The following is a 72,089-nucleotide window of genomic DNA, read 5'->3' as shown; positions in this document are numbered from 1 at the left end:
GCCCTCAGCCCACCACCCACCCGCGAAAAACGGGCGAGCACCTGAACTGGCCAATCACAGGGCCGCAATTTCACAGGGAGGCGACCTCGCAACGTTAAAATCGAGCATAAATAGTAGGTAGTTCCCCAACCTGCCTTACCAACCAACTGAGAAGAAACTTTCAGTAGTGGCCAATGTTCAAACGACACTACGTGCTGCCCTGGCGATCGGAAAACGGAAAGCCATCATGGCTGCTAGGAAATAAGGAAACTTCCTGGCGCCAAGCTCCTCTCACAGATCAGTGTGAGACAAGCTGTACAAATCGTCAAATCAGGCAACCGATAGAAATAATTCAGGTAATAATAACTGTACCGAGTATGAAATGCGAGCACTGAATGTATACATGTTGACAGACGTGCACCACATTCACCAGTGTCAATAAATCTGTTTCTCCGAGATACAAATAGCCAACGCGGATTATTCAGGGAATAGCTAGTTGTGTTTCACATGAACGGTATGTTCTCACGAAGTAATGATACTCTATGACTCTGACGTTCGCCAAGGAAGTATTACGTATCGACAGATGTTTTACAGCCCCTCCGTTGTTCATAATCGACATAAACGATTTAGGACACAGTCTGAACGGTGGTCTTAGATTGTTTGCAGATGGTGGTTGAACCGTGATTTATTTTCAAACAATATTCTTAAGAATTCATTTCATTTGCTAGCGATTCATCGAGAACATTAACACATTTAATCACACTATGTAAGCGTGCAACTGGTTCTGATTGCGTCACTTGCCAGGGAGTAACTAATTCTAAAATTGTAAACGTCCCATTTGTTAGATTGAGAGGGTGCTTTCTGATTAAATTCCTTCTGATATTTATAAACAACTTTTAAAGTTAAACCTTGTTTCTTTCTGTCTCTGAGTGTATGAGCTTTCGGGCAGAGAATCGTGCCGCTCCCTTTTGACACGGCCGTAGTTACCACCGCTCACAACAGCCTCTGAAAGACTAAACTAAGTTGCCGATTTGCACCAGTGTAACTCACCAGATAAAGTTGTAACAATTTACACAAGCACACAAGCTATGCACCCCAGACTGGTGTTTTGTACCAACAATTAAAATATTAACCTTGCCACCGAAGGTGCAACTTCATTTTAGTATATGATCAAGTTGCCACCCTTTCACCGTATGACTTTTTAACTTCTACGAAATCATTTTAATAAAAGCCAATGAAATGCAAACTTATATAAAATTCTACAAGGTTGGCTAAACAATGCTCTACAGTACACAGATACCGCTTCTCAAGATCATAGGCAAAAAATATCTAAGTTTCCAAAGATCAAAACGCAATTTCTTGGAGTGTAACGGCCTAATACCTGAAAAATGTTAACACCAAATGCGACAAACATGAGAGGCAGCTGCTAACGTACGGCAGATCGATAGGGACATTACCGAACAACCCGAACCGCAGGTTGCTCTACCCCGCCCGTACTCTATAAATTGAATGGTCTGTTTATAAGGGAAAAACAACCACTTTCCCGCGGGTGAGCAAACGGAGAAGACTGGTAGCACGACCCCAAAACAAAGCGGCTGGTGACCTCAACAAGAAAACAGAATTTAAGAACAGTAAATGAAACAAGATATCACCAATCACGTCTAATAAACTGCGATTTCTCGAGAAGACCTGGCGCAGCACCCCGAATTCGCTCTCCCGAACCGTCCGCTGCCAGCCGCTTCAACGGACGCAGGAAGGAGCGCCGATCTCCCGTCTCAGGGCGTCGCAGCTCGCACCGGCCAGACTGACGTCGTGGTTTGACTCCTGTTGCTCTCGTGTCGGCCGCGAAGCCACTACCCCTCGCTATACGGCGCGGCCCACTGGACTCACGTGGAGACCTCACACGCGCCGACGCTCAATGCGGACAAGTCATCTCGTGTCTCAGTGCGGGACGGACCAACCAACCGACCGACCGATCCAACCGCCAATGACCGTCGCCCGGGCAACTCGAGCAGGCTGGCGGCCTAACGCGCAGACTCAGCGAGTGGTCGCCCACTCGGGGCTTAGTTCCTGCATCTGAGTTCTCTTACGGGCGGAGTGGAAAGAGACTCATTTTCCCGGCTTTAAAGGTTGATTCGAAGGACAGACACACTACCTGCCTAAGAAATGCGGACGAGAGACTGACCCAGACTGCCCGACGGGCGAGCTCATAGCGCCCCTTAAATGCTCGTGAACAGGCAACCTTTCGCCTTTCCCACCAGAGGGAGACACCAAAGAGCTGCGACTGCCACAGCGGCGCCACCGCCAGAAACGGAGGGCGACTGCTTCACACTACGCGCTGCGGCGCGCTCTTCAAAACAATGACGACTCGAACAGCCCGCGGGAAAAACGAAAATCTTGCACAAAGAGTGGCCTGCATCTACGCCTACACGCTTACTCTGCAATTCACAATTACGTGAATTTACGCTACTTCTCTATCGTTCTACTGATGGCGTTCCCACACATCTTTCATTCGATCGGCAAGGCGGTCACGTGACCGACATTACAAGTTAGACAGACTGGCACGGCTAGCTGCTACCCGTGCCAGTTTCCACACGTCTGCTCCTTAACAACTTTAAAATCAATGTTTCTTTACAAAGCATCGCTCCTGCGAAACGCAAATCACCCTTCATCTATGCTTCACAAGACATGTGAGAAAGGGTATCAGACGGATGCCATATTCCTTGACTTCCGGAAAGCGTTTGCAGTGGGGCACCGATTCAGACTCCTAACTAAGATACGAGCATATGGGATTAGTTCCCATGTATATGAGTGGCTCGAAGACTTCTTAAGTAATAAAACCCAGTACGTTGCCCTCGATGGTGAGTGTTCATCGGAGGTGAGGGTATCATCTGGAGTGCCCCAGGGAAGTGTGGTAGGTCCTCTGTTTTCTATCTATATAAATGATCTTTTGGATAGGGTGGATTTGCTGATGATGCTGTGGGGTATGGGAAGGTGTCGTCGTTGAGTGACTGTAGGAGGATACAAAATGACTTGGACAGGATTTGTGATTGGTGTAAAGAATGGCAGCTAACTCTAAATATAGATAGATGTAAATTAATGCAGATGAATAGGAAAAAGAACCCCGTAATGTTTGAATACTCCATTAGTAGTGTAGCGCTTGACACAGTCACGTCAACTAAATATTTGGGCGTAACATTGCAGAACGATATGAAGTGGGACAAGCTTGTAGTGGCAGTTGTGGGGAAGGCGGATAGTCGTCTTCGGTTCGTTGGTAGAATGTTGAACCACATATTCCCATCTGTAGAGGAGACCGCTTATAAAATGCTAATACGACCTATTCTCGAGTACTGCTCGAGCGTTTGGGATCCCTATCAGGTCGGATTGAGAGAGGACATAGAAGCAATTCAGAGGCAGGCTGCTAGATTTGTTACTGGTAGGTTTGATCACGCGAGTGTTACGAAAATGCTTCAGGAACTCGGGTGGGAGTCTAGAGCAGAGGAGGCGTTCTTTCGTGAATCGCTACTGAGGAAATTTAGAGAACCAGCATTTGAGGCTGACTGCAGTACAATTTTACTGCCGCCAACTTACATTTCGCGGAAAGACCACAAAGATAAGAGATTAGGGCTCGTACAGAGGCATATAGGCAGTCATTTTTCCCTCGTTCTGTTTGGGAGTGAAACAGGGAGAGAAGATGCTCGTTGTGGTACCAGGTACTCTCCGCCACACACCGTACGGTGGATTGCGGAGTACGTATGCAGGTGAAATTTGTCAACTGTCCAGGATACATTGCCATTTATCAACAGCTTCTCCTTATTATCTCTAGTTCTTCACGTTTATTCCCAAAACATTGTTCACATCGTATATAACAGACTGTGGTGCAAAATTCTGGCTCAGTTAAGTGTAATTTTAACGCGTGACGTAAAAAGTCACCGTGTGCACCATATTCTCCCCTTTCGTATTTGCAGCTCTTAACAAGTGAATTTTATATTTTCATCGTTCGCAGTTAAAACTAAGCTGCTTTTCCAGCGTCTCGCCTGCTCTACATACGCCGACGAGCCAAACCGCTGACGCGACCGGTTTAATAGCGTATCGGTCACGTTTAAAGTGCGCGTCATTTATGATGGCGGCCGAGTTTGTGTTTTGCGGCGTCAGATGCGCAGAACGAACCTAGTCAGCCAATGAACAGAGAACGACGGTGCCAGAGCTCGACAGCAGTGCAGAGCACGGACGAGTGTCTTCAGTTTTAGAAACTTTCAGTCATAAATAAAGTAATTGCTTTTGTTCAATGTCTTGAATGCTTTTTCTACACTTTCTATAAAAGAAAGTCCGCTTTCTCTATACTAATTGCTTCATATTCTATTAATTAATTAAACCAAACAAGCAATAAGCCTCTGGAAACGTGTTTGCGGTTAGTGAAAATGATACATTTTCCCAATAAAGAACAGCGGTAATTGTTTATTTCCTATTGTACTTCGACGAAACTTGAGTAATTTGTAGTCATACCAACAGTGTTTGTCGGTATTTTGCGCGACAGTTTAAAGTCCTCCGGGAGAATAATTGAGCGACGAGCTGTATTAGCAGCCATACACTTTGAACTCAGAACCTTTCACTCAGCGTAATGGTTAATCCTTAGTCGGTGGTTAATACTTTCTTTATTTAAATAGAATATCGCATTGTCTTACATTCAAACGAATCGAATTAATGAAATAATTTTTTGAAATTTCTAGTGGCAACTAAAATCGACCATACGGAAAGTATACGCTGTGGACTTTTACCGCTGCGAAATCTTCAAAATTTCGTGCAACGGTTTACTACATCAAATGCTGCACAATAACTGCGTTAAACATCGAAACAAAGTTAAGTCATTTATGGTGGGACGTTTCAGTCAAGAAGATGTGTAAAAATCAAATTTTTGGGCCAAAAAGGTTTTGTGAAATCGAATGATAAGTGTGTCAAAGTAGTCGAAACACCGTGTGTCTGCACAGGCGAGCAATACAGTGATGACAAAATCGCGCACATCGCGGAATTCGGGGAGCACGTGTCTGTAGCAGCGAAAGGGTTAATGCGGCCGTGGTGGATTTACTTCATAAACTGCGCGCTCCCCCCTAAACGTAAGTCTGCGAACTATACTATACTATACTATACTATGGCGCTGCTTCTCTTTGCTGCGTTGCCAGTTGTACGCGCCATCTCCCGCGTGTGGGCGGGCATGCGCGAGCCGCCAAGATAAAAGAATTGAACTATAGGAACGCCGTACAGCGGCTGTTTCGTGTGACGTGGGTCGGACAAGTACGCGGAGTCGCAGCAGCACGTGGGAAGCCGCCATCTGCTCGAGATCCAGTCTCTGTTAGCCCGTGTCCACGGAGCAACTCGGCGGGCTAAGCGGGACCTGCTGGAAGCGAGGAGCGCCGCGTTGTGAGCTCCAGCTGTTCCCACGACGCCAACAGCCGCCTCGCTCGGCAGTTGGCGCGAAACCCGGTCCCGGTCCCAGACGCTGGGCCCCGACAGCCTACCGCTGCTCCCAGTGGATGTACAGAATGTCGGCACGTGCCGCTAGAGTAATGGCTCCCCATTCGCCTCTCTAAGCTCGACATTTCCACAGAACAGCAATTCACACAGCATTCTATCCAAAACAAATCGGCCTGATGCAGAAGCCACGCCTAAATATACTGTTGTCCCGTACGTACGCGAACTTTTGTACCACACTGAAAACTTTATAAATAAATTGCAGCAATAAGGCTCGTTTCACACTGGGACACACGTGACGGACACTGACAGAGATACATTCGTTTGAATTGGAGCATTCACACCGGGACACTGCACCGAGTCACCGAGTCATTATTTGTATGTTTACTAAAAACCCTGTTCCAAACTGGGGACATTGTTTCATTGCCCTCGGTCCTTGTTTCCCAATATAAATTCTGTATCCTTGTGATTCGAATGGTTCCTCTGTGGTTTCCTCATTTCTTGGATCCCTGTTATTAAAAGTTTTTGTTTACTTCAGACCGGAAAACTTAAGGATCTCACAGATAGTGAGTTTATGTTGTGTGTTGCTATAAACATGAGAAAATAAATTATAATCTTCTTTTTGTGTTTTAGTGTGCATTTGGATAGCTGCAAACGCTCCGATTCGTTGCTGTCTTCTAGTTGACTACCCACCGAATCCGATGTAGCCTTTTCCTGCCTTTTTGAGCAGGACGGTGGAATTTTTTCCTAAAAGACCTTTCCATTTTTGACTGTCGAAGGTTGTCAACCTTAGTTGGAGCAAGCTCCGATTTACAACTCCGGTTGTTAACCGCAGAGGGTGTGTTTGCTCTGCGAGAGCCATTTTATTTCACTCAAGTCCGCCAGTAAACCGGTGAGGACTTCCCTATCCGCCACCTGGGACGCGCCACGTAGGAGTATCACCTCTCCTCCTATGACAGCATTTATTAAAATTATAGTTGCCGGGTGTTTCAGTTGGTTATCTATAATGTCTACAAAATTATGCAGGTTACACACAAGCATACACACGCACGCACACGTAGTTTTGCTCCATATGCTTTATCTTTTTTTTTTTTTTTACAGGTACTTGGGGGCCGGATCATCCATGATGGACTTCCATTTTCAGTGCAGAATTGGAGTATCAACTATCTCGTATATTATACGAGACGTTTGCTCTGCCATATCGCGTAAAATGAAGTCAAAATGTTTTCCCGATCTCTCGAAAGATCCATGGCTTGCCTCAGCTGAAGGATTCCATAAGAGGGCGAACTTTCCTCATTGTGTGGGTGCAGTGGACGGGAAGCACATCATAATTATAGTAGAGTGAACCACTGGAAGTGAGTTATACAATTCCAAGAACTATTTTTCCATTCTGTTGTTAACTGTTTGTGATTCAACGCACAAATTCTTATTTGTAGACGTTGGAGCATATGGGAAATCGTCCGACTCAACTGTTTCGTAATACAGTGTTAAATAATAAACTACAGGATGGCAGGCTAGATTTACCTGCACCGAAACAACTGTCATTGTCGTTTGAAAGACCTATGCCATTCATGTTAGGAGATGAAGGTTTCCGATTGCCGAAATTTATTTTGCGCCCTTATGGTGGAAAGTATGTAGACATTAAAAAAACGTGTGTTCAACTATAGACTGCAAGAATTCCAAAAGTACACTCGATGTACCTTCTAGCTCTGCACAAACAAGTGGCGCATTTTCTATCGACCACTGGATGTTAACTTGGATTTGGCAGAGTATTGTGAAGACATGTTGCCTCCTCCATACCTTTGTGCGTGATCGTGATGGAATACAGTTTGAGGATGCGTTAACTATTCGGGGATTGCAGGACATGTCACCTTGGTCCGTGGAGGAAATATTGCGAACGGTATCAGAGAAGATTTCGCAAATTACTTCATCAGCCCTGAAGGCGAAGTGCCATGGCAGCTGCAAAAAATCTAAGTGCTAGAAATGTTATGTGAACATTAATGTCGTTAGGCCTTAATGTTCATTGGAGTTGCACATTTCAAATACAGTGTTCAATTATTACCATGTTAACTGAAACAAACCATACTGTTGCGCTCACTGAACTGATTAAAACTTGCAATTACAATTATAATTACAATGCAGGTTCTAGCGTTAAAAGGTTTTTTGTCTTTTCACATTTAACCAAATATAACATTGATGATGATAATTCATGGCAATGTTTGCCGACAAGATAAAGAATGCAACTTTTTAACACTAGATTGCGTACTCACGGCAGTTCTCCTTGGCCGTTTTTTGGTACGACTTGCAAAGAGAAAAATTAATGAATGATCGCTGATGCGTCGGTTCTCGATTGTGTTCAGGAGACGTACAGATTGCGTGAAAGCAATCCGGGTTAAGAGGTCATTTGAGAAACAATTTTCGCGCAATCAATCAGATTCTTCAATGAATTTACCTTAGGGACCTATTTGAATAATAAAAAAATGCAAAACAGTGAAATTTTGTAAAAAAGTTGTCAGATCGGAAACTAAACACATTAATGGTCATCCAAATACAATCGAGACACCGCGATAAAGAGCGAACCTGTAACAAAGTTCATTTAAACAAACATTTGTGGTTAATGTAAAAAAAAGAATAAGCATAGATTTTCTGTACAGTGAAGCATCAATATATTCTCAAAGAACAAAGGCGTTAAACTATAAACATTAACAAATTTACAATGAATACAAAACTTACACTCTTATGTTCTTCTCATACGTGGAACAGTCCAACAATCGCTGCTTTTGCATGTGTGATATTTTGTAAAAATTAAATGTCCTCGGCGTGCGCGTAAGTATTTTTTATCGTCACAAAGTTTACAAAAGCGTTTTGTTTTTCTTGGTGATAACGTGGTTTTTCACACTAAAATAAATATAACTTGTAGCGGTGCTACACAACAAGTCGGCGACCAAACATCAAAGGTAATGAAGTACTTGTTAACATATCGGCGACCAGAAGTACAACTAACTATAAAGACTCTAGAATTTTCCTAACAAATGATAAATTGTTCTTTCTTCTGTTTCGCAGCTTCTTACTATCCAGCGCTGCGGCAATGATTTTAAATATCTGCGCCCAGCGAGTCAGTGTACCTTTTAAACGCTGGCCGCGCGTCTTTGTATGGGCGCACGTTATAAACAGATTTCATTTCTTTACTCTCGCGTTGTCATGCTTAGTATCATTACAAACTACAGCTCGGTGGCTATCCTTTTCTCATATGCAAAATGTCTGAAATCCAATAATATCACAAGTTGACTGTATTACAGTTCTGTGTACCTAATTGAACAGAACCCAAGCACGAGCGCTGTTCTCATTCGGGTGTCAAAAACTTGTAAGTCAATAGTATTATGGTAAATAAATAAAATTCATGATTATAGTAACAACGTATGCTTAAATTATTGTTGTTCTGAATAATATTTTAACTGTATTTTTCGGACCATAAGGCGGAGCGCCTTATTAGACTACGAAAAGACGTACCCTTAGTTTTATTTCAACGTTTTCATAACAAAATTATTTATTTTACTTTCATTCGCCCTGTAGGGGTGAGTACATAGTTTCTGCGCGCATCCATTTTGTCCATTCTTCTCGCATTGAGACTGCGTAACAGTACACTTACTATTGGTAATGCAAAAGAAAAGGGGTGAGGGATAGCATTCTCCTTGTAGGATATTAGCCTCATACAGGGGTAGAAAATATAATACCGTATTTTTCGGACCACAAGAATAGCGAAATAAAGTGAAAAAAGAATATAGAACTTGCCAATTTTGTTTCTTTCATCTATGCTCTCTTCATCGAAATCAGGCACAAACTAAGTAATAACTTGTTGCCACGCTTTCATTCTCATGACTTTGTTACTGTAGTCACCGCTTTTCATATCCAAATAACGGGACGACTTTCCACTTGACTTATAAAATCTTCTGTGTTGCTGAACTCTGAACTCACGGCTGCACTGTGTGGAGAACCACTGGGCTCAGCGACGGCTGCCTGCCTGTTGGCAGCCCTGCTCTGCTCTGCTCTGCTCTGCTCTGCACTGCACTGCACTGCTGTGCTGCGCCTGTGCCTGTGGTCGGTGTCCCAGCGTGAACACCCCAGTACCAGAGCTGATGCGTGTCCGGCGGTGACCGCAGCCAACACACTGCACTGAGTCACATGTGACGGACACCGACAGTGTCCCGGTGTGAACGCTCCAATTCAAACGAATGTATCTCTGTCAGTGTCCGTCACGTGTGTCCCAGTGTGAAACGAGCCTAAGTGATCCACGATGTAAATCTTTCCGAGACCCCCTACATCACATCAGGAATGTACGAGCTCTGATTCGAGATTACTCGCAAAGTTGTGCCTTTCTGACGGATGTAGGGATTTTCGCCACGAAACACCACCACCATGCCTCAAGGCTTGCAAACGTGAACAAGTCTAAATTTGCAGTCCACATTGCAGAAGAAGATCATTAGGTCAGTAATATTGAGTGTAACATCATATTACGTTCGGCAGAAAGAGGGCCAATTATGAATCGGTCTGCTGATTAAGGATAACATCAGGGTCTCACCGACTTGCCTGACACTCCTTTCTGTTAGTCGTTTAGGAAAGTACTTCGAGGTGTCAGGTCAGAGGGGTTCCCTGAACACAATTTCTACACAAGGCAGCTCAATAGGCTGTGGAGTGCAGGGGTAGGCTAGCAATACAAATTACAGAGTAAAGGAAAAGAATATTAAGTCACTCAACTGATTGCTATTTGCCTGTTTAAATGTTTAACAGAAAGCCTTTTAAGAAAGCAAGGCTAGAAAATGTGACTGATGAGTTAAAATAATGTTTAAATAGGCTCTGACCGAGCACATATTTTAAAAAGAAATACTTCCTTTAAGGAACCAGCGATCAAAATTAATTACACAATCCTCGACAACCATATTACATTCAAGACGTTTAAGATTAAACAGTGATATATATCAGAGAGCTGCAGTCCCAAGTTTTAAGCAGCACGTTTCAGATTCAGTGCACTGCAACAGTACAATACAAGTCCCTCAGAGGATCTCCCCACACAGGAAGTTATTGCCGCAATCGACAAAATATCATTCCATGTACAGACCTAAACCAAACTAAAAGCTCTCTTAAGTTTGGTACAGTTAATTCCCTTTCAACATATACATCACAAGTCTAGCCCTAGCACCGACACCCCGCAATGTAGCACGCGAAAAACTACAGCGATGCACCCATCACGTATCCTTACAAAATCCAAGAACAGAGAGCCGGCTCCCCAATAGCGGAACATTTAACCACGTGCAGCGTGCGGGATGCTGATCTCGCCCTTAACCTCAACACCAGTTCAAATACTCGTCAGCCTACAATCTTGAACCGCCATACACATTCCTTCAGTTACTGCATAGAAAGCCAATGTGATAGGCAAACGGACGAGCATATGATAGAAGCTTAAGCAATTTGCTTACTAGACAACCCTTACGAATAGTAGCCGTAATTTTTTTTAAACGTGAGCACAGCCACAATCGAAAGACAAACAACGCCAATCATAAGGACAGTAGCACATAAGCAAGTAGTAATGGTAACTTCTCCTTAGACTGGCTACAAATCTGCGCGTGATTTAACACACCAGACAACAGTCTTTACAACATAACCATCAATACAATAGCAAATTACTCACACGTGTACTCCCCCACGATTTCGATTCGCAAAGCCATAGACAAAACGTGGAGAACGTATCACTTAGACCAACATGATGGTGCTTAGTTGCACAGCAGAGAACCAGACCTAATGAAACAGCCACAATTTTCGCCTCTAAATTGCCACAGTGCAACTGAGACTCAATCACAAATGTAATTTTACATCACCAGTTCCCGTATAGCCAACACAAGCGCCTGATTTTCACCCGTTTATAACGGCAGGCAGCAACACCGTACGGAAAAGAGCGTAGACACGAGCTCTTACCAATTCTCTTCTCCGTAAGCAGCCAACGGAACTCTCGGGAACCACTGGGACATCCAGTGCAAAAAATCGTTACTCCTTCACACACATTACAGGACGCCCACTTCCCACCGCTTGCTTGCTACGGTGCCTTCCGTTCAGAGCCAAGTCGTATACCTCCGTGCGATAGGTCCGGTCCCACACTCGCTGCGTCAACCAGACAGCCGTCTTCCACCACGTCCCGAAGTGGCTGAGTAACTCTCAGTGCTGCCTCCCCTTAGTTTGTCTGCGAGGAGGACAAGTGGAGCACGTCACAGCGCGACGAAGCCAAGTGTTTCCCCGGCAGTGGGGGCAGCACTGACTGCCTGTCTACTCAGAATGGCGTCCGTTTTTTTTTGTGGTTTTAGGGCGCACAACTTCAACGGTCATTAGCGCCCAGACTACGTTAGCAATGCACCGCGAGGCACAAGTTTAAAACAGCAACTAAAAGGGAAAACACGATAAAAGACACTGACAGGCATAGGATTAAAAAAACAGCATCATCAAATGTCCTTAGAGAGGTTTGTCAAGTTGATAAAACGAAGAACGCGAGCAGCTGCTCGTGGGTCATCCGCTAAAATGGCATCGAGAGTACATGGCAGGCCAAGATCAAGACGCAGTGTGTTAAAACCGGGACAGGACGTTAAAATGTGGCGGACCGTCAGCAATTGCCCACATGGGCAGAACGGCGCCGGCGCAGCCGTCAGCAGATGGCGATGGCGATGGCGATGGCTGAACCGGCAGTGTCCAATTCGTAACCGGGCCAAAACGACCGCCTCCCGCCGAGAAGGGCGTGAAGAGGTCGTCCGAGCCGTGGGGAGAGGTTTCGAGGCCCGAAGCTTGTTGTCCGTAAGTGGAGCCCAATCGGCATGTCACAGCGATAAAATGTGCCGACAAATGACCCTGCTACAATCAGATGAAGGCACACAAGAAGCTGTCCGAGGCTGGAGGACCGCAGCCTTGGCCGCGGCATCTGCAGCTTCGATCCCAAGGATACCGACACGGCCAGGAACCCACATAAAAGTAACTGGAGAACCGTCGTCCGCCAGCAGCTGAAGAGAGCGTGGGATCCGGTGCACGAAAGGGTGAACAGGATACGGATCACTGAGGCTCTGGATGGCGCTCAGGGAATCAGAGCAGATGATGTAAGCAGAATGTCGGTCGTGGCAGATTTAAAGAACAGCCTGGTAGAGGGCAAAGAGCTCAGCTGTGAAGACCGAACAATGGCCACGGAGCCGGTATTTGAAACTTTGTGCCCCGACAATAAAAGAACACCCGACGCCGTCATTGGTCTTCGAACCATCTGTATAAATGAAGGTCATATTAATCAACTTCGAACGAAGTTCGACAAAACGGGAGTGGTATACCAAACCGGGGGTAATCTCCTTTGTGAGCGAGCTGAGGTCAAGGTGAACGCGAACCTGAGCCTGGAGCCAAGGTGGCGTGTGGCTCTCGCCCACTCGAAAGGTTGCAGGGAGTGAAAAATTAAGGTGTTGAAGGAGGCGACGAAAGCGAAATCCAGGAGTAGCAGGGCAGAGACATACAACCCGTATTGACGGTCGAGAGAGTCGTCAAAAAAGGAACGATAAGACGGGTGGTCGGGCATTGCCAGTAGCCGACAGGCATACCGACAAAGCAGTATATCACGCCGGTAGGTGAGTGGCAACTCACCAGCGTCAGCATGAAGACTCTCGACGGGACTAGTATAAAACGCTCCGATCGCAAGTAGTAAACCCCGATGTTGTATGAGTTGAGGCGGCGTAAGATGGACGGCCGTGCAGAGGAGTATACGAAGCTCCCATAATCCAGCTTTGAGCGGAGGATCGACCGATAAGGCGAAGTAGGATGGTTCGATCCGCTCCCCACGACGTACCCGTTCTCTAAATGTCCTCCGTGTTCTCAGTGGCACAACGAGCAGCCAAATATGACATGTGGAGACCAGCTAAGTTTCCTGTCAAATGTAAGACCTAAAAATTTTGTTGTCTCCACGAATGGGAGAGCAAAGGGACCGAGTCGTAAGGACGGTGGGAGAAACTCTTTGTAGCGCCAGAAGTTAATACAGACCGTCTTCTCGGCAGAAAAACGGAAGCCATTGGCGACACTCCAGGAGTAAAGACGGTCAAGAGAACGCTGAAGACAGCACTCCAGGAAACACGTAGGCTGCGCGCTGCAATAGATGGTAAAATCGTCCACGAAAAGGGAGCCTGATACATCAGCTGGGAGGCAATCCATTATTGGATTGATCGCTATGGCGAAGAGAGCGACGCTCAAAACTGAGCCCTGTGGCACCCCATTCTCCTGGCGAAAGGTGTCTGACAGGACAGAACTCACACGTACCCTGAACTGTCGATCCATTAAAAACGAACGAATAAAAAGAGGGAGGCGACCGCGAAGGCCCCATGTATGCATGGTGCGGAGAATGCCCGCCCTCCAACAGGTGTCGTAAGCCTTCTCCAAATCAAAGAACACAGCCGCGGTCGGGCGCTTCCGCAAGAAGTTATTCATAATGAAGGTCGACAAGGTAACCAGATGGTCGACAGCAGAGCGGCGCCTACGAAATCCACATTGTACATTGGTAAGTAGGCGTCGAGACTCGAGCAGCCAAACCAATCGAGAGTTAACCATTCGCTCCATCACTTTACAGACACAGCTGGTAAGCGAGATGGGTCGATAACTGGAAGGCAAGTGCTTGTCCTTCCCCGGCTTAGGAATCGGTACAACAATAGACTCGCGCCAGCATGCAGGAACATATACTCGCATCTGGATTGAGGGACAAGTACGAAGAAGGAAACCTTTACCCGCAGGAGAAAGGTTCTTCAGCATCTGAATATGAATAGAATCAGGCCCTGGAGCGGAGGACCGTGACCGGGCAAGTGCATTTTCGAGTTCCCGCATGGTGAATGGGGCATTATAACTTTCACGATTCGAGGAGCGGAAGTTAGGTGGCCTAGCCTCCTCTGCCTGTTTGCGGGGGAGGAAGGCAGGGTGGTAATGAGCGGAGCTCGAAACCTCGGCGAAAAAGCGGCCGAAGGCATTGGAGACATCCTCAGGGGCCACAAGGACGTCATTCGCGACCGTCAAGCCAGAAACTGGTGAGAGGACCTTAATACCAGATAGCCGGCGCAGGCTACCCCAGACAACAGAAGGAGTAAAACTGTTGAAGGTGCTTGTGAAAGCAGCCCAGCTGGCTTTCTTGCTTTCTTTAATAGTACGATGACACTGCGCACGTAATCGTTTATAATTGATACAATTTGCCACTGTAGGGTGGCGTTTAAAGGTGCGTAAAGCACGTCGACGAGCACGCGAAGCGTCTCTACATGCTGCAGTCCACCAGGGGACCGGTACGCGACGTGGAGAAGAAGTAGGGTGAGGGATGGAATATTCAGCAGCAGCGAGAATGACGTCCGTGAGGTGTGCGACCTGACGATCGCAGCTTGTATAGGTTTGATCCTGAAAGGTCGCCCTGGAAGAGAAGAGCCCCCAGTCTGCTTTGGAGATGGTCCAACTAGATGAGCACGGAGAGGGGGTATGCTGCAGGAGATGGATAACACACGGGAAGTGGTCGCTCGAATATGTATCAGAAAGTGCATACCACTCAAACCGGCGTGCAAGTTGGGTAGTACATATAGAGGGGTCTAAATGGGAATAGGTGTGAGATGTGTCCGAAAGAAAAGTAGGGGCGCCAGTATTGAGGCAGACAAGGTTGAGCTGGTTGAAAAGGTCTGCTAACAGGGAGCCCCTCGGGCAGGATGCTGGAGAGCCCCAAAGGGGATGGTGGGCATTGAAGTCTCCAGTTAACAAAAATGGTACAGGTAGCTGAGCAACAAGTTGCATCATGTCTGCCCTGGTAACGGCAGACGACGATGGAGTGTAAACGGTACAAATGGAAAATGTAAAAGTGGGGAGAGTAATTCGAACGGCAACTGCCTACAGGCCGGTGTGCAATGTGATGGGATCATAGTAAATATCATCCCGGACCAGCAACATAACCCCTCCATGAGCCGGAATACCTACCACAGGGGGTAGGTCAAAACGCACAGAGGTGTAGTGTGCCAAGGCAATTTGATCGCATGGGCGTAGCTTCGTTTCCTGGAGGGCTACGACGAGCGGAGCAGCAACTTCAAGTCCTCTCGGTTGGAGCGAATGCTGCGAATATCCCAGTGAATAAGTGCCATCGTAAGAAGAAAACTAAGATGAAAGAAGAGGTCACCTCTAAGGCCGCTGAGGGCCCGGCTTCGAGCGAGCACTGCCGCCGCTATCAGTAGGCGGACAGTCATCGTCCATGGGGTCTATAGGTTCATCGGCCATCTTGGTAAGATGGCCGGGAGGGGGAGCTTCCTCCGCCGGTGAACGGCCACATGGTCGGCTACCAGCGGTGCGGCCAGGCGAAACGGATGACGGCCTGGGGCGGCAACCGCTGGGTAGCGCAGGAGAAGAAATGCGCCGTGGCGGAGAAGGAGAACTGTGCTTCCTACGAGTCTTCTTGGAAGGACGTTTGGTGGAGGTACTGGTAGACGGCTGGGAGTTCGAGGTACGTAGGAAGTCTGCACGGGACGGTTCCTTCTTGAAGGCCTGACTTCTGGGTCTTCGTCTTGGCAGAAGCTGATGAAGGTGCTTGTGTCTGAGGGGTGATGGGAGGAAGAGGAGACGTCGACCGCGCGATCTTAGCACTGGCCGAACGGACGACCGTGGTGCTGAAGGTCAGATCGCATGTCTGGGTTGCCACCTCCCTGGTAGTCCGAGGAGAGGCGAGGACACTACTGTATTTCCTCGCTGGGAGCAGCGTGGGCTTCCTACTAGCCAATAGCTTGCGAGCAGCCGAGGTGGACACTTTCTCTTTGACCCGAATTTCCTGTATACAGCGTTCTTCCTTGTAGATGGGGCAGTCGCGGGAGGACGCTGCATGGTCACCCTGACAGTTCACACAACGAGGAGACGGAGGTGGACAGTCACCCTCATGGGCATCCCTGCCACAAGTGACACATTTAGCCGCATTGGAACAAGACTGTCGAGTGTGATTGAAACGCTGACACTGGTAGCAGCGCATAGGTGTCGGGACATAGGGGTGAACAGAAATAACCTCGTAGCCCGTTTTGATGCGTGACGGGGACTGTATACTATCAAAGGTCAAGAAAAGTGTCCGGGTCAGTACAAGGTCATTGGTGACCTTTTTCATGACCCTATGGACAGCCGTCGTGCCCTGCTCAGCGAGAAAAGACTGAATCTCCTCGTCAGTCAATCCGTCGAGTGATCTAGTGTATACCACACCACGAGACGAATTCAAAGTGCGGTGAGCCTCCACCCGGACAGGGAACGTGTACAGGAGTGTGGCCCGAAGCAGTTTTTGTGCCTGAAAGGCGCTCTCAGTTTCTATTAACAAGGTACCATTACGCAACCTGGTACAAGACTTGACAAATCCGGGTATGGCATCTGCGCCCTTCTGGATAACGAAAGGGTTGGCAGAGGAAAAATCCTTTCTGTCCTCAGATCGAGAAACTGTGAGGAACGGTGGGGCAGGCGGTAGTACTTTTGTCACTGGTGGCTGGTCAAGTTTCCGTTTGTGGGCGGACGTAGAGAGAGGAGAAGAGAAATCCACTGCGGAGGAATCCCCCATGATTGCCAGCGTCTGCGATAGCGCGCTCCTTCCTTGTGGGGACCCTCTCAGAGGGCGCTCCCGCCTTAGGTGAATGTTTACACCTCAGGTCACACCTACCGAGAAACAGACGGAGGGACCAATCGGCATGGTCAGAAGGTATCAGCTCAGGCAATCACCCCTCCCTGGGCCTGGCCTTTACCAGGGGGTACGCGCGTGCCTTACATGTCTACCCAGGGCGGGGAATTACGCGTTACCCCGTCACCGGCTACACGTGCTAACGCGTGGGTCGGCCCTCAGGCGCGCACAGGGAGGAAGGAAGAAGAGGAAAAAGAAGAGAGAGAGGGAGAGAGGACAGACTGTCTCAAACGCCGAGGCGGAGACCAGAGGAGGCAAGGAGAAGGAGGCAAGGAGAAGGAGGCAAGTAAGACAGTGAGATGGAGAAGAACAAAGAAAGGAACCAACCAAAGGAAGGAAGAAACCAGAAGAAGTGAAAAACCAAATTGTCCGCAAATATAGGTCGTGGAACCGTCCGTCTCCGGACGCAGGCGCTAACTACCCCCTTGAGGGGGAGGGACTCCTTTTAGTCGCCTCTAACGACAGGCAGGAATACCTCGGGCCTATTCTAACCCCCGGACCCGCAGGGGGGGGGGGGGGGGGGGGGGAGATAGAGCGGCAAGTCAAATAATCTGATGGTGTCTGTACCGAAGGTCTTACAGTACGCACACCACATCCATACAATTGGCGTCGTCAATGTGTTGCATAATTATATTTTGCTTTTATGTATTCAAGTATTTATGTGAAGGGACCGGTTGGTAGGACATGTTCTGAGGCATCAAGGGATCACCAATTTAGTATTGGAGGGCAGCGTGGAGGGTAAAAATCGTACAGGGAGACCAAGAGATGAATACACTAAGCAGATTCAGAAGGATGTGGGCTGCAGTAAGTACTGGGAGATGAAGCTTGCACAGGATAGAGTAGCATGGATAGCTGCATCAAACCAGTCTCAGGACTGAAGACCACAACAAGAACAATTTACTGAACACCTTCAGGAAATGCCATCTGACTGTGACCATGAGCACATATCCCCTGCAAGAGCCACTCACTGCTCACTGTACTCACTAGCATTTCCCGAGACCACTTGCTAATGCACTGCTAAGGCCCTTACAAAGCTAAAACTGAAGAATTTAATGAAGTTTGTTCCTGCAGTTGCAGGTAAGTTCACAGGGTGAGAATATACCTTTCCAACACCCAGTGTCGTTCTTTGAACCAAATTAAGAGCAAGGGCTGCAGACAAGTTTATTAGAAAGATTAAATTTGGAGATGAAGTTTAACATTTCAACTTGGGTAAAGACTCCCATTTCAATGTGAAAAATTTTAATATCTGTTTTATGCATATGTTATTCCCTAAATGTAGCTGTATTTTGAAGGAGGTGGTGACACAAAACCGCTGTGAATTGTTCAACTTGCTTGCTCCAATCCAGTCACTTGTTACATAGGGCCTATACATTTTAAACTTAGTAGCAATTCCTTTTCCAGTGCCTGAGACTTCATACTGGCCTCACGATCTAGATGTTCGCCCTTAAACTTTATCTCGGCAGGATTACTGAAGTATTAGTTGGTCTTTATGTTAACTACACTATATTTAAAAACAACTCTAATAACCTCACACTCAAAGTTATTAGCAACTTACTTTACGTATTAAAAAATAAATCTGCCTGAGTGGTTTTAACACTTGTAATATGCCTCAGCTTGGGACCTTTTTTTTGGTGGTTTTAGGGCGCAAAACTTCTATGGTCATTAGCGCCCAGCCCGTGACTTAGGAAACAGGAAAAAACCGAAATTTAAAACCAGCAGCAATGGGAACAAAGTCATAAAATTTGAGAAACAAAGCAGAAGGAATGCTTAAAAATTCACTACAGAAAGGGGTTGGTTGTCCCCAAAAAAAAGCTTCAAATGACTGACGTCATTTCACTGTCACTAATAAACTGGAGAACGCGGTCGGCTGAGTGCGTGTCATCTGTTAAAATCGACGATGGATCAGGCGATAGCTGTAGACGGGAGCGTAACGGATTAAAATAGGGGCATTCAATTAAAAGGTGTCTGACCGTCCACAGCTGAGAGCAGTGGGGACAGAGTGGGGGAGGATCGCCGCTTAAAAGATGTCGATGGCTAAAAAGACAGTGCCCTATCCGGAGTCTAGCTAAAATTACCTCCTCCCGACGACGCGTTCGGGAGGAAGAGGTCCAAGCGCAAGGAAGGGCTTTCACTTCCCGCACTTTATTATGGGGAAGTGTTGACCAATGCGCATGCCATAAATGAGCAACTTGGCGACATAAACCGCTCCGTAGATCGGTGAAGGGAAGCGACTGAGTAGCTGGCCGAGGAAGAGAGACTGCAGCCTTGGCCGCTATACCGGCCGCCTCATTCCCACAGATACCAGCGTGTCCCGGGAGCCAGAGGAACGCCACCGAACCGCGCGACCACTACGGATGCAGGTTCGACTCCTGCCTCGGGCATGGATGTGTGTGATGTCTTTAGGTTAGAACTAGTTAAATCTAAGTTCTAGGGGACTGATGACCTCAGAAGTTAAGTACCATAGTGCTCAGAGACCTTTGAACCATTTTTGAACTTAATGCTTTATTAAGATAGACTACCGTCGTGATGTTTCTGTAGTAAGCTGAATTTAATTTATATTAGTAAAGTGAATATTTTATTTGCATTTTCCATTAGTTTAATTTCTCTTTGACGATTACTGTTGCGTTTAGTAATCAGCAGCTGAATTTTCTTTCACGATATCTACAACAATCTGACAATGCAACAGTTGTTCACAAATTCTACGCCAGTAGAAACCTACTTGTTTTAACGATGTCATTAGACCATAGTAGTTGCAAGAGTATTGTCGTCTAGAAATGAATTGCCTTGACGGTTGATCGATCAAGAGCGGGAAAGGTAATATTTTACGAATGTATGACGAGAGTGACAAGTGCTTGAGAGAGGACTTCCGTATCAATACAAGTGTCTGATAGGAAAGTAGTCTCTCGATCTCCTGGATAGTTTTGTTTCTCTAGTCAACAGAATGAGTTATCATGCAGTAGCACAGGTGATGTAGTTTTGTTGCTCTACTTTCTTACACTGCGACCAAAAGGTGTCTCAGTTGTTGACAACAAATTCCAGCTGTGTTGCGCACACCCCTTGGGGCAGAATTCGTAGTCCATAACACACTTATGGAGCTATGAAATGTAAAATATTATGTTCACAATACTCTTTGCTCTAGTCTACGTCTTTTGGTGGGGCTCAGCCTTTCATTTCTTCGTAGGAAGTTAGCGATAAAGGCATCACAACGCGTCACCAGTAACAGTACTGCGTAGGAATGCTCAATGAGCGACCTGATGACGTTCAATAATAGGCACTCCGTTGATTTTTGTTGTTTCGAATTAGAGCATGCAGTACTCCTACACCAGACTTCTGAACTTTGCCTGTTGAATGCAAATGTCGCATGATGGTAAATTGGTAATCTGTCACATACATTGTAAGTAGGCTGTTTATGTTTTCTCTATGTAAGTAGGCTATTTATGTTTTCTTATTGGCAACGTTACGTAGCGCTCAATATGAAAATCACTGGCTGTGCTGTGTGCAGTCTGTGGCTAGTTTGCATTGTTGTCTGCCATTGTAGTGTTGGGCAGCGGCAGCTGGATGTGAACAGCGCGTAGCGTTGCGCAGTTGGAGGTGAGCCGCCAGCAGTGGTGGATGTGGGCAGAGAGATGGCGGAGTTTTGTAATTTGTCATGAACTGCTATATTTATATATGATGATATCAAGATAAATACATTGTTTGTTCTCTATTAATATCTTTCATTTGCTAACTATCCCTATCAGTAGTTAGTGCCTTTAGTAGTTTGAATCTTTTATTTAGCTGGCAGTAGTGGCGCTTGCTGTATTGCAGTAGCTTGAGCAGCGAAGATTTTTGTGAGGTAAGTGATTTGTGAAAGGTATAGTTTAATGTTAGTCAGGGCCATTCTTTTGTAGGGAATTTTGAAAGTCAGATTGCGTTGCGCTAGTTTAAGCACACTCATGTAGAATTGTTCAAAGGGGACGTTTCATATGTCGACCCTTGGCCAAGGATACCTCACTGGAATCTTCTGATTTTTTTTGTAGCTTGTGTAATTAGTGTAGATTTTGTTTATTGCTAGTGCGTAATTGTAGAGAAAATCTCCTTTGTAGTTGCAGATTTCATTGTTGTACAGTAAAACAGTTGTGGCATGCATGTAGATTTGCACCAAGTATTTCGCAGCTGCAATTAACTACAGTGCTATGTTAATGTGTTCTCTTATTTTTGATCTTCAAATTGTGTTTTTCTGTGTTGTCGTGTGAAATACTGTGACAATAATGGCGTGTGAAAAACGTAATACTAGGCTCCAAAGTAAACTGAGAAATGACAGTGAAAATGAAAGCAGTGTGTTAGCGCCGCAGAGTAATGAATTAACTAATGTTCAAAGTAGTAATTTGGTAATTGCGCATAGGGAAATGGAGCGGGCGGCAAACAATGGTGTAGACAGTGAAACAGGTAGTGAACAGGGAAGCGTTATCGATCGATTGGTCGGCAACAGCTCGCCTCAGGAATCGCGAATGACAGAACACAATATCGCAAATACTGTAGATTCAGGTTTTGGCTCATCACCGTTTTCTCAAATAAGTCAAGACACATTTTCTGCTTGTCAAAATGTGAATGTTGCCGGTGCAAATGCACTGCCGAAAAGCGTAGAGAAACAGATTCCAGACACTAATACATTATTATTGCAATTAATGCAACAAATGGAACAAAATCAGAGACAAATGGGACAAAATCTTAAAAAGTTAGACACAATGGAACAACACCAGAGACAAACACAGCAACAGTTAGACGCAATGGAACAATATCTTCACACCACGCTTGAACAAACGTGAAGATTTAACTAGTGAGTTACATAACATTGAATCGAAATGTCAAAAAGTCTGTAATGACGTAAAAACACAAATTTGTGAGCATTTTCAACCTATTTTTTCGCGGCATGAAAATGTATTACAGAATCACGAAGCAGCCATAAAAGAACTGCAAACCATTGTTCATGAAAATCACGACACCTTGCAAGCTAAAATTGACTCAGTTGCATCTACCGATTCGGTTACGCAACTTGCAAAAACTCAGGAAAATTTAAAGGACACAGTAGATTCGATTTCAACACAAATGGACACTCTGAAGCTTGGTTCAGAAAAACACACTGAGGAAATGTGTTCATTATCAGAGAAAGTAGTTGAACTTTCGGATCAGCTAAATAATTTATCTACGAAGGTAGATGATAATCTGAATGACGCAAAACCGGTAGTCTTTAATGACACAGAACAGAGCGAACAAATTAGGAAACTCAAACAAAATCAAAATCAAATCAATACACAGTACAAAAGAGAAATCCGGGAAGTGCAAGATCAGTTGGCACAAGTAGTACAAGAATTACGTATTTCAGGACACCCGCGCCCCAATACGGGAAGAGGGACATAGAAATACGGAACAGCCACAAAATAATAACACAGCGCATTTCGGAAATTATTAAAGAAATTGGCAATGTGCACCGAATTTTGAGATGGAACGGCGCGCGCCAACAAAGAGACAGACAATGACTCGCACAGCAGGCAGCCGCGTGCGCCTGCTGGCTCCGAGAAAAATAACATAAGACGCTAGCCTGGAGAAAAATTTTAGCATTCTTTACCGATGTATACAACATGATAATTGCGTTCCGGTTGAAACTCTGCGTACTAGGAAGAGTAAAGGTTTACACCACATTTCACATGTAAAACCGCTTACTGAGAGATAATCTGCTTTTTAACTTTGTCTTTGCCATAAAACTTTTCAATTAACGCTACTAGTATGCTTTGTCAGACTTAGAATCTGTTAACATACAACAATGTTTGAAGTGAAATATCCAGTCTAGAACCTAGGGAACATTTTTAAACAGAAATTACGAATGCATTGTTATAGTGAACAGACGACACAGTGTTGTATTTGTACATTCTTGCTTGTTAGTTGCACGATTACGTAACGGCTATCAGGCTTACATACTTAGAACATTTACCAGTACTGCTAATGAGATTTTAATGCAACTTTTGGTTTACTTGAAAATATATTCTGGATTTAAAGTACTTTCTGTGAGATACCAGACGACAGAGTGATTAGTTTATGTGACAGATACACGATTTTATCACGACGCTACTAATGAGTGACAATTTACAATGTTGCTTTTGCGCTATATCTGTTTTATATCTGCACAGTTTTTCTGAATTATTCTGGAAAGTAAAACAGGTTTTAGTAGTAACTTTTGTGGTATAGCAACAATGAGACAGCCTTTTTCGTGGCACAACATTACGTTACTGTACAGTACTTTCTTCATCACGGCAATAAGCGTAATAACCAAGACATTTATACGCAAAGCATTTCACTTTCGTGTATTATGAGGTAAGTACATTGACTTCTGCAGAACTTAGCTTTCGGAGGACGATAACTACGACACTTCCACAGAGATTATGTTGCAACAAGACGCACTTTTAGCGCTACAGGACACGTATTTGAGTGATTAATTTTGTACTTAAAACATTTATTTTTAAAGATATTTGAAGTACAATGATACAAAGGTTTTCAGTGATACATTTCATTCCATTGCAATAATCTGTAGCACCTGAGGGTATAATTACATTAATCCTCACGGGGGTACACGCTTACTTTGTGTACCATGTGTTTGGCAAGCACAAGGAACCCTAGCTAATATGGTATTTGCTTATACAACTTTACACATCGGTATCATATTTCTCTAACACACAAATTACACAGCTATCTGATCATTTAACTGAGACAGACAAACGTTTTTACTACATCAGTGACAGATGTTTATGTAATTACACAGTTGGATAACTTCACACTTACGAAATTGTATTTTGTCTGTACTTTGAGAAATGCTCACATTTTTCGGAATCATTGTGATACTATGAGAGCTTTGAATGATATATTTGGTAAGGGAGCATGATTTTAAAGTACGTTTGAGGTAGATGACACTATTGAAATGAGCAGAGAATTTTTTTTACGTTTTGAAATTATTGGAGGAAGTTACGACGATTTTGAGATTTGACTGAAGTGTTATGATATTATTACGACGATGATGTGTACTATGCTGTTGAGGTATGTTTATGATAAATAAGCTGATGCTATATGAGGAATCTGATTATGCTATGTAGCTATTATGATGAAATATTGAAGACGTGTTGATGAATATGAATATGTATATGTGTAATAAGGTAAGGAATAAGGAGTAGGGGTTAGGGACTCTGATTTATGAAAAGGTTGTTGGAAACCAAGAATCGTACTTTAAGAGTTATGAAATGTGTGACTATCACAATGCTGACCAATATTTTTTTGGACACTTATATTTATAGGATTTTGTTTCTACAGATTTGCAAGGCTAATTCTTGACCTGTGAAATATTTTTATATGAGACTGCCACGGTAGCGGAAACTGTTGTCGTAAATATTTCCGTAAGAAAATTAAGTGACCACCTGCACGTAATGCGTCGTGGGCACCCAGCTGTGTCAGACGCCTGGAGAAAAAGCCATTAGCGCGTGCCTTTCAGAGCACAGGAAGGAAAAAAAAAAGGGAGGCCATTATCCTGGCCATTGTCATTCCTTTAGAGAAAGCATCGCAAATCCGACACACTAATTACTTGGAAACATATCGTACTTTCTGATATTTACTGAAATGCCTAATGAAATGACGAGAAATATTTTTACATCTGCACACCTGATGACAAGCGTCTTTCTATGAGAATTGAGAGCTACTGACTTACAAAATGCCACATAGCTATTGAATGATGTTTTTATGCTTTGGTTTGCGTAATTGCTTATTTCATTTGACAGCTGTTTTTCAGCTGTGTTGTAGCATTGGTTTCATAAAATAAAATAAAATGCATTTGCTAATGTGAACACTTTCTGTCAACAGATCTATTAAATAATTATTTTATGATCCACATTCTTTAAAAAAAAGGAGCACTTGGAAAGGAAAGAACAATAAGGAACTAGTAACAGTAACACATAATTTTCTTTTCAAGTACTTGGTAATTTCTTTTGTAGAATAAATTGTGATGCATCACTCTAGTGTTAAGATGTGACATAGGTATTAGACATGGCCATTTTAGTGTAATATTTTTTTCTGCTTGAGCTATGTCATGCTTTGATATAAGTTATTACAATTGCTGCTGCTAGCTTTGCCAATCTGTATTTTTTGTCATTACTGCTTGTGTTAATTGTTTTATGTGCTGCTGCATTGCCTCGTCCCTTAGTTTAGCATCTGAGCTCAGTAGATTTAAGTTAGCTTAAGAGGGGTAGACTATATAAGAAACTAACTATGATGAATTGGAAGAAATGCATTTAGACGCTATAAGAAAATGGTTTGGCCAAAAAAAAAAGTATTTTAGGTAGGATTTTCTTGGAAATAAATGATGATGTAAGATAATGGAAAATAAAAATGAGGTAAGAAATGTGTGAACATATAAACACAGAAAGCATGCTTAGTTAGAATTTTTTTTGGTGGAAACAAAGGATGAAATAAGAGGAAAGATATATGAAGTTTTGGGTTGGACTGCAGTACCAAATGTTACACTGAAAACGAACCCTGTCCTTTCCTATTGGTGTTATCCCACTATATGTTTGTGTACCCTTGTGTATTTGTTTTCTTCCTGTCTCTGTGTAGTTTCATAGAGTTTTTTCTTCTTTTAATATTAAGCTACATTCACTATGATGAGGAATACTGTCATCCTCGAATATAATTGGCATTAATAATATGTTATTTACTTTGTAAAGATGTTCAGACATTATTTATTCTGTTTTGTGTTAATGCTCATGTGTGAAGTTGGTGTTTCGAAAGTTATTCCGATCTTTTATGTATGTACTCATGTCATAAGTCCTGGAACACTGACGTATATGTTATTTCGATTCTTTTGTAAAGCTTGTACTACAAATGTTCTCTGTATTGTTATGTTCTTTAATGATGTATTTTGTACCTTTGTTATTGTATTTTTATGTTACCAAATTGTAATTGTTACCAGTTCTTCAAATTAAGTTACATTTCACTGCACACGTTTCTGTTGGTCATAGTATATGGACAATATGTGAGAAGTAGGGACTGTTAGTGTTTGCACGTGTGTTAATAATTCAGCAAGGGACTGGATAACAGCATTGCTGGTTCTAAGAACAATTTCAAAAACTTTGTGAGTGCACAAGTGGTGGTTTATGGACTTGCTATATTGTCCGCAAGACTCTTCAGTGGTGATTGTGCACCAGCACAGTCACAACAGATGGCTGCTGGCCATCTCTTCAAGGACTACAGTGGGTCAACATCTTTGATGATCCATCAATACCATTATCTCTACAAGGACTGCAGTGGGTCTGCACCTCTGGTGGCCCACCAATACCGTAATCTCTACCAGGACTACAGTGGGTCTGCTCTGTGATGACCTACCTACCAATATTCATCAAAACTTCGACTGACTCTGCAGTGGGTTTGCTCTGTTGTGGCCCATTACCTGTCAGGATGTCGAGAGTCAGCACTGTCTTTCCGTTGGAAGGACAACAATACTTCTTCAAGACTGCATGGAAATCCACTACTTCCGTGTGCATTTTCTTCTACTGCTCAGACTTTGAGAAAAACACTATTTTACCGTAATGAATGATCAGGACTGTCTTTATGGACTGTGAGAAAATTTGAGCTTTTGACCAACATAATATCAATAAGTGTGTGCATTTGATTTCTTTGTTATTGTAATTATGAAAAATTTTATCAAATCATTATTGGCCACTGCCCAAAAAAAAATTTGTAAAATTTTTGTGGGGAGCATGGGGGCTATGTAAGTAGGCTGTTTATGTTTTCTCTATGTAAGTAGGCTGTTTATGTTTTCTTATTGGCAACGTTACGTAGCGCTCAATATGAAAATCACTGGCTGTGCTGTGTGCAGTCTGTGGCTAGTTTGCATTGTTGTCTGCCATTGTAGTGTTGGGCAGCGGCAGCTGGATGTGAACAGCGCGTAGCGTTGCGCAGTTGGAGGTGAGCCGCCAGCAGTGGTGGATGTGGGCAGAGAGATGGCGGAGTTTTGTAATTTGTCATGAACTGCTATATTTATATATGATGATATCAAGATAAATACATTGTTTGTTCTCTATTAATATCTTTCATTTGCTAACTATCCCTATCAGTAGTTAGTGCCTTTAGTAGTTTGAATCTTTTATTTAGCTGGCAGTAGTGGCGCTTGCTGTATTGCAGTAGCTTGAGCAGCGAAGATTTTTGTGAGGTAAGTGATTTGTGAAAGGTATAGTTTAATGTTAGTCAGGGCCATTCTTTTGTAGGGAATTTTGAAAGTCAGATTGCGTTGCGCTAGTTTAAGCACAGTCATGTATAATTGTTCAAAGGGGACGTTTCAACATCAGTAGTCGAGACTTCCTTAATGTGGAAAATCATTCATGCCAGAACGATCTTTGGGAAAAATATGCCAGAAAAAAGATATTCTTGTTTCAACAAAGGCACTCTCTCCACGCACAGTTCACATCTTTCTAGCTGCCTCCTCTACATTCACCCCTCTGTTACACCAAAAGTAAGCATTGTAAAATTGAGTTGCAAGTGGAAAAAGGAGTAACATCTGCAACACAACGTTTAACTGTAGTTCATGATTTTCAGGTATGCAAAATCCTATGCTTAACTGCAAGATGATAACTAGAACTTCAAATTCGAAAATGACAGTTGATATATACACAGCGTGGCGCCGCGTTCACCTGGGCGGCGCCGAATTTCGGGCGGCGGGTGGCGTCTGGCCGGTGGCCGCTGCAGCGCCAGGAAACGCCCGAGCGTAAGCTGTTGTGATCGCGACGCAGCCACGAGCTGTACTGCGGATTTGTTTCTGGAATACTTGTTACTGCGGGTGGTAGAATGTTAAGCGAATTGTCTTCGATGTTCAATCACTCATAACTTTAGACCGAAATGTGATTAAAAAAAAATCAGTTGGACGCGAACATGCGACTCTGAAGTTTACAATGCACGACGGTTAGCGCAAGACCACAGGCTCACTCCAGCCGTATCGACTCGGAAGTAGACAACACTTCCTGCCAACTCTTCCCCATCTTACAGTGTTGCCAGATTGTGCAGATGGCCGGACTTGGTTGTCAGGGGCGGTCAGTTTTATTGGCCACCTTAACTGAACGACTCGGACTTAGTCTCTGTGGCGGCCGGCCGGCGGTGGTCAGTTTTTATGTCCGACTGTACATAGAACTTAATGAATCCATTTCCTAATACCAGTTGGAAGAACGCAGTAGCGCGCGAATACCAGAAGACTGTATTCCGTGCGGAGCGAAGAAGACTTCGTTCAATGCGGGAAGGTTTGTGTTATCAGCAAATATCGAGGCATCCCACTCTTATCATAGCCAGGACTCTCACGGACACTGAATTCAATCCCGTCGATTAATAGGAACACTGTTGGCAACGAAACTGTCCTCCACAATACTTGAAACTTCCCTACACCCAGAGCAAATCCCGTGGATATGGTCACCCTCAGGCAATTTGGATTACCCTCTGTTGTGGCTTACCAACAGAAGTACAAGGATAGCGTACCAATAGGAACAAGAAAGGAGGATTCTTATTTCTGTTTTTGTCGCCCTTCATGCCTCCATTTATTGCACCATTACACACGCACATCATGATATATGAGACATTATAATTGCCATATTGAAATTGTTATGACAATATGTATCACAAAGGGCACACACAATGGAGTTTAAGAAATTACAATGGCACATCAACTCCGCTATGACAAACGGTGTGCACAATGAAGGCCGGATAATGCTACCAATGTAAGAAATTAATATACTAGCATAACATTAACTAAAAAGCCTAGAAGGAAATGTTTATGAGAAGAACACAATGGGGCCGCAAGGGAGGAGGCAACACAATACTTAACTCAGGTGCACCAAAACAAACAACGGACACCAGGCCGCGCCAGCAACGGACACGTAAGGCATGCAACTACTCTCTCCGGTGCGGTTCCGCGTGTTCCACCCAAGTAACAGCTACCTGAAACATTTTAATACTTTGAACACTACACCAGTGACCGGCAAATTAAAAAACAATAACATGACAAAAATACAGTAATTTAAGAAAATCACATATGACAACGAGCTTAAGGTCTTTCGGTAATTGACAGACTACGAAACAGGTAAAGGGGAATGTGCTACTATTAAATCTTCCGTAATTACACTACTAAATTTGTCAGTACCCAAGTTGCAATTAACGCAACAAGAATTAAATCATTTAAGTGATAATGGTACTTTAAAATAATAATAAAATCATTGCATGATACAGAGGACCTAGAATGGCCCGATTAGTGCTCCCCAGTGAAGCAGTTCACACAAACGGTGCTCCACGGCTCCGAGGACGCAGCCCCTTACAGAATGCAACACAACCACAGCGACCCGGAGTACTACCAGAACCACCAGGCAGTAAACCAAAATCGTACTAAGCCAAAACAAGGACAGACTTTTAAAATAACGAGACCTAGCCCAGGCCGGACAACAGACCAAATGCTGGGAAATCCATAAGAAACCTCAGCCAACTTAATACCAAAAGAACAATTTATGAACAATATGCAAAACACGAGACCTCCCAGTCCAAAGGCTTCCCTTTAGTCGCGAAGGTGGCTCCGACCACCACCACCTAGAGACAAGGCCGCGGCGCGAAATTCATAGCAGGTCGTGACGTCACTCCAAGCGGACCACCATGTTGTGTTTCGAAGCGTTTGTTTATCTACACGTTTGTTCGATCGAGTGCTGTATTCGTGCTTTAAACTAGCGATTACAGAGTTTACGTGTAGCGAAGCTGCTGTGAACATGGTTTACAAATGTTGTGTGCCAAGGTGTCGTGGGAATTACGGAACTGGACCGAAAGTAATGTTTTCCTTTCCGAAAGATGCGAATCTGCGTTGGAAATGGCTTTCAGCGATTCATCGGGACAATTTCCAACCCACTGAGCACACGAAGGTATGTAAAAACTATATTCCTAGTACAATAATTATTTTTTTCTGGTAGAATATCTTGCATTTTGGATACATTTGACTAAAATTGTGAGCAAAAGCTAGCAGTAAATAGGCCTAGTATTCGTTTTCAAGTGGCTTTATTTTGGTTTTGAAAACGAAATATAAATTTGTGGCTCGTGTTACTTTTTATTCGTGTTTAAATTTCTCTGCAGTTCGTATTTTGTTACGCATTACCGATACGTTTTATTCTCTATTTGTGAGTGGGTGTTGTTTTTCACTCTCGCATTAGTTAGCATGAGTGCTAACGAATGTTGAAACTGCTGTTTTCATGTTTAAAAAGCGATCTCTCTGTATGAAGCATATATGTGTTGTTTTTATGTGTGTTAGTTTTTCCTGTTAGACATTCGCCAACCCACGAACAAATAATTATCTTTCAACCTAACCTAACTTCAGGTTACGATGCAGAATAGGTGTCTTCACAAACAGATTTCAATGGCGTTCTGTATCACTTGAGCCGCCTCATATAACGACATTCTCGTTAATAACGCATCCAGTTATTTAATCCGTCCGGTATTTTAAATGTTTCAGATGGTTAATTGAAATGACAAGTGTCATTTAGTTCATACAGCACAGCTTGGGACGGAATGTTTAGTTGATATCGTCTTAACATACTTCCAGTTGGATGGTCATGACTGTCTTACTGAGGTGTGTCATTTATGTTGGCATCTGTTCAACTTTATTTTGTGTTTGGCATGCGTTTGCTTTGGAGTTGTTGTTCTATCCAAACATGAAATTTGTGCTAGGCATATATCAAGACCCTCATTCAGTGTTACCTGCAATGACACAGTTTTAATATGTGCTGGCATAGAAACACCCACAGTGAAATAGTATTCTGCAGCTGTTGATATCTCTTATACCATGACAATGAAGAAACTGTAAAGTCAAAATTCTAAAATAATTGCTATGTTAATATGCAGAATCCAACAGATTACTGAAATTTGGTGCCACTTAATCCATAATAGGAACTTCACTCTTATAGTTCCATAAATATCACAGCACTGCTGTAAAACAAGCAGTTCACAGGTATATTCATCATTTACTGATGCCTTGTGAGGTATGCTCCTAGTGCTTATAGTACTAATTAAAAAAAGAATATTAAAATGGAATATGCATGTTGTTGTAGAACATGGTATATTGCTGTTAGGCCTAAATAATTTGTGTACTTCCACTAAGGTGTGACCTGTCAAGCTTATATTGGTGGAAAATGAATGAGAATCCAGTGTTTTTTACTTTCACATACAGACACACATCTCTAGATCATGCTGTATATTGTACTGAATCACACTACTTTGTTTTAGGTTTGTGAACTTCATTTCACCGAATCTGACATCTGCCGGCATACGGAATGTTATGGTGAAGTGAAAGGCACAAAGCTTACTGTCAAGCTTTCAAGACCGAGGCTTAGAGAGGGTGCTGTCCCATCAGTGTTAGCAGGCTGCCCAAGCTGTTTGTCTACTCCATCCACCAGCTCTCGAGAAAGTGCAGAGGAAAGGAGAGCTAGATTGGACAATGAACATCTTCTACAAGCAATTAAAGACAGTATAGTAACCAAAACAGAGTATGATTCGAGGAAGTTATTTTCTACTTTTGAAGCATTTCTGCAGTGCCTGGAAAGAGAAACCATTCCCAGTGAATGGACCATTGTTAGGAGAAGTGACTGTGTCCTATTTCTATTGCTTACTGTATTGCCTGCTCCATCTGTGTCTGTATCTGTTGTAGTGACAAATGATTTGCAGTTGTCTGCCTATCGAAGTAACACTGAGATAAGAAAGATAGGCAGTAGAAAAATACCACACAAACTTTCAAATATAAATGATTTGTTTACAGTATTAGACAAAGTGAAGGAATTAGTCAGTGCAAAAGAAAATTCATTAAAAAGCCAGTGCCTTCTTATACAGGACATTTTAAATGACATGTGCAGTTCTGTAGATGAAGAAAAACAGAAACAAATTCAATTCTTAAGTGAGCAAGTTAAGTTGCTATGTAGCTGTGAGGAAAACTATAGGTTTAATCCTCACTTTTCTGTATTTTGTTGTATCCTGCATTCTATCTCCTCATGCCTATAAATTTTTGAGGTCATCTGGCAATCTTATTCTTCCTCATCCAAGAACTTTACAGAAAATATGTTCCTCATATACTAATGGTCCTCATAATGAACAAAATGAAGGTGCTATGCTCCTGTATATTAAGGAAAGATTTAAATCTTTGCAGGAAAGTGATTGTACCATTTCTTTAATGATGGATGAAATTCATATTAAACCTTATTTTGATTACAAGGGAGGAAACATTGTGGGGGCAGCATTTGATAGTGACAAGGCTGCTACTACAGCATATGTCTTTATGATACAATCATTGCTGTCTTCTTTTAAAGAAGTAGTGCATGTCCTTCCAGTTAGAAACCTTATAGCTGAACAGTTATTTTTGTATGTGAAGAAAATATTATGTGGCCTTCATGACATTGGTTTCAGAGTTATTTGTGTAGTTAGTGACAACAATGCTATAAATAGGAAATCTATGGCACTTTTTAGCTAACCTCCAAAACTCAGTATAGTTTACCCACATCCAACTCAGCCACTATTTTTTATAATTGATTCTGTCCACATCCTTAAGTGTATACGTAATAATTGGGCTAATCAAAAGGACTCTCAAGTTTTGCTCAAGTATCCACAATTTGATGGAAGCAGTGATGATAGTCAGGTGTTAATGGCATCTTTTGAAGCACTGAGGCAGCTTCATAAGATTGAATGTAATGGTCTACTTAAGCACTCTTATGGTCTTTCTTTGAAGTCTCTTTATCCATCTTCACTTGAGAAACAGAATGTGAGCCTTGTTTTACAGGTATTCAATGAACATACAGCTGAAGCCATTTCAACTGTAGGAGAACAGAAAAACTTGTTACATTACCAGACCACTGCAGAATTTATTAAAATTATACTTACATGGTGGAAAATTGTAAATGTTAAGACAGTTCACAAAGGTGTTCGACTAAATGATCTCTTCCAGTGCCCTCTGTCTTTAAGTAATAATGATGAAAAATTAGTTCTTTTGGAAAAGTTTCTTGTGTGGCTCGATAAGTGGAAGGACTTAGGCCTGAAAAATAATACCCTTTCAAAAGATACACATATAGCTCTGACACACACAACCTATGGTTTGATTGAGATGGCAAGGTACTGTACTAAAGAGCTCGGTTTCACTTATTTTTTGCCTGGAAAAATTCAAACTGATTCTCTGGAAGCAAGGTTTAGCAGTTACCGATCAATGACTGGCTCTCAGTATCTCATATCTGTGAGACAGATTTTTGAAGTGGAAGCAAAGATGAGGATGCAGAACATGTTACCACTCATGTTGAATTCAAGTACTTTTGGTAAACTGCCTGTTGCAGAAGGGTTCATCTTTAATTGTAATGATGACGCAAAAGAGACTATACAAACAGACTGAGTTTATGGTTGACATTATGTATTTGGAGGAAGATTTCAGGCAGGCAGAAACATACCTTCCAATATTAACATATTTAGCAGGGTATTGTGTTCGCAGTGTACTGAAGAAACAGCAGTGTGAGGTGTGCAGCAAATACCTTCTCTTAGACAAAGAAATGTGTCTGCATGGTGAACAACACCTTAGTTTAATCAAAAATTTGGACAGGGGTGGTCTGTTTTTCCCTCAGCCTGATGTTGTGAATGTTGTTATTTACAATTACATTACTGCACAGAAATTAATATCTGCCCCTAATGAAAAAAATTTTTTGTCATGCAACAGTCAAAGGGTGCTTGTTCAAAATGTAACCATAAATGCTGTTCAGAAGAAAAGTTTCTTCTTAACAGACTTTATTTGCAGTAATGGTCATTCGGCAGATAAAATACTGAAATTGTTAGTCAAAGCATCCACCAACGCATTATTAAATAATTACATTAAGAAAAAGAATGACACCTTTACTGCTTCTTTTAAGAAACGGAAGCTTAGCACATTTTAATTTGCGTACAGTTTACATGTTAGGACATTTATCATGTGTCACACGAAATTTCTATTATGTCTCACACTTTCAGTTACACTGTATTTGGTCCACTGAAAGCAGAGGCAGGTTCCATAACCCATATTGGTGTAGTACCTTCAACTGAATGCACACTAATAGTCATTTGGTCCATATAGCCTGCAAGTTTTGGAAAATTCCACCAGTTTCAAATGTCAGAAGGTCACAAATGTTTCCATGCACACTGTTCAGCTGAAGTAAATACTTTGTCCTGCACTAATGGCTAGTTTCAATCTCATCATTGTAAAATTTTATCAGTTTGTGTACACATACATGTGTGCACCTGATACTGGCCTAAGGTTGAAACTGGGCCAGTTTTTCCTAGTAAAGTTTTTATGTCGTTCAGCTATTCTGTGCAGAAATATTTACATCTTCCTTTCAATTTGTTGAGCCTGTGCTGCCCAACAAGAAGAAATCTATTAAAGTAATTCTGTATTAAACCTCATGTAATTCATTATAACTATGTATGTAATTAGAGGCTATTATTTTGGCATGCAGACATAAAACTTACAGTAGAATATTACAATACTACAAAAGGGAAAGCCAAAAATGGATTTCTCCCATTTTCCTGAATCAGAATGACACCAGGGTGTTTCTTAATGTAGTTACTTCTCATAACAGCTGTTTATCTAAATTTTGATACAAGCTGTCAGTATTGTTACATATGGGTAACAGTTAGCTACTGCTTTGCATATATTATTTTACTGAGACATAATTACATTCTAGTAGTTGCTTATTCCACTCAGTTTGGAATAGTTTAATATCAGACATAGTAGTTGGTCTCCATTCCCAAATTTGCATCTCATCCAGACTGTGACCCTTAATTTGTTACTAATCTTACTGTGGTTTTTTTTTTTTTTTTTTACTTATGAAACCCCTTGGTAGTGTGACGCTGTGTGTCAGACTTGGACCGCGCATGTGTTTAATATGCTAGAAAATTTCATAACAGCACACACTTTGGTAGTGAGTGAAAAGTGTGTTCTTGAACTGTTTCTGCCAGTAGCTGTAGAATCTTGTGTTACAGAAAATCACTTCACAGCATTAAAATACAGCTTCGGTGTTCCACACAGTCAGTTTAATTGAAACAGTTTATTCTGAAAGGAATAATGTGAAAGGTGGTGTTTATATAGTAATTAACGAAAAGTTCTTCCCACCTATATAGAGGGAGAGTATCCTTACAAACATTAAGGAGTGTCATGCTGCTGCATTTTATTTGAATGTGTAGGACATTATATCCTACACCATTCAGCTTAATTTGGAATCAGTGTAAAATTGTTACAGTTTTGATTTATGTTGTCCTTTTTTTTGTTTACACTTAAGTTCATTACAAGGAAATTGGCCTACTTCTAGCTTATGGCAGGGTTTTCAACAAATGTTGCATAGCTGTGCAGTAACAATATAAAAGTTCTTTCAGTTGTGGATCAGGTATTAAACTAATGTGAGGTTGGTCTGATATGTTGTCGTACTCAGTATTACCATTACTTATTAGTTTCCAACGACTAGCTACATTTTCACTTCGTTGAATGTCCTTCAGCAGGGCCTCATCCCAGTACACCTTTGTATCATGGTACATACATTCCAACAAATGTTTGTTGCTCTCTTAATCTGTCTGAGTTAATACTTTTGTCAGCAACATAAGTCATTGTTAGTCACAATTATTAAATTTTATAGACAGTAAGACTGGTAATGTAACCTGTTATATGCATCTGACATGTTTTTTTGCAACTGTCATTTTTCACAAAATACAATATATCAAATGTGTACAACTAATCAATCATGCTGAAAGTAGAAAAGGCTTGCTGCCTTTTAAGATGGAAATCGTGATCTATTTCTGTAATGGAACCATGTTGTGCCCTGGATTTTGTAACAGCATCTTCAGGAAGTAGATGTACATATGACTGACTTAAATAAATTATAGTTCATTACTTCTAGTGTTTTATAATCCTACATTAACATAAACTATTAATAATTACATTATTTTAAGCATGCTGAGTACTACCGTTCTCATGTTACATTAATCTGTCTACATATTACAAAGAATTTAACTTGCTGTAGTCACCAGCAGTGATTTCTGATCTATCCCTGGAGTTACTAAAGTGCAAATGTGAATTGTAGTATCCCTTGTTCTGGAGTTTAATACAATTCTTAGTATTGTATACAGCATTTCCCCCCCCCCCCCCCTTTTTTAAATACAGTATAGCTTGATTCCCTTAATGAGTCACTGTCTCCTGCCGTCACATAGGTAGACACTTAATGAAATTCTATTACAAAATACAGCTTCAAACAATGGAACAAATTAATCTAGAAGTAGGTTAATTTATTATTGACATTTTTAGCGTGACACATTGTCTCATTCCAACTGCTGCAAATGTCTGCTGTAGGTTTGTAGATTTTCACTGTTGACTTATATAAAGGTCCTGTTGATAAAACTACTGTTGTTTGCAGGGCTTACAGCATACATTTTGAACAGCTGACCATTATGGTCAGGAATACATCTAAAATTTCACTTAAACATATGTTGCTAATTCTTTTATCTGCAGATTATTGTCAATCAGGCTTGTAAAGTTCTTTGCAACTTTTGTGAGAAAGTCAACACCTGCCCGCGGCTCCTTACATGCTCAAAATCTGCCATATTTTTACAGGAAAGAAAATTTACATTACAATAACAACGCATAATTGTTTTTCTTTTTGAGGAAAGGTGAGTTAAAAGTGATTGTTTGCTTGGGGAATGTACTCAGCTTTCCTGAGGGCGCTCTATAAACAGTTACAGAATATTTATTTAGGATACTGAAGGTAGAGGAATTTAATATTATACACTGTATTAGTGCAGAATTTTTCAAGTGAGTGTAAATAATAGTCGTCTGGTCCAGAAAATCACAGTGCATTTTTCACAAATGTACCTTGTTTTATCATGTATATCGCAATATTATTTACATCCCGCACTCGTACGTTTTCACTGGCTATTGATAAGTCTTAAGCAATTACGTTACCGGTAAAAAGAATTATAAACTATAGCTTCTGCTATATCACGATTGATAAAGTTACGTATTTTAACCGTACGGCAAAGTACTCTCCTCTTTGCGTGGTATCATTTCCCAAGATCTCGTTTCGTTATCTCCAGCGGTTTGCGAGATATGAGAGGCGTTATGAATATTTCATTCCCGCGCGTTGCGATCGGAAGTAAAGTTGCTGCAGATGCTCAATTTTTTCGAGATTGGAAGCAGATATTGATTCAAAGTTTTACGAAAATTTCCAAACCTCATCTGTATTTCACACACAGCAATAGAATGTATAATATGGATCAAACACAAATTCATAGCGCCCCCTATTTTTGATGGCAACATTCTCAAATTTGATACTCATCTGTGAAATACCACAATAGTTATGACCATTATCGAAATGATTGGCACTTCATCATGAAGCTGCCATATAAAGCTAGAAGTATTTCAGAAATTAATTATTTTTTACCGAACAGGTTCTGTAAAACCGTTTGACAAAGATTTGCAGGCCGTGCGCCTCGAATCCTTACGCGCAGCGCCAAGCCAACCCTGGCCCGCTTTGCGTGACGTCACAAGAGCGCGCCGCGGCCTTCTCTTTAGGTGGTGGTGCTCCGACCCGCCTGCTGAGGTGCCAAGCGTCGTACGGAGTGCCGAAACGAGCTTAACCTTCGTTAACGGAAAGCGGAAGCACCGCAAGACAAAATAAACCCCAATGTAACTGAACAAGGCAAACTAAGGAGTGCCACTTTAAGAGTATGCATTTGAAGATCAAACATTAAGCACCCAGACTAACGTGCCACTGAACGACGCACTTCCATCATCGGCGTCTCGTAGAGCACGGAGAGCAGCGTAGCCCATCGATATACATCCGTGGGACGGTCAACGACGATAGCAATCCCAGCGACGGAGAGAGAGGAGGACGAAATGACATCCCGCCGCACATAGAAGGTATTTCAAACTCAGGCTCGACAAAGTACAACAGGCGAGATTTTGCTCCCCTTGCGAATCAAGTTAAACGGCTCACCACGCTGCTGTCCACACTGTTAACCGCAAAATCACGGTCCGGCCTTCCCACTCTGCGTCCAGACGCAAACAACCCCAGCCGAGCCGAACTGTCTCCACGCCAAGGCAGCCACCTCTTCCCTCCTCACGCCTCCAGCTAAGATCCGACCACAAAACACACCCAGGGGGATGTGTCCAGAAACGGATAGAGCTATATATATATGGGATATCACCCTCAACAGCATCGGAACAGGCCGAGGAAGATGTGGTGAGTGTCTGCTCAAGTGGGGCAAATCTGTGACTGGTGCGGAAACCAGACAGGCATATGTGGCACCTGTTGATACGACGTGTGCAAGTATCAGCGTCCCTTCGAAACAACAGTTACCAAATACACTCTGGAGAGATGACGTAGATGGCAATACATATACGAAGGTTACAAAACTACTACACATCTACACACGTAAGTGCCTGGCAAAGGGGTCATCGAACCACCTCCACAATAATTCGTGTTTTCGGTGCTCTGCTCGAGATTGCAGTAGTAAAGAACACCTATATCTTGCCGTGCGAGCTCTGATTTCCCTTATTTCATTCTAACGACCTTTTTCTCCCAATGCTGACGTAGTGGCTGCGAGGTTAGAGGCGCCATGACACGAATCGCGTGGCCCTTTCCGCCGTAGGTTCGGGTGTTTGTTGTCCATACTGATCCGAGCACGGGGTTCACAACCCGAACCACACGCCACTGTTAAGCACTAATGAAGGACTGGGTCCCTTACTTCGACTGCACGTAATTCATTAAGGTCAATCCAACACATTTATGTCAAACAACATAAATGAAGTTACATCTGAATCTGTCTTTTTTTAATCTCTGTTTGATATCAATTTCAATATCAGCTGATTTAGTGCGTGAAGCGCGAGTTAAGCCAGTAACCAGATCAACTAAACAATTCTCCGTAATTCAAAAGAAACAGAAACAAAATGAATCAATACACCCCACTGACAAATATCCAAAAAACCTTACAATACTACTAAAAAGAATATACACTGAAGTGGGGAGCAGTCTGCACCTGACAGAACAAAATGAGTTCAATAACATGCGTGCCCCAGAAAACAGCGAGACATTAAATAAACTTCATTTCATGAATAACAAATACTCATTAACATTACGCCACTCCTGTTTGAACTGCAGTGTCCCAAAGAAACAGGTGCTAATTCTGAAAGAATATATAAAAAAGAAATTGTTTAAATTACAGCATTAAGGAATTCCAAAAGATGTCCAATCGAACACACCCCCCTTTCCAGTTGAGCTACAAATCTTCCCCCTTTCTAGGCTGAGCCAGAAACACAGAATGCCACAGAAATCTTACAGGACACCCGGAAGCAGTAACAGACAAGGGGGTCGGCACCCACAAATAACACAGGCTAAGAGTCAGGCTGGGAGCACATCCTACGAGTACTTGTCCACACTACGCTCACCACAAACTGCAGACATTCCGGCCGAACATCCGCTCGCGGTGGCTGCCAGAAGGAAGAAGCAACCTACCTTACGCCCGAGCCACAACTCCGCCAGTCTCACCGGCCGCCCCAAACCGACTACCTCTCGCCGACTGCCTCTCGCCGTCCCGCGCGCCCCAGCCGAAAAACCAAAGATGCTCATGCCCGGGGACGCGCCAAAGATAAGCCGATCGCTGATCGACCAGCCATCAGGCTCACGTACACAAAATTACGCTAAGTAGTGTGTAAGACTAGCGACCCATGACCTCAGCAGTTTGTGTGTGAATTCCTAAGGGACGACATTGATCAATATAGGGATGTTCAACAGTCAACACAACATCCCAGTGGAACTCTGAAAATGTGTTAAAGTGTCAATTTCAATCAGCACATGACTACATTTGGTTACAGAGTATTATCCAACTCGTTCTCCCCCAGACATTCGCCTTACTGGTGTGACACTTCCTATTACAACAGATAAAAGTATTTGTGCATTATGTGTTTGTATCATGACTGTCATCCAATTTCACTGACATCCCTCAGTTATGAAATTATATGATGCACTCTGCCATAGGTCTTGAGCTGGACAGACTACATCATTGTATGCATATTCTATGCTAGGCAACCAACGATTCAAACTCCCTACGTGTGCACTGTGTACTCATTGACGATTTAAAGCAACACCTTTGTTGGCACATGGCCGCTAAACCTAACGAGAACTAGATGAAGATGAAATGCTTGTGTGAAAAACCAGCGTACTGTGAGTCGCCTATTGGCTTGAGGGAGATACGCACTGAATTTGTTGCATGTCAAAAAGCTTTATTTGGTAAATACTGTACACGTAATTAGAAGAACGGAATCCTTTTGCTTATTCAGGGGGAGGGATATCACATACACGACATTCAGTGAAAGCGGTAGCACCGTCTTCATATTTGACTATGTTACCGTGGAAAACAAAGACCAGATTCGAAAATATTTCTGTTTCGGTCGTCATATGGGTGCTGATTTATTTTCTCTAAGTCATATTCCAGAATCACCAAACAGCTTTTTAGGGATAACACAAACCTCATTATAGCCTTCAAATAAGACAACTTCAATTTAAAACACATTTACCTAGCACATGTCGGAACGAACGTGTCGTTCAATGACTTTGTAAAGATATGCTCAGATTACTGGAACCATTTACAGTATGGGTGTCTCACTGATAAAACAAGAAAACCTTAGTGACAGTAGAACAGGTGAAACTTTCAAGAGAACAGGGAATCAGCGATCATAAATCGGCTACTGCATCGATGATTTCAGCCGTAAATAGAAATATTAAGAAAGGTAGGAAGATTTTTCCGTTTAGCAAAAGTGACAAAAAGCAGATTTCAGAGTACGTGATGTCTCAACACAAAAGTTTTGTCTCAAGTACAGATAGTGTTGAGGATCTGTGGACAAAGTTCAAAACCATCGTACAATATGCATTAGATGAGTATGTGCCAAGCAAGATCGTAATAGATGGAAAAGAGCCACCGTGGTACAATAACCGAGTTAGAAAACTGGAACTTCACACCAAACATAAACATAGCCATAGCCAAAGCCTTGCAGACAAACGAAAATTACGCGAAACGAAATTTAGTGTGAGCAGGGCTATGCGAGAGGCGTTCAATGAATTCGAAAGTTCTATGTGCTGACTTGGCAGAAAATCCTAAGAAATTTTGGTCTTATATCAAAGCGGTAGGTGGATCAAAACAAAATGTCCAGACACCGTGATCAAAATGCTACTGAATCAGAGGACGACAGACTAAAGGCCGAAATACTAAATGTCTTTTTCCAAAGCTGTTTCACAGAGGAAGATTGCACTGTAGTTCCTTCTCTAGATTGTCGCACAGATGACAAAATGGTAGATATCGAAATACACGACAGAGGGATAGAGAAACAAACTCGCTCAAAAGAGGAAAGGCCGCTGGACCTGATGGGATACCAGTTCGATTTTACACAGAGTACGCAAAGAAACTTGCCCCCTTCTTGCAGCGGTGTACCGTGGATCTCTAGAAGAGCGTAGCGTTCCAGAGGATTGGAAAAGGGCATAGGTCATCCCCGTTTTCAAGAAGGGAAGTCGAACAGATGTGCAGAACTGTAGACCTGTATCTCTAACGTCGATCTGTTGTAGAATTTTGGAACACGTATTATGTTCGAGTATAATGACTTTTCTGGAGATTAGAAATCTACTCTGTAGGAATCAGCATGGGTTTCGAAAAAGACGATTGTGTGAAACCCAGCTCGCACTATTCGTCCACGAGACTCAGAGGGCCATAGACACGGGTTCACAGGTAGATGCCGTTTTTCTTGACTTCCGCAAGGTGTTCGATAGTTCCCCACAGTCGTTTAATGAACAAAATAAGAGCTTATGGGCTATTAGACCAATAGTGTGATTGGAGTGAAGAGTTCCTAGACAACAGAACGCAGCATGTCATTCTTACTTCGGAAGATTTCTCTCAATTGAGAGTGATTTCAGGTGTGCCACAGGGGAGTGTCGTAGGGCCGTTGCTATTCACAATATACATAAATGACCTTGTGGATAACATCGGAAGTTCACTGAGGCTTTTGCGGATGATACTGTAATATATCGAGAGGCTGTAACAATGGAAAATTGTACTGAAATGCAGGAGGATCTGCAGCGAATTGACGCACGGTGCAGGGAATGGCAATTGAATCTCAATGTAAACAAGTGTAATGTGCTGCAAATAGATAGAAAGATAGATCCCTTATTTAGCTACGAAATAGCAGACCAGCAACTGGAAGCAGTTAATTCCATAAATTATCTGGGCGTAGGCATTAGGAGTACTTTAAAATGCAATAACCATATAAAATTAATCTATGGTAAAGACGAAAACAAAGGAAGTGGGTTACAGTACACTTGTTCGCCCTCTACTTGAATACTGTTCAGCAGTGTGGGATCCGTACCAGATAGGTTGAGGGGGGGGAGAGGGGGGGGAGAGGGGGGGGGGAGAGGGGGGGGGAGAGGGGGGGAGAGGGGGGGAGAGGGGGGGGGGGAGAGGGGGGGGGGGAGAGGGGGGGGAGAGAGGGGGGGGGGAGAGGGGGGGAGAGGGGGGGGGGGAGAGGGGGGGGGAGAGGGGGGGGAGAGGGGGGGGAGAGGGGGGGGAGAGGGGGGGGAGAGGGGGGGGGAGGGGGGGGGAGAGGGGGGGGGGAGAGGGGGGGGAGAGGGGGGGGAGAGGGGGGGGGAGGGGGGGGAGGGGGGGGAGGGGGGGGGGAGGGGGGGGGGGAGGGGGGGGGAGAGGGGGGGGGAGGGGGGGGGAGGGGGGAGAGGGGGGGGGAGGGGGGGAGAGGGGGGGGGAGGGGGGGGAGAGGGGGGGGGAGGGGGGGAGAGGGGGGGGGAGGGGGGGAGAGGGGGGGGAGAGGGGGGGAGAGGGGGGGGGAGAGGGGGGAGAGGGGGGGGAGAGGGGGGAGAGGGGGGAGAGGGGGGGGAGAGGGGGAGAGGGGGGGGGAGAGGGGGGGGAGAGGGGGGGAGAGGGGGGGGAGAGGGGGGAGAGGGGGGGGAGAGGGGGGGGGAGAGGGGGGGGAGAGGGGGAGAGGGGGAGAGGGGAGAGGGGGAGAGGGGGAGAGGGGGAGAGGGGGAGAGGGAGGGGGAGAGAGGGGGAGAAGATCCAACAGAGAGCAGCGCGCATCGTTACAGGATCATTTGGTAATCGCGAAAGTGTTACGGAGATGATGGATAAACTCCAGTGGAAGACTCTGCAGGAGAGACGCTTAGTTGCTCGGTACGGGCTTCTGTTGACTCTTCGGTGAAGGTATGTTCTCGAAACTTTAAGCAGTATATTGCTCCCCCCTACGTAGGTCTCGTGAAGAGACCGTGAGGATAAAATCCAGGGATTAGAGCCCACACAGAGGCATACCGACAATCTTTCCTTCCACGAACCATAGGAGACTGGAATAGAAGGGAGGACCGATAGAGGTACTCAAGGTACCCTCCCCCACACACCGTCAGGTGGCTTGCAGAGTATGGATGTAGATAACCGTTGCCCGACTCCAGATGTCCAGGGTGACTTGCCTTCCCACGTATGCCAGGGAATAGATGCATCAGCAGAGTGATCCCTGTGTGGTCAGCGGACCACAACTAAGAGGGTACTTGTGGCCCCACCACAACAGACTGGCTACCTTGCTCGATATCAGGTGCAACCAAGCAAACAGGTCGATTATCAGAATAGAAAGTGATACCGCACAGGTGATGGAAATGTACACACCCAGGAGGGTGACTGCAAAACAGTTGGAGAACAAGCAGAAGTGCAGATCCACATTGACGAAGGACATGATTGATCTCAGTGCATGATGGACACAATGCACCTTGAAAGGTCCCCTTCCCCAGTTGGCTCGCTCTTCGGGGAAAATGTTGAAAAATGGAGGTCAGGCCGTCACAAAGGCCGTCACAAAGGCCGTCACAAAGGCCGTCACAAAGGCCGTCACAAAGGCCGTCACAAAGGCCGTCACAAAGGCCGTCACAAAGGCCGTCACAAAGGCCGTCACAAAGGCCGTCACAAAGGCCGTCACAAAGGCCGTCACAAAGGCCGTCACAAAGGCCGTCACAAAGATCAAAACGGGTGAGGCTCCTTTCAGTCGCATCTTAAGACAGGCAGGTATAGCTCAGGCCTATTTTAATCCCTGGACCCACAGGGGGTGCAGTCCATGTTAAACGGCAAGGGGTAGCCATGTGCCAGGATGGAGGAAGGCTGTGGGTATTCCCAGTGTGACAGTCACCAAGAACTGCAGGGACACACCAAGTACTTTGTCACTGTAAGCTCTGTGTCTGGCTCTTGCACTGGGGTACGAGAAAGTTTCTTATCTATTTTAGTGGGCTCTGTGACTTTATTCTTATAGTGAAAGGGGCCACATTATTACACTAAGTAATGAAATGTGTTTAAATCGACTCTGTTTACAGAATTTAGAGAATGTTAGAGGTGTATTGCGATTTCAGAAATAACTTTCTTAATACAATTGTTTAAACAATGCCGGCCGGGTGTGGCCGAGCGGTTCTAGGCGCTACAGTCTGGAGCCGCGTGACCGCTACGGTCGCAAGTTCGAATCCTGCGTCGGGCATGGATGTGTGTGATGTCTTTAGAACTACTTAAACCTAACTAACCTAAGTTCTAGGGGACTGATGACCACAGACGTTAAGTCCCATTGTGCTCAGAGCCATTTGAACTATTTTTTGTTTAAACAATGTGTGACATACGCTATATTAGCCTACCATTGTGAGACACTCCCACTCCATCAGCTCGACAGACTGAGCGAATTTCGCACCAATTTCAAGATTCGGGAAGGCAGGGGTTGGATGAGGTCGTGGTGGTGTGAACTAGGTTAGTTCGTCTCTGGATCTCAACGTGAGCACGCGAAATCCGATATTTCCACCAATAAATTTGAATTTTCCGCAGTTTTCACGGTTGGGGGACGGTTGGAGTTAAATCTATTGAGCTAACGCTGTTAACCTATTTTCCCACCATGACGTCGGTGTCACATTGCCACATCTATGGCCTCAATCTTGAATAAATTTGGCAACAACGCAGAAAGGGTGAAGCTGGCATCACAATGTCTGCCATGTTGTCAATTTATTATAAACTGTTTCGTTTTTTCGAAAAATGACTTTGTGAAACACAAGAATAATTGTTTTTAAAAGTAATCAAATAGGGTTTTGTATTATTTATAGTATCCATTAATCTCACCAGTACTCTAATTATGAATAGTAATTTCTCTGCTTTTGTATCCAGAATACCTTGGAAGAATACTCAAATTAAAACTCGGGATATATCGGAACTTGGTGGCAGATAAACCTGTGCAAGTACCCTAGTCTGTCACTAAGCCATGTGTCCACAACATCCCTTTTTTTGGGAGTTGCGATGTAACAAAATAAAAATGATGTTATTCAATGCAAAAGTTGGAATTTGAGATTTCGCTTACTGTTTCATCAATCACAATGGTCAATCTATGATTCCTATGACAATTGGCGTAAGATATTGGATTATGAAATTTGAATAGTCTTTACTTGCAGTTTCGCGTGGCTTGAAGCAGTCACAGCTAGCGTGCTGTTGATTAGCAAATTGCATTATCGTCTTTTTAATTACTTCATGATCGTAGACACGATCATACCCGGTCGTGAATTTATTGCTATGACAAAGAATTTCCTAAGGGACCAGAAAGTTCTTGAGGGCGCAAAAACAACTAACATGACAAAAAAGGGAAATTCAATATTAAAGCTGATGCAAGAAGACGATAAAACAGTTTTTATTTCAATCTAACACGCACGTTTGACTGCTGATCTTGGTGTCTGTAATCTTAGTATTATTTTCATTTTAATTATGCGTTTTGCTGAGGAGATAATAGGAATAAGCACTGCTAACTGATTCAATATTTCCAGAACATTTATTATAACTAAAACGTATCGTACCTTGTGTTTTGACATAAAAATCTACCGTCATTGTAGTACAGTTTCATGTCCATTGAGCGCTCTTTTATGTAGCCATTGTCCTCTTGAGTCACCCGTGAGTCGTCACGATAAGTTGTAACAGTTATTTTTACACTTCACTCAGACGGAACACGTTTTTATACATTTAGTAAAAAATTAGACCAGACCGCCATAAATCTGCGTCCGTCTTACGTAAGAGAAACAGTACAAGTGTTTAGCGCTCAAGGCTTCATTTGTTCCCCAGCCAACAAGGTGCTAATGAGAAATGAGAAACATAGCGTGATGAAATAGGTTTAATAATGAATAAAAAAAATAGGAGTGCGGGTTGGCCACAATAATGCGTTCACTATGCTGTTTGTAGTAGCTAAGATAGGCACAAAGCCCATGCCTACTACAGTAGTATAAGTTTATATGGCAACTAGCTCTGCAGATGAAGAAATTGAATAAATGTATGACGAGATAAAAGAAATTATTTAGGTAGTGAACGGAGACGAAAATTTAATGGTCATGGGTGACGAACTCGTCAGTAGGAAAAGGAAGAGAAGGAAACGTAGTAGGTGAATATGGATTGGCGGAAAGAAATGAAAGAGGAAGCCATCTGGTACAATTTTGCACAGAGCATAACTTAATCATAGCTAACACTTGGTTCAGGAATCATAAAAGAAGGTTGTATACATGGAAGAATCCTGGAGATACTAAAAGGTGTCAGATAGATTATATAATGGTAAGACAGATTTAGGAACCAGGTTTTAAATCGTAAGACATTTCCAGGGGCAGATGTGGACTCTGACCACAATCTATTGGTTATGAACTGTACATTAAAACTGAAGAAACTGCATAAAGGTGGGAATTTAAGGAGATGGGACCTGGATAAACTGACTAAACCAGAGGTTGTACAGAGTTTCAGGGACAGCATAAAGGAACAATTGACAGGAATGGGGGAAAGAAATACAGTAGAAGAAGAATGGGTAGCTCTGAGGGATGAAGTAGTGAAGGCAGCAGACGATCAAGTAGGTAAAAAGGCGAGGGCTAATAGAAATCCTTGGGTAACAGAAATATTGAATTTAATTGATGAAAGAAAATATAAAAATGCAGTAAATGAAGCAGGCAAAAAGGAATACAAACGTCTCAAAAATGACATCGACAGGAAGTTCAAAATGGCTAAGCAGGGATGGCTAGAGGACAAATGTAAGGATGTAGAGGCTTGTCTCACGAGGGGTAAGATAGATACTGCCTACAGGAAAATTAAAGAGATCTTTGGAGAGAAGAGAACCACTTGTATGAATATCAAGAGCTCAGATGGCAACCCAGTTCGAAGCAAAGAAGGGACAGCAGGAAGGTGGAAGGGGTATATAGAAGGTCTATACAAGGGCGATGTACTTTATGACAGTATTATGGAAATGGAAGAGGATTTAGATGAAGATGAAATGGGAGATATTATAATGCGTGACAGAGCACTGAAAGACCTGAGTCGAAACAAGGCCCCAGGAGTAGACAACATTCCATTAGAACTACTGATGGCCTTGGAAGAGCCAGTCATGACAAAACTACCATCTGGTGAGCAAAATGTACGAGACAGGCGAAATACCCACAGACTTAAAGAAGAACATAATAATTCCAATCCCAAAGAAAGCAGGAGTTGACAGATGTGAAAATTACCGAACTATCAGTTTAATAAGTCACAGCTGCAAAATACTAACGCGAATTCTTTACAGACGAATGGAAAAACTGGTAGAAGCGGACATCGGGGAAGATCAGTTTGGATTCCGTAGAAATGTTGGAACACGTGAGGCAATACTAACTTTACGACTTATCTCAGAAGAAAGATTAAGAAAAGGCAGACCTACGTTTCTAGCATTTGTAGACTTAGAGTCTTCCAGTTAACGTTGTCAAAAGCTTTCTCTCTTTCAAATTCTGAAGGTGGCAGGGGTAAAATACAGGGAGCGAAAGGCTATTTACAATTTGTACAGAAACCAAATGGCAGTTTTAAGAGTCGAGGGCCATGAAAGGGAATCAGTGGTTGGGAAAGGAGTGAGACAGGGTTGTAGCCTCTCCCCGATGTTATTCAATCTGTATATTGAGCAAGCAGTAAAGGAAACAAAAGAAAAATTCGGAGTAGGTATTAAAATTCATGGAGAATAAATAAAAACCTCGAGGTTCGCCGATGACATTGTAATTCTGTCAGAGACAGCAAAGGACTTGGAAGAGCAGTTGAACGGAATGGATAGTGTCTTGAAAGGAGGGTATTAGATGAACATCAACAAAAGCAAAACGAGGATAATGGAATGTAGTCGAATTAAGTCGGGTGATGCTGAGGGACTTAGATTAGGAAATGAGACACTTAAAGTAGTAATGCAGTTTTGCTATTTAGGGAGCAAAATAACTGATGACGGTCGCAGTAGAGAGGATAGAAAATCTAAACTGGCAATGGCAAGGAAAGCGTTTCTGAAACAGAGAAATTTGTTAACATCGGGTATAGATTTAAGTGTCAGGAAGTCGTTTCTGAAAGTATTTGTATGGAGTGTAGCCATGTATGGAAGTGAAACAAGGACGATAACCAGTTTGGACAAGAAGAGAATAGAAGCTTTTGAAATGTGGTGCTACAGAAGAATGCTGAAGATAAGGTGGGTAGATCACGTAACTAATGAGGTATTGAATAGGATTGGGGAGAAGAGAAGTTTGTGGCACAACTTGACTAGAAGAAGGGATCAGTTGGTAGGACATGTTTTGAGGCATCAAGGGATCACCAATTTAGTATTGGAGGGAAGCGTGGAGGGTAAAAATCTTAGAGGGAGACCAAGAGATGAATACACTAAGCAGATTCAGAAGGATGTAGGCTGCAGTAGGTACTGGGAGATGAAGCTTGCACAGGATAGAGTAGCATGGACAGCTGCATCAAACCAGTCTCAGGACTGAAGACCACAACAACAGCATGATGAGCTATGTTTATGCAACCTGTCCATAACAAACATTACCGAAGCTATCCCAGTGAAATGAGGGTAATTCCATTTATGCGAAAAATAGACACATGTTACCCCATTTTTTTTATACAGAGAACGATTGCAGAGTACATGAAGCGAAGAGGGAGACCTATTCTTATCCAGTCTGCCCTCAAATATAAAAATTTTGGCAAGCACCAACGAAAAGCACCAACGAAAAGCACCAACGAAAAGCACCAACGAAAAGCACCAACGAAAAGCACCAACGAAAAGCACCAACGAAAAGCACCAACGAAAAGCACCAACGAAAAGCACCAACGAAAAGCACCAAAAAAAGATTCAGCATTACCTGCGTACTCGTTAAGTAGTAGGATATGCTACGTGGTAGCAGAAAATGATCTTCATGCAGTAAACAATGAATGCAACGAGTGCTGCGAAATCTGTAGTTTTCCTAATGAGGAGAAAGTTTGAAAGAATATGTATCTTTATTTTTAGTTTCACTAGTGAAAGTAGAGTCAATTCATAAAGCAGTTGAGTCCCATAAGATTTCACACACATTTTTGCACACTACTGCTAAGGTCATCAGTCCCTAAGCTTACACACTACCTAACCTAAATTATCCTAAGGACGAACACACACACCCATGCCCGAGGGAGGACTTTACTGCAGTTATGCACTGTGCGGCTGGTCCCGGCGGAGGTTAAAGCAGTTCACTGGACTTGACCAAAGGAGTGACCATTAATTGTAAATATTAGCTCGTAAGTGATCAACTATTTACAAAAGAATACAAGTCTTTCTGCAGGAAACCTGCAAATTTGACTGTTTTGTAAATGAACGCTATCAACGAAGGAACTGAGCACGAATGCTGTGTGAAGATGCACACTAAAGTGCGACGTGCATTATAAGAATATCACCAATACACACTGAACAGTTAGTGTTATACTGCACGTGTAAAAACACGTCAAGGCTACGACAATAGGTGCAACGCAAAGCTCAGTGTTGTTCTAAATGCAGCGACAGCTAAAACATTCGTCGTCACTTACCTGTGAGCCTCACGGGAGGCAGTTGACAGGGAAGTATGGAGGCAGCTCCAGGGGCCGGCTCCTCCGTTGGAAAACGCGTGCGAGGCGTGTGTACCGGTGCACTCGCGTGATACGAAGTTCACAAGGGAAAAACAAAAATAAAAGAAACCGAGAGAGGTGGCGCAGTGGTTAGACACTGGACTCTCATTCGGGAGGACGACGGTTCAATCCCGCGTCCGGCCATCCCGATTTAGGGTTTCCGTGATTTCCCTAAATCGCTCTGGGCAAATGCCGGGATGGTTCCCTTCAAAGGGCACGGCCGACTTCCTTCCCCGTCCTTCCCTAATCCGATGAGACCGATGACCTCGCTGTCTGGTCTCCTTTCCCAAACAAACCAACCAACCGGAAAAAAAGGGGGCAATGTACGACCGGCAGCTCTGTTACAGGCTGAGCGCGGACGGATGCTGAGTACTGGAGCTCACGCAACACTGTGCAGCCGCTGTGAGTGGCTGACGCGTGGGTGACGAAACAGTCCTAACTTTAAACTGCTAACCGCCATGACTTCCATCGTACATACTGGAGGAAAGACATTTGCACACTTGTGTGACTACATTTTCATACGTAAATTAAGCAAATTTCTTGAGTCGAAGTTAAGATGAGTAAGAAATAGATTGTCAGATTACTCAGACCTTAAATCCATTAATACCGGCACTCGTGAACACTGCTAAAATTAATTATAATCCTGTCTCTCGATGGACAAAGAAAATGGAGTTGTCTTCCATAGTGCACATTCAGACAAGTCCTGATCCTTAATGTATCCAATAGGTTGTAAGATACTAATAATTTCCCACTTCTGTTTCAATTGTAAATAAAAACCCGGGAAGGCACTTTAATCCCTGGCACCACAGTGGAAAGGACGATGTACTGCTTGATGAACGCCGCAGACAGCTAACACAGAAAGTGAAAGCATCACGAAGTGTAGTGCTACGTTATTAAACTGTAATTGAACCACAATGAGTCAACAGAGGCTCTAACATTGTCCGCTTCAGTTAAGTTAAAATATACACTCACTGTACTCATGTATTAGTTGTTAGAACTCATACTCAAGAGAATGTAAATTCTATCCCCCGAAGTGAGAAATGAACGTTCTCTTATTGTTATAAGCAAATATGTACCAAACTTAACTATGCACATAAATGTGAATCTTGCTATTAAGAAATGAAGTAACTGATGAACAAAAAGTGAAAAACTATTTTGAAAAATGATATCACATATATGTTTATGTAATTTCAATTTATGTACTTCGTACGCCAGTAACATTGTGTCATGTCATGATCCTCATACCAAAAATCGCGAATAGCTCGAGTTAATCCTTCGACATTCCCTCTCTCCTCATGGAAGGCGGTGTGATCGCTATTTTTGACTTCATTAATACAACAAATAGATAACACTTTCAGCCAGAAGGCAGATACTTGTTTATAAAAATGATTAATGTATAGTAAGATGTCGCATAACGACGGTGGAATATCCTAAATAATGGTATTCGTTGTCTTTGGGCGGCAATATAAACAGAAGAATACGGATCGATATGCGATCCTTCACTATTTTTGAAATGGGTTTTCGCGGTTTGTTAATACCACCCAAGGGTGAATGACGGAAGGTGTGGACCAAAGGGATTTGAGGCATTTCATTCACTGTTTCCTTTTAAAAGTATTATCAATGTTATTAATAAAGGAGTGTTGTAAAAAAAAATAGCTACAGGCCTTGTAAATCGCCTAACTGCATAAGTGAACTACTAAAAATAATCGTTAATATGTTTATTGTGTTCCTAAACTTCAACTCACAAATAGCATTCAGTTATTTACTAATTAATTAAATGTCTGTTCAAAGCAATTTCCCCACATAATCAACAAAACTTGAAACCAGAACTCAGTACAGTTCCTTGCTATTAAATGTCTGCGTAAGTTAATGGCCATACACAGTAACGTCTGAACAACAATTCAATTGTCCCTAAAAAAAACAACCATCTATGCATTTCTTTCCCATAATTCTGTAAACATGTTTATACACCTATAGCAAATGGCAATTACGGAAGCGTCCGATCCCGCCCATCTGCTTTGATCCATGACGTCACAAATATGGTGGAAACGACCATAAACCACGATTCCAATATGGCGCATATAAAGTCGTTACGTACACATTATGAGGACGAAAATACATCGAAAAACAAACACACACACTTTCCACAAAGCGCCTAATGACACTAACGGGACAAGCGCGGGAAATGGGGTGTTTTTGGGTGGGGCAAACTAAATATAAAATTTAGACATCCACCCCCATACAAAACCACACAAAACGACGAAAAAAGCGACATCACAAAACTCCCCAAATACCACTAAACACAATATTATCCGGAATCGGACACTTCCCTTGACCTATATGGGATCGGGAGCTGCTGTTGAGCTATAAATTACGATCAAACACTTCCCTTGGCCTATATAGCTCAAAAACATCTCCCGATACCAATACCAGCATACACAGCCACACTTTGGGATCGAACACTTCCCTTGACCTGCGCACTGTTTGTTCAGGAATGGATATGACGGATAAAATTAACAAACAACAACCGATTAATTTTACTAAAATTACGACACGATGTACAGCGAACACTAAATTAACCTTCACACAAAATCGTTAAAACTCACTGAAGCGAATTCCACTACAAACACGGCCGACACTAACAATTCTGGATAACGAGCAAAAGCAAACAGCCCATTACACCACACAAATGAAGACCCTGAACATACCACCAGAGAGCACAACAAGTCACAACACGACGACATCTACAAACACGCCACACTCGCATACCAAACTCCGCGCCGTCATGACGCCACACGACAACACCCTTACGTCACGGATCAAAGCCGACGCCTGGGATCGGACGCTTCTGTCGACCCAGCGAATGAACCACTTTCGGCCTGAGCCACCAACAACATAAGTCGTTCTCATTACCCACAGAGCCACTCCGAGGTACTGGAAGGAAAACGTAAGCCTTCCACGTGTAAACCAAAGGCACGGTTTCCCAGACTGCAAGCCGTAAGAAACCAGTCAACACGCTCCCGCCTCCAAACACAGGAAGGCGTCGGGCTAGTAAACAACGCCCGCTACGGTGGGCAAGCGCGACTACGTAACTGCTTGCCACAGTGGGTCGGTTCCTCCCGCAGCCTCTGCCAAGACCGGTGGCGAAATTAATGAAATTAGCACCACCTGTGGCACAAAGGGCAAGCAACTCAACAACGTAATAAGGACATAAATTATCTGCATATACAACGTGTCCAAAACAGCTGTCTACCCACTACTTTCAGCACCTCAGAGGACACCACTTAACACACTGCGCGGTATGTTTAGATGACTCTGAATTCAATCTGCGCAAAACCACAAACTACCTGTGCATGAGCACACTACGCTTAAACTAAAGAGTATTAACACAACGTACAACTTGTAAATCTCCTGGTGACCGGCCTGGACTCGTGAAATGGATCTACCAACACATCACGGCCAATAAACCACCTCCGCTCTCCACTTGCGAGGCACAAATAGGATATGTCATGCAACACACTTATTAAAATATCTAAAACAGTGTTCGTTACAAGATTAACACTCAATGTCACAGGGAAAGAATTAGGAACATATCGGTTCGTTACAATAAACGCACAAATTACGTGGCTGAAAAACAACCAAGTCAGTGGCACACAAGAAGGGTAGTAATAGTTAGGCCCTTTATCATTTTCCCATTCAGAGGGGCGTAAAACAATAACACTAAATTGCTCAAATGCATTCATACTTCTCTGCTTAAGTGACTGACAACTACTAAGTTTTTAAATGCAGAACAAGTCCTCACAGGATAAACGCGGCCTTACGCAATGGACTCCTAATAGCAATGTCAAGCGTCCAAAGCACATTGCTTGCCGTTGTGGTGTATTTATTGAGCACACTCAGTAATCGCCAGAATGATGGACACTAATGTGATGCCATTGCGAGCACAGTTGGTTTGGATATAAGCAGCATTTTGTTCCGTCACAGAACCATAGAGACGAGAATGTAGTCACAAGAAGCAAACGGTAAATCGATCATAAACAAGGAAGCAGCATGCTCCAGACAGCATCGGCGCCTCTACCCACCTAGTCCGCCGCAAGCGCCCAAACACAATCAGGTAGCGTGGCGAACTCTGCTCTCGCCGCCACCCACGGCTTCACGCTCCGCGCACTAACGCCCATCCCACTGCTTCTGCTCGCCCTCCAAAACCCAACTACTCGACTCTCCCAGGTGCCTCGCCGACTTCCCCGCGAGGGGGCGCCACTTCTCCCTTTCCTCCGCGATACGGCGATAATATTACACGCGGTACGTTCGATAGATCAAACCTGAGCCGTCACGGCTCAATTTGTTCGCTGGAGAAGAAAAACAGTACAAGTGTTTAGCGCTCAGGGCTTCATTTGTTAACTAAGACCAGATTTATGGCGGTCTGATCTAATTGTTTACTAAAAAATAAAAACGTGTTATGTCTAAGTTTGAGTGAAGTGTAAAAAGAAGAAGAACTGTTATAACTTATCGTGACGAGTCACGGGTGACTCGAGAGGACAATGACTATCTATATAAAAGAGCGCTCAATGGACATTAAACGGACATAAAAATCTACCGTCATTGTAGTACTAAGCATAAGGTACGATGTATGTTTTAGTTATAATAAATGTTCTGAAAATATAGGAATGAGCACTGCTAACTGATTCAATATCTCCTCAGGAAAAAGCATAAGTAAAGTGAAAATAATACTAAGATAACAGACTCCAAGATCAGCAGTCCAATGTGCGTGTTACATTGACGATAAAACAGATTTTTTTTTTTTTGTCTTCTTGCATCAGCTTTAACATCACACAAAAGGGAAATTCAATATTACAGTTGTTTTTGCGCTCTTAAAACAATTTCCTAAGGGACCAGAAAGTTCTTGTCATAACAAGAACTTCAAGATCGTACATACGATCACACCCGGTCGTGAAGTAATTAGCTAGCGTGCTATTTATTAACACATTGCATTATCGTCTTTCTGTGACTACTTCAAGTCACGCGAAACTGCAAGTAAAGACTATTCACATTTCGTAATGCAATATTTTAGGATAATGGTCAACCCATGATTCTTACGCCAATTGTGACTGATGTTCAATGGCAAAGTTGATGGAATTTGAGATTTCACTTAATGTTTTATCACTCTTATTTTGTTACAGAGTGCTGCTTTCGCAAGGTGTGATGGACATAATGGAAGTTGGGAGATGAAGTACTGGCGGACGTAAACCTCTGAAGGTGGCCCGTGAGTCGTGATGGGATGGCTCAATGGCTGGAGCATTTGCCCACGTAGGGCAAAAGTCCCAGTCTGGCATACAGTGCGCCAATTTAAAACTTGCTGTCAGATTAGAACACTTTGCTACAGAGCGAAAATGCATTCTGGAAACTTAACGAATCGTTTATGGGTGCAATTTCATTTTTGTTTTATTATACATTAGTGGTAGTTGTTGTGGTCTTGAGTCCTGAGACTGGTTTGATGCAGCTCTCCATGCTACTCTATCCTGTGCAAGCTTATTCATCTCCCAGTACCTACTGCGGCCTACATCCTTCTGAATCTGCTCAGTGTATTCATCTCTTGGTCTCCCTCTACAATTTTTACCCTCCACGGTGCCCTCCAGTACTAAATTTGTGATCCCTTGATGCCTCAGAACATGTCCTACCAACCGATCCCTTCTTCTAGCCAAGTTGTGCCACAAACTCCTCTTCTCCCCAATTCTATTCAATACCTCCTCATTAGTTATGTTACCTACCCAGATATAAATAAAGACATTTGAATATTGTCAATGCAGCTAACACCTGATCGGTGGAAATTTCAGCATAGTTTGGAAATCTAATGATCCCAAAAATTTGCATTTATTCGTACACTCTTAGCAGCGTATTTTCTCGTGTTCTGCAGTAGGAAGTCCTACAATGAGTGAAGCTGAGTTAGTGAAGAGCTCAAACTAACTGACATGAAGTGTTCTGGCACCTGCTTTCAAATTTACAAAGGGTGTAGTAACAATGCTAAACAATCGGTCTGTGGAAAACGTTGTCGTTCTGACGTCAGAGTATATACAGAGCAGACTGCTATGACCTAGGCCTTCTTCCAATCTATAAAAAGGGTAGAAAAATCGGACACACATAATTACCAGCATATTTCACTGACATCGATTGGCTGTAGAATCATGGAACATATTTTGGGTTCAGACATTGTGACCTTTCTAGACTCTGCTGTTTCCTGAAACAAACCATGCTGGTTTCTGTAGATGAGCTTCTCAGTCATGCGAGACACAGCTGGCCCTGTTTGTGGATGATATACAACAGGCTCTAGATATTAGTTCCCAGGTTGGTGGCATATTCCTCCACTTTTTGGAGCAGGCGACAGTGCGGAATTGAGTCAAACGCCTTTCAAAAGTGCGCGCTTACAGTGTATCCGATGACATACGTTGTTGGATAGAAAGTTTTTTAACAGACAGAGAGCAGTATGTCGTTCTGAATGGGGTGACTCAAAACAAGCAATCAGGTGAGCCCCAGACAGCGTAATAGTTCCGGTGCTTGTTACGATTTACATAAACAATCTGGTTGGTGGTATTGACAGCGGCGTTAGACTGTTTGCCGTTGATGTTTTAGTCTACAGGAAAGTAGTATCACACGAAAGTTGTGAACAAATCAATGAGGATTTGCAGAAAATAAATGTGTGGTGTAATCACTGGCAGTTGTCTCTCGATAAGCGTAACCTACTGCGTATAACAAGGCGAAAACCCACATTGATGTAAGAGTACAAAATAAATGCCCAGTCTTAGGAAGCGGTAACATCTGTCAAGTACCTGGCTGTGACTGTTCGAAATGATCTCAAATGGAATGATCAGATTACACAGGTAATGGGCACAAAGCAGCGCGGAGCAGACGGCACACCACAAGAGAAGCGGTACTTATAAAATTGTCTTAAGAGTATTGTACCTTTATAGTGTAAAGTGTTGACATAGTTAAGATGCCCCAAACTAATGAAGTTGCGTCATCCTCCGCTAATGGTAAGACGTCAGTGAAGGAAGCCTTACGTATTGTTTCAAAAGTGTTCGAAGGGAATGAAAAGGATTTAAGGGAATCTACTAGTTCAAATGCCGCATGTACATTTTCGATAAAGCCAGAGGACCACGAAACGTTACTGAAGTTCGTTAAAGCAAAGATAACCGGTGAGGCCAGGTCGAGACTGCAAGTGCACGAGCGCACCGGGACGTGGCAAGAGGTGGAACGCGTTCTAGAAGAAAACTATGCGAGTAAGCGTACCATAGACTACTTCCCATGTAAGATTTTCCAAGCAAGACAGGGACAGGGGGAACCAATTGCATTTCGTCTATTCGGCTTGTCCAGATTCCAGAGAGATTTTCGAGAAGCAGTAAACAGAGTTACGGCTAGAGAAAACTTGAAGGGTGCGATAGAACTGGTTGATTCCTTAGGAAGAGCCTGCTTTATACAGGGATTAAGCAATGATAGAATACAGACAATAGTGAGAAGCAGAGGCGACGAAATTACGTTGGCAGCAGCAGTGGAGCTGGCACTGCAGGAAGAGAGTGCGATATTGTCCGTGAAAGAGCTGGGACTAGCCCCGAGGGTAACGAACACTCGAAATGAGGAAGCGGTAAAAAACGATAACGGAACAAGTATTACAATTAGCGGCAGTGTTTGGCCAAATCGAAGAGGAATACGAGCAGATGATAAACGTCATTGTAAATGCTCAAAAGGGAATACTGCAGCCTCACATAATTAATCCAGTCCAGATTGTGAAATATCTAAGTTTAATACGAGACGAACTAAAAGACGTGAAGTTTCCTGTTCCTCTCGCCGAGTCGCCTCTTGTTAAGAATAATTGATTTAGATGTTTTCATTTCCGGTAGCATACTAGGGTACCTAATTAAAATTATTATTATCTATTAAAGGAATGTTAATCTCCCATTACCAAAAGAGATTCCAGATTTGAATGGAAGGTACGTATACATACAGCCAGAGAAAGAATTTCTACTGATAGTACGCGAAACTTTCTACGGATGACCTAAAATGTAACGAACTGCCTTTTGGATTCATCTGAGTAAGAATAGGCGACTGTGCAGACAGTCATTCGCATTGCTATCGACATTCGACCATGAGGAATGCGAAGCCAAATTGTTACAACCGGTAAGAGAAATTCCAGAAGATTGATTCAGTGCGACTATTTTTCGCACTCAGAGCCTTTGGATCCATCTAAACAGTAACGATTGGCTATATGTAGCCCCGAAGGGAGAAGGACTAACACAAACAGTATTATGTGGAAAGGAACCCCCAAAGGACTTATTTTTCCTACCCCTTTCATTAATAAGTTTTTATAGTAAATGTAAAGGGTATGGAACGAGAGTGTTCATACAAACAGATAGAGAAATTCATAGCAACGTAACAAAGAAAGATATAATACCTCAAATTAATTTAGAATTTGACTGTTGTGTTGTAAACGAAGAAAATTCTAATGTTAGCATTGAGGCATTTTTCTTACCATTGGATCAGGTAGTAACACAATTAGACGATTTGAAAATCGCTGGGAAAAGACTGGATGATGTCCAGCGAATGGCAGAAAGACAGGAGGAAGAACTAAAATATTCCAGATATTTTACACATTACTCAATAACTACATATGTTATTATAATAAAAATGACTATCGCTTAGCTACATGTTTCTGTAAAAACTGTATATGCTGTAAAGAATGCTTGAAAAGCTTATTTAAGTACTTTGACGATAGTAACTGTTGTGGTAAAGTATGTATAAGAAACACCATAGTAAATCAGTACCCAGAGAATAGCTTAAGTAGAAGACAAGCTAATAAAGAAACTGAAGGTGCAGTAATATATGAAAGATGTGCGAAAAACCAAGAAGAGTTAGTTCTGTTCAGAAACAGGCGTTAAGTAAAATCAAAAGATAAAATATATTAAAAGTGTCTTATGGAAAAAACACTAAAATTGATTTCACCTTTTTATGTGTTATGAAACTGTACCTACTATGTAACTGTAATGACCAACGTTGAATGAAAATTGTATTTTGTATCAATGCTTTAACAATGTACGTTGATAAACGTATGTTTGTTAATTGTAATCGTATCAATGATTTGTAAAAAAATGTACCTTGATAAATGTATGTATAAAATAATTGTGTCTAACAAAGAACTTAATGGAATTAAGTGTACCGAATGTGTATGAAAGAAAAAAAAACATGTGAAGTGTTGATGTAAGCAAATAATCCAAATAAAGTGAGAGAATCACAATTGACGCTACTCTGAGGAGTAACGCCAATTTCCCTGGCGGGGGAGGTGTTGTAATTAGACTTGGCTTGTTCCTGCGGTTACAATCGTTTCAGGCAGTACGCTGAGAATAGTACGTAGGAAGGAGTTAAAATTGTAGCGCTGGACGCCTGGCGTGGCCGAAGGGTCGGCCGAGGCGGAAGTCAAACTGTTTGTTGGGCAGCGGCGCTTCATAAGTTAGCAAACAGCCAGCAGATATAAACGAAGGTCTGTGCTTATCACGAGTCCCTACAATCAGTTAAGGAGTATAAACAGAAAGCATTTCTGGCTAGAGAGAGGTCTGGGAGTGGAGAGAGGAAAAAAAAGAGGGCCCTTGGTGGCGACGGCGCTACGTCGTGAGGAGCCAATGAAGGGCTCAGGACGCAGTGCGTGACGTGACCATATAGGGAGAGGCGCCTCTATCCCTCCACCCAGCCTCTGAAGAACAATAGCAACAACAATACTTCAACGATACCAAATACGGACAAGTTGCCTTCGACGCCTCGTCATGCGAAGCGCTGGCGGGGTCGAAGGGGGAACGCTAACAAAACTCGAGAGCACGCAGCTCTGCGGCCGTCTTGTCGGGAGATTGTCGAGTAGTCGGCGTGATAGCAGCAGCCGACTTGGGCTGGGGAACGGGCTGTAGGCAGGCAGCCGGAGATAGTCGCTGGAGCGCGTCAGGGCGTAGCCGCGGGACTCTAACGTAGGGCGCTGGGAAATATTGCTGAGCTTCTAGTGGGCAGTCGGAACGGTGGAGTCAGTCACCGTCTCTGTGTCAGACTTGGCCTTCCTGTGAATACACCTCACCCTGACTGCGTGGTGGTTGCAATCATTCAGAATAAACTGCAATGTATTAAAGTTAGCAAGACTTTAATTCTACCCGCTTCCTGTCTCCCTCTCACTAAGGTCAACCGGCTAAATCCCTTTCACGAACCGTGCCGCTCAATCCCTCGCAATACCCACGCTTGGGAAGCGACAGTGGGCTCATGAACTAACAGCTCGAAATAATTTTCAGAGAATGCGTTTAGCACAATTTTGGAAGATATTTTATGCGTACCTCCGGAATTGAACATTAATTTACCCTCGATATGTTGGCGAAAATACGTCACCAACTATTATTGTACGTGTTTGAAATGAAAGATTTCTTTGAACCTTTCAGCAACTGTATCATTTGAACTGGGAGGTCGGTAAAAGGATCCAATTATTAATTTATTCCGGTTGCCAACAATGGCCCATACTAACTCACAGGAAGTATCTAACTTGACGCTAAATTGAAGTAAACTACTTCTGACAGGCTAAACATGGTTGGCGGTGACGTGTTTGTTGCTATCTTTTCGGAACACCTTTAGGTTCTTCGCAAAAATTTCGGTTGGGCTTATATCCGGCTTTAGCCAGCTTAGAAAGCACTGATGCTCAAAACGTTATATTAGCGCTTGGAGCTCTGGTACTTTCCCAACACAGCTACGACAATTTACGACTGTTATACCGATGGTTCCTGTATCTACGTTCTTCCTGTGTTCAGCCTGCACTCCTTGTGACTGAAGCACTTCTTGTGTTTTCCCTAGTTCTCTAACCTAAACAACCGCCCAGTCCATGCCACACAGACTCTGCTACCCGTGTAACTGCCTCCTGCGTATAGTGGACACCTGACATATTCAGCAGAACCCGAAACCCAACCACCCTTTGGCACAAGTCGGGGAATCTGCAGCCTACACGGTCGCAGAACCGTCTGAGCCTACGATTCAGACCCTCCACTTGGCTCTGTACCAGAGGTCCGCAATCGGTCCTGTCGACTATGCTGCAAATGGTCAGCTCTACTTTCATCTTACAAGCGAGACAGGCAGCCTTTACCACTTCTGTTAGCTGCACGAAACCAGAGAGAATGTCTTCTGATCCTAAGTGACAGATTAGAGATTAGATTAGATTAGATTAATACTAGTTCGATGGATCATGAATACGATATTTCGTAATGATGTGGAACGAGTCAAATTTTCCAATACATGTCATAATTAAGTTATATTAACTTAATTATGTTGTTAAATTAACAACTTTTTTGTTTTTTTAATTTTTTATAATTTTTTGTTTTTTTCTTTTTTTCTTAATTTATATCTAAAAATTCCTCTATGGAGTAAAAGGAGTTGTCATTCAGAAATTCTTTTAATTTCTTCTTAAATACTTGCTGGTTATCTGTCAGACTTTTGATACTATTTGGTAAGTGACCAAAGGCTTTAGTGGCAGTATAATTCACCCCTTTCTGTGCCAAAGTTAGATTTAATCTTGAATAGTGAGGATCATCCTTTCTCCTAGTATTGTAGTTATGCACACTGCTATTACTTTTGAATTGGGTTTGGTTGTTAATAACAAATTTCATAAGAGAGTATATATACTGAGAAGCTACTGTGAATATCACTAGATCATTAAATAAATGTCTGCAGGATGATGTTGGGTGGACAACTATTATTCTGATTACACGCTTTTGTGCAATAAATACTTTATTCCTCAGTGATGAATTGCTTGCAGATGGCATCATATTTTGGGGTAATGAGAGTAAATTAGCTTACTACGCCTATTTTCAAACATGCAATAGGGTCATTGCAAATTTTGGTGATAAACATAAGTAGCTGAACTCAAATGTTTCAGCAGATCATCAATGTGTTTCTTCCAATTTAGTCTCTCATCAATGGACACACCTAAAAATTGTGAATATTCTACCTTAGCTATATGCTTCTGATTGAGGTCTATATTTATGAATGGTTTTGTGGCGACGTCATTTATCCACTGCGCCAAAAACAGCAGGTGAAAGCCGCAGTTGATAGATATTTATCTTTGCCGTAGTCGGCTTGGTTACGAGTTGTTTATTCTTGTTAGTTTTTGATCTGTGCTTGGATAATAAAATGTTTTCTCATATTATGAAAAAAGCTGTTACTTCATAAAATATAAAGGCTCCCAAAGTTTTACTGAATTTTGATAAGTCACAGTACATACAGTTCTGTACAGTAAATGGTATGAGAGTCCGTTTACAAGGAACCACTTAGTAATTTTCTGAAAGACATTATTGACAATTTCATCAGTTAATTCTTGTTTGTCAGGTGTGATTACTATACTTGTATCATCGGCAAAGAGAACTAACTTTGTTGTTGTTAATATATATTAATGACTTGCCGTTCTATATTCATGAAGAGGCAAAGGACCAAGACCAACCCTTGTGGAAACCCATTCCTGATAGTTCCCCAGTTTGAGGAATGTGCTGATCTTTGCATATTATGAGAACTGCTCATTTCAACTTTTTGCACTCTTCCAGTTTGCGACAGTGCACAAATGGTTTAATTCGTACCTCTCATGCCACAATACTCGAGCTTGTCTTGCAGAATTTCATGATTTACACAATCAAAAGCCTTTGGGATTTTTTGTGATCTCACAATGGGTGGTGTTCGGTTATTCAGATCATTCAAAATTTGATTGGTGAAAGCGTATATGGCATTTTCTGATGAAAAACCTCTCTGGAAACCAAACTGTAAAAATGAAGTACTAACAAAATGTCAGATATGTGAAGCTACTCTTGAATACATTACTTTCTCAAAAATTTTGGATAAAGCTGTTAGAAGGGAGATTGGACGGCAATTGTTGGCATCAGATCTACCCCCTTTTTTATGCATAGATATAACAATAGCATATTTCAGTGTATCAGGGAAAATGCCCTGTTCCAGAGAGCTATTACACATCATTAGTACCGACATGACCAACCACCTGCAGTTGGCTGCACCCTGTGCTCTTCATGGCATCTGGGAGGACCCTTTCCACATCTGGAATGACTCCAGTGCTAGCAGTAACTGGGTTTGCCACCGGTGAGGAATGATTGGAGGACTCTGACATGCTGAACTGGCGTCGGATCCCCACGGCTGGCCCACAACAGTGGCGCCAATCCACTGCAGCCTCAAGCTGTGAAACCGAAGCCATCACAACCTGAAGCTGAGAGCGAAGTGTCACCAACTCGCCTCGCATCAGCACACAACACTCGCAGTCCCTGACCGTGGAAGACTAAACTATTCAGATAAACGGACTATCGGTATGTCCTGCGCAACTCTACTGTAGACCCTGACTAAAACGCACGAACTGTGTCTAGTAATAGGCAGATATTCAAAAACCTAATTACCGAAGCACTCAAGTGAAACTAATAGATATAAAATCTACACGCAGAAACTCATGAAACAAAACTAATACCCACAGTTCTCGTGTCTTCGTTTGCGTCAGAAAGTAAAACGATAATGTGACATATTACCAGTTCCTTATCAGGGGCAAATTATTTAAAGCACACAGATGGTACAATAAAATTCGCTCCTGGTTAGGAACTCTTAAATGACACAAAAGTGGTTTTTACTCTGTGGCGGTCAGTGCTCACATAATTATTCTTAGGAGATAGAACTTTTGTTCTTCTTAAGAGTAAATTATTGTAGGAGAGGAGAGCCATTCTTGTGATGTAAAAATCGACACCATTGCGAGTTTTTTATTCACATTGTAAAATATATGTGTATATGGAAGGAAATCAGCTAATAGAACAAATAAAATATTGTTCATTTCAAGAAGGTACGTGTTATTATACACCCAGCGATATACTGCTATTGTGATTTACTAATAAACACCAGCTTGAGAACAGTTCCGACGGGAGCGTTCAGTTCTAGTGAAATAGATCGATGTTTTCTTCGGAAAAGAAGTCACTTCATGGATCATTCAAATCCACAATAGATTGTTGCATAGCAATCAGTACCTGGACATTTCTCAGAACTGAAAGCAGAGCCCCGAAGAATATTTCTCCGTACTTTGGTTACCACTTTCAGCTCGACACGGTATCTACAGCATCTGGAGCAGATTTCTACAACAGCGGAAGCGTGTAATCGCTATCAGTTTCACACACCGCCCTGTATGTATTTACCCACAACAGTGAACATACAGTTACTCACACACATAGAACGACAATACAAGGTGGTGTGGGGAAACATTTCAGTATAAAGGTCCTGTAGAGCTAAACAGTAGTTAGCCTAGTAGTAGTAGTGGTAAACAAAAAAATTTTTCTTTTTTAATGGCTAGTAGAGAGAAGCATTCTGTATGATCTCACGAATGTGTTAGATGATGTTCCTGGCAACCCCTACTCATGTCACTAGCTGCTTAACACAAACTAACAAGTGTTGCAATTAGACGAGAAGCTTTTTATAGCTTATTTCGTAATTATTTTACTTACTCAGAAGAGTTGTGTAAGATGAGTAACAACTGGCTGTAACCTTAACTGTTAGGATTAGGACTTGAAATTACGGCAACGACACGTGTTTCACGAACAACTTTGTTCTCTGTCTGTGTGTGTTCCTTGTTCAGTGTGCGGTCCTTTTATGAATAAACCCTGGTAGGACAACTGTGTACATAACATCATCTGTGGACACCAACGATATTATTTGGTGGTAAAATGTGAGTCTCAACACGCCCCCTCAATTTATACGCACCGGTATAAATCGATGAACTCGAGTCCTTAAGTTTGTGGTTCTAGGTTCGCAGTCAGGGTCCAACAACACACATCTCATGCTTCGGCGCAGGAAGGGCCTTCGTCAGCACGTCTGCTACCACGTTTTCTGTTGACCGATATTCCAGTTTCAGTGGATAAACTTGCAGGGCCTGGCGAATGAAGTCGTACTTTATGTGAATGTGTTTCGTCTTTGGTTGTCATTGAACAGTACAGTTTCCCACTCAGTCAGCTGGAAAATTGGCAAATAATCCAATGCGTGGCAGCTCCGCTAAAGCCAACTCCTTCACGAACTGCCTCCTTTGCTGCTTTGGAGATACTCATATGCTCAGCCTCACTTGATGAGAGAGCGACTATCCTCTGCTTGTGCGAACACCATGAGATTGCTGACTTGCTGACAGGAAGTCGTATACTGGTTACAACTTCATCTTGTGCATCAGAATTTCCCCAGTCAGCATCTGCAAAACCGAATATTCCCTCTTTATCCTTGATGTAGGTTAGATACCTCAAGGGAACAATTGGCAAGAAACTAAGGATTCGTTTTGCTGCCTGCCAGTGAACAAGATTATGGCTGTTGTTGTATTGGCTTAGCTTGTTGACCGCATGGCATATATCAGGGCGAGTGCCAATGGCGATGTACATGAGTATCCGTTCAGGGAACTGCTCGGAGCGTTGAGTCCTATCTGATGTACTTGCAGCTGCAACATCCAGTTTGATCCTGGTCGCCAACGGGGTTCTTACGGGCTTGCAGTCATCCATTCGGAATCGGTGTAAAACTTCTCTGATGTAGCCACTTTGACACAGCGTGAGTTTGTCAACAGACTGATTTACGTCAATGCCCAGGTAGCATTTCACAGGACCAAGATCCTTGACGTCGAATCTGGCAGATAACTTGTCCTGGCTCTGCCTTGTCCTTTCCGGGTCTGATGACGAAATTATGATGTCGTCAATATAAGTGAGCAGGAAGACTTGAGAATTTCCCACACTGTCCACGTATACACAAGGATCTGCACTACTGCAATCCGATTGACATCAATGTGGCGTTTAATTTGGCATGACACTGTCTGCCAGCTTGGCACAACCTGTAGATGGTTTTTGTAAGCTTGCACACTTATGCTCCAGAAGTTATAATCTGGTGACAATCATGTCCCTTTTTGGCTATGTGATGGTCCTCCTCTAGATCTCTCATCTTCTGTAAGAACTTGGCTAATGAGTCCGGCTGTTCCATGAAGGTTTCAGTATCAATTTCACCGTTGAGGAATGCAGTGGTGATATCCAGCTGTGAGACATGCAAGTTAAACCTCACTGCCAGAGCCATGAGGAGTCTGAATGATTCGATTCTTGCAACTGGAGAGAATGTTTCCACAAAGTCAACTCCAGGTCTATGGTTAAATCCTCGTGCAACTATTCTGGCCTTTCATCGTAGCAAGGATCCATCACTGCCGTATTTGTTTCTTAAGACAGAAAAATAATTGACTGCAGAACTGTTTGCTGGTCTGTCCACGATGTCCCAGGTTTCATTCTTGACTAGCGACTTGACTTCATCGTATATAGCGCAAAACCATTCTTGACTATCTGTACCGTTCAATGCATCCTCAACATTGCTGCTAATGCAACAGAAATCAGTGTTGATGTCATGACTTGAAACTTCTGGTGCAAGCTGTGGAGCAGATCTGACACTTGAGGAATTGCTGTCCTCGTCACATGATAAGTTATCATCTGAAATGATATCGTGTGGTAGCGAGGTGACTTCTTCTTCAAAACCGTAAAGTGGCTCTTCATCAGAGAATGATTCTGACTCGCAGCTTCTGTTGTCACTCAGGTCACCTGGTGAAAACTCCGTGCAGATGCTTCTTCTTTGGCAATGATGTTGTTCATCTACGGAGAGGTCTACATAGGTTTGCTTGGGTTCAAAACTGTTATGATCAAGGAACCTGACATCTTGTGATGTGTGTATCTTGTGGTCTTTTGGCACCCACACAAGATAGGTACTTGAACAATCTGATCCGAGAGGCAAGCAAGGAATCTTCGTAGGCTACTCAAACTTCCCCTTGTTTGGCGATTTGTCCAGGATGAAGACACTTTCACCGAATATACGAATGTGTGACAGGTCTGGTTTCTTCTTCATCCACTTTTCATATGGACTTCCCCCTGAAAGTCCTTTGGTTAGCCAGCGACTTCGGATGTGGGCTGAAGCTACTAACACAGCCAACCAAAGTGATGTTGGCTGTCCAGACTCCAGCATCATGCAGAGAGCCACTTCAACCACGCATCGGTTCCTTCGTTCAGCAACACCATTCTGTTGTCGTGTATAAGGAACTGTTCGACGTCGCTGTATTCCTGCCGCTCGGAAGATGGAGTCCATTATTCCTTGCCGTTACCTGACTGCTGAAAATCAGACTGGAATTCAAAAACTTTGGATGTAGAATCAAATCTTTCAACAAATCTGTCCATAACTTCCCCCTTGCGTCGAAGAAAGTTGACGTGACACCATCTGCTGTGCTCATATATGAAGGTTACAAAATATCTTGAACCACCTAGAGATTTTTCTCTCATTGGCCCACAGACATCTGAATGTACAAACTACAGAAGGTCACTTTTTTCATCCCGCCTGGTGAAGGGGGTGGATGCGATCTTTCCTTCAAGACATATGGTGCACTTGGTGAAGTCTGCATCGCTGGAGATATGATTAGAATGCTCAAGGCTGAGTATGTGACACGCTTAAAATTCAGATTTCAGGTGTCCTAATCGAGCATGCCAGATTTGCGTGTCACTTTTCGTAATTTTTGTCTCGCCAACTGTACAGGCCTTTGGGCTGTTTTCATGCAAGTGAAACAGGTTACCAACTCTGAGAAAAATCGTGCAGTTATAAGGGACATTAACGATAAAGTTAAGGTGGTTGCAAACAAAGGTTACAGTGTATGCTGTCCACAACCTTTGTGATTGCGACTGAGATTAGACTGGTTCCGAGTTTTGTCACAAAGTGTTTTTCAGCGTAATGAAGTTGGTATCACTGGCTGAGGTTTTGATGCGTACGTCACCTTCAGTTGTCACTTGCGTAGCACTGTTGTCTGCAAGCGTTAAACTTTCTTGTGCTTTGGTTACGCTTGTGAATACTTCAGGGTCGTTACACATGCGTGATGTGCAACCACTGTCTATACACGACAAAACATTTGGTTCACGAGACTTCGGAGTACGTTCGTTAATGGAAAAACAGCAATGAGCTTCATCAACTTTGTTTCTTCAAAAGGAATCTAATTTCGCAAGCTGCAAATACTCTTCTGCTTTGTGGCCTTTCTTGTTGCGAAAACTGCACCTCAATGATGATTTTCCCGCCCTTGTTCCAAATCGGAACAAAAATCAAAACAAAAGCAGTCACTTAATGCACCTTTTGATTTGTTTACGACATGTTTAGGCCTGACCGGTCTGACAAACGTCGCAGCACTCGCATTTTCACTATCTTCCTGAACTCTCGCGTTGTTTTCTTCCAAGATTTTCACTTTTAGTGTCTCGACATCGGGTAGGTTATCACGAGATTCGACTGCACACCTAAAATTACCGTAACTGTCTGGCAAACTTTAGAGCAACATTATCGACAATAAATCACCGTTTATATCGACGTCCATTGCTTGTAATTTGTCCGCTGCATCGAAGAATTGATTAAGATGCCGTGTTACATCGTCACTAGGCTGCGCCCTGTGGAGAGTAAGACGTTAGGGTAGCGCTGCCCTGCGAGCACGTCCTTTGGATGCGGAAAGTGAGTCAAGTTTGAGCCCTGCCTGGCGCGTCGTGCTGCAGTTCTTCACTCGCTTCAGTTCCGTGGCGCTGATGGACAGAGTGAGGACTGCCTTCGCCCTCCTGTCTGCAGCGCCTTCACCAGTCACTGCAGTTGCGGCATGTCTCCAGATACATTTCTTTATTTTGTTTATTTATTTATTTATTTCGTGTTCCATAGATCCATATGGGAACATATCCCTGAATATAGAACGAGTCAAGATCAATGTATCTGTGCACAAACAATAATCTGTAAAAACCTTATCATTAGATTAAAGAAAGTGTGAAGTTTAGCATATACCCTTACATATTAGTTAAGAACAATACCCAAATTTATATATGACTGTATATTCTGTCAGATGTCCTGTATCTTAAGTTATACAGGTGTCATATACAGACATACATTAATTTGGGTATTGTATTAAGTTACACTGTACTTACTGTGTGACCTCTACAATTGATTAACCGTACTCTGTAAGGTTTAAGCACACACAAGAGATTCTATGCATTTTTGATTAGAAATTCATCAATACTGTAAAGAAAATCTGAAGCAGTTCCTTTCAGATGAATCATGTTAAAGAACTGGTTGGAAACATGCCAAAGTTTAATGTGCAATGGGAGGGCATTAACACTGTTGGTGCCACTGTACAAAACCCCCTTCTGGACCATGCTTCTCGCTTTTAGCTCATAATGGATATCCAGTTTCCTTTGGGTGGTATAACTGTAGTATGAGCTATTGATTTTGAATAAGTTGCTATTTTTTGAAACAAAGCACATCAGGGAAAAAATACATTGGGCAGGTGTTGTAAGGTTTTGTAGAGCTCTAAACAGATCCCTGCACGAGTGCCTAGGATGTACTCCACACATAATTCTTATTGCTCACTTCTGTGCATGGTACACATTTTTTTACTATTGGTTGATTTCCCCAAAATATTATACCATAGGCCATAAGTTGCTGAAAATAGCCAACATATGCAGTTTTTACTGTCCTCATTTCCCTAGTGTCAGCAATGTTTGCCTTAAGAATAATTTCAGAGCTTTGCCTCTCTTGAATATGGTGGTGTCACTTCACGAAATTTTGAAGGTTGAGTCCTCCATTTTGCTATATATATGCAGACCCAAGTATTTGCTCACCCATTTTTAGGTTCATTTCATTAGTAACATTTGTGTTAGGTTGACTGTAAGGCCAATTACATTCATTTCTCTTCTAAGAAAGACAATTCGTTTCAAACCAGTTTGTCAAGTCTGCAAAAGCTTTATTTGCAGCCTCATTTGACATATTCCCTGAGAGATTATTAACTGATAACATGGTGTCGTCAGCAAACATGAGTATTTTCCCATATTCTGTACATAGTGCTAAGTTATTTATAAATATTAGAACGAGCAGTGGGCCCAGTACTGAGCCTTGAGGTACTTCTGCAGTAATGGAGCCCCATTCTGAAGATACCTGGCCACCATGCAGTCCTTCCACGATTACTTTCTGCTTTCTACCACACAGATAGGATTCAAGCCACGTGCCTACGGTTCCACCCATTCCTAGGGTCTTGGCTTTACTCAAGAGAATATGGTGACTTAAACTGTCAAAAGCTTTTGACAGGTCACAAAATATTCCAACCGTCATCATATTATTATTTATGGCTTCCAAACATTGTCAACAAAGGCATGTATTGCATCCACGGTTGATACCCCTTTCCAAAAGCCAAACTGGCTACTGCTGAGGATATTATATTTACTAAGATGCTCAACCATTCTGCTATTCATCAATTTCTCTATTACCTTGGAGAAAACGGAGAGTAATGAAATTGGTCGATAGTCTGTAGCCTCAGTCTTTTCTCCTTTTTTATAAATTGGTCGTACAAGCCCATATTTTAGCCTATCGGGAAAAACACCTTCTTCCAATGATGTAAAGAAATAAGTACAGTCATCTGCCATATTAGTAATGCAATAGTATTTCAGTAACGTACTGGAAATGTTGTCAACTCCAGCAGAATTTTTACATTTTAAAGACATAATTATTTTTTTCTAGTTCTATCACTGTAGTTTTTCGAAGATGCATCTCATCTATTTTGTTAGTGAAGGTGTTATGCAAGTATTCTGTAGCTTTCTTTACAGAACCCTGGCATCCCATTTGGTTGGTGACTTTTAGGAAATGATTGTTAAAGATATTAGCCACCATTTCGGGAGCATCCACCGAAAGGCTCCCAGTTCTTATGCTAATCACTTCTTTGGCAGACAGGCTTTTCCCTGTCTCGCTTTTAACATATTTCCATATGGTTTTCATTTTGTTATTTGATTTGTCAATTTCCTTTTTTAGATACATACTTAAGATTTCTGGACCACGTTCCTTAATATCTTAAGAGTACACTTTATATTGCCCCATCACGGCAGTATTGTTAGACTGTCTGGCTGAGGCACACAACTCTCTTTTTGTTTTACATGAAATTTTGATGTCCTGGGTAATTCATGGCTTAAATGCAGATATACATTGATTTTCTCTGACTCTTTTATTTGGAAACAACTCCTGAAAAAGATTTGATGTTAAATTAATAAATACATTAAATTTTGTGTTGACATCTACTGAGCTGAATACTTTAGAACAGTCAACTAACTGTAGCTTCTGCCCGTATGTCGCCATTGTTTCTTTATTTATTGGTCTCACATTTTTCCAGGTAGCCTTTGGTTTTCTGTTAAGAATTGAATGGGGGATTGTCAGAAGTATGACAGTCAGTCAAGTCCTAAATGGGCTGTCAGACCATGATGCTAACCTACTGTGCCTAGACTTATCAACAAACACATTATCAATTAGAGTACTGCAGTGGTCAGTTACCCTAGTGGGAAATTCAACTACTTGCATTAGAATGGAGCTGCAGCAACTAATGAGCTCTTACAATCTGTCATAACTTTCATCCAGGAAATTTACATTAAAGTCGCCTAGTATTATGATTGAAGCAATGTTATCAAAATTGTACAGAAAAAACATTTCAATCTGTTTGAGAAAGATTCCAAGATTCCCTGCAGGTGCTCTATAAATTGATAATATAACTACTGATACACTATTTGTTGCCAGTTGTATATCACACACTTCAAAGTGCTCCTCAACGCAAAATTTGCTTACATCAAGAGTACTAAATACTACATTATTTCTAACATAAATCAATGTTCCGCCCTTCTCCATGTTGGATCTGCAATATTGAGATGTTAAACTGAATCTGTCTAAGCACATCTGATTACCACAAGTGACATGATGTTTGGTGAAGCATAGTATATCTGGTTGCTTTACTAATAAACATAAAAAA

At 42.6% G+C, this 72,089-nt stretch overlaps 1 protein-coding gene across 2 annotated transcripts; it reads left to right on the top strand.

Annotated features, from left to right (window-relative positions):
- Window positions 1-29,879: 29,879 nt before the first annotated feature.
- On the top strand, window positions 29,880-55,730 carry LOC124586121. 2 transcript variants are annotated; one of them, XR_006975040.1, is made up of 2 exons: window positions 29,880-30,120; window positions 55,393-55,730. XR_006975040.1 is itself a non-coding variant. In XM_047131410.1 (2 exons), exons 1-2 carry the CDS (start codon window positions 29,971-29,973, stop codon window positions 32,240-32,242), a joined length of 918 nt encoding a protein of 305 aa, XP_046987366.1. In that variant the 5' UTR covers window positions 29,880-29,970; the 3' UTR covers window positions 32,243-32,618. The 2 variants fall into 2 exon arrangements, 1 of the variants encoding a protein (XP_046987366.1); XM_047131410.1 differs by lacking the exon at window positions 55,393-55,730 and adding an exon at window positions 31,475-32,618.
- Window positions 55,731-72,089: the final 16,359 nt, after the last annotated feature.

The sequence above is a fragment of the Schistocerca americana genome, unplaced genomic scaffold (genome assembly GCF_021461395.2).
Source record: "Schistocerca americana isolate TAMUIC-IGC-003095 unplaced genomic scaffold, iqSchAmer2.1 HiC_scaffold_54, whole genome shotgun sequence".
NCBI lineage: Eukaryota > Metazoa > Arthropoda > Insecta > Orthoptera > Acrididae > Schistocerca > Schistocerca americana.
Note: the sequence above shows the minus strand (reverse complement) of the source record. Positions and strands in the feature narration are given on the sequence as shown.

Bases quoted from the DNA above. Each gene is read 5' to 3' on its own strand.
- LOC124586121 (XM_047131410.1), top strand. From the start codon at position 29,971: ATGGTTTACAAATGTTGTGTGCCAAGGTGTCGTGGGAATTACGGAACT. The intron at 30,121-31,474 runs GTATGTAAAAAC...ACTTTGTTTTAG, and splicing joins AACCCACTGAGCACACGAAG to GTTTGTGAACTTCATTTCAC.